Source organism: Salvia splendens, chromosome 17 (assembly GCF_004379255.2).
Source record: "Salvia splendens isolate huo1 chromosome 17, SspV2, whole genome shotgun sequence".
Taxonomy (NCBI): Eukaryota; Viridiplantae; Streptophyta; class Magnoliopsida; order Lamiales; family Lamiaceae; genus Salvia; species Salvia splendens.
Window position 1 is genome coordinate 8,209,312 of NC_056048.1, and position 71,109 is coordinate 8,280,420.

At 36.7% G+C, this 71,109-nt stretch overlaps 8 protein-coding genes across 8 annotated transcripts; 2 read left to right on the plus strand and 6 right to left on the minus strand.

The window, feature by feature from the left end:
* Window positions 1–867: 867 nt before the first annotated feature.
* On the minus strand, window positions 868–2,069 carry LOC121773205 (glycine-rich protein 2-like). The gene has a single exon (XM_042170019.1). It carries the CDS (start codon window positions 1,966–1,968, stop codon window positions 1,123–1,125), a length of 846 nt encoding a protein of 281 aa, XP_042025953.1. The 5' UTR covers window positions 1,969–2,069; the 3' UTR covers window positions 868–1,122.
* Window positions 2,070–4,394: 2,325 nt separating this feature from the next.
* On the minus strand, window positions 4,395–6,638 carry LOC121774826 (ferredoxin--NADP reductase, leaf isozyme, chloroplastic-like). The gene is made up of 9 exons (XM_042171685.1): window positions 6,394–6,638; window positions 6,071–6,299; window positions 5,803–5,936; window positions 5,625–5,703; window positions 5,460–5,551; window positions 5,307–5,384; window positions 5,142–5,204; window positions 4,799–5,033; window positions 4,395–4,671 (listed from the first exon to the last, which is right to left on the minus strand). Exons 1-9 carry the CDS (start codon window positions 6,496–6,498, stop codon window positions 4,604–4,606), a joined length of 1,083 nt encoding a protein of 360 aa, XP_042027619.1. The 5' UTR covers window positions 6,499–6,638; the 3' UTR covers window positions 4,395–4,603.
* A 414-nt stretch (window positions 6,639–7,052) lies between these two features.
* LOC121774825 (ferredoxin--NADP reductase, leaf-type isozyme, chloroplastic) lies at window positions 7,053–9,594 on the minus strand. Its single transcript, XM_042171683.1, has 9 exons — window positions 9,349–9,594; window positions 8,777–9,014; window positions 8,495–8,628; window positions 8,269–8,347; window positions 8,056–8,147; window positions 7,873–7,950; window positions 7,723–7,785; window positions 7,332–7,566; window positions 7,053–7,247 (listed from the first exon to the last, which is right to left on the minus strand). The coding sequence occupies exons 1-9, from the start codon at window positions 9,451–9,453 to the stop codon at window positions 7,180–7,182; spliced, it is 1,092 nt and encodes a 363-aa protein (XP_042027617.1). The 5' UTR covers window positions 9,454–9,594; the 3' UTR covers window positions 7,053–7,179.
* A 3,191-nt stretch (window positions 9,595–12,785) lies between these two features.
* LOC121774256 (putative pumilio homolog 8, chloroplastic) lies at window positions 12,786–33,202 on the plus strand. The gene is made up of 4 exons (XM_042171162.1): window positions 12,786–12,958; window positions 13,041–13,202; window positions 31,514–31,674; window positions 33,141–33,202. The coding sequence occupies exons 1-4, from the start codon at window positions 12,786–12,788 to the stop codon at window positions 33,200–33,202; spliced, it is 558 nt and encodes a 185-aa protein (XP_042027096.1).
* Window positions 33,203–37,651: 4,449 nt separating this feature from the next.
* Window positions 37,652–41,005, minus strand: LOC121773221. The gene is made up of 3 exons (XM_042170035.1): window positions 40,529–41,005; window positions 38,995–39,232; window positions 37,652–38,021 (listed from the first exon to the last, which is right to left on the minus strand). Exons 1-3 carry the CDS (start codon window positions 40,814–40,816, stop codon window positions 37,870–37,872), a joined length of 678 nt encoding a protein of 225 aa, XP_042025969.1. The 5' UTR covers window positions 40,817–41,005; the 3' UTR covers window positions 37,652–37,869.
* A 7,591-nt stretch (window positions 41,006–48,596) lies between these two features.
* LOC121775599 (cytochrome c oxidase assembly protein COX11, mitochondrial-like) lies at window positions 48,597–50,677 on the plus strand. The gene is made up of 7 exons (XM_042172703.1): window positions 48,597–48,764; window positions 48,900–49,227; window positions 49,316–49,368; window positions 49,486–49,558; window positions 49,706–49,810; window positions 50,090–50,170; window positions 50,250–50,677. The coding sequence occupies exons 1-7, from the start codon at window positions 48,682–48,684 to the stop codon at window positions 50,352–50,354; spliced, it is 828 nt and encodes a 275-aa protein (XP_042028637.1). The 5' UTR covers window positions 48,597–48,681; the 3' UTR covers window positions 50,355–50,677.
* Window positions 50,678–52,342: 1,665 nt separating this feature from the next.
* LOC121775218 (transmembrane 9 superfamily member 3-like) lies at window positions 52,343–55,962 on the minus strand. The gene is made up of 8 exons (XM_042172254.1): window positions 55,673–55,962; window positions 55,240–55,280; window positions 54,565–55,150; window positions 54,340–54,477; window positions 54,066–54,222; window positions 53,076–53,560; window positions 52,729–52,985; window positions 52,343–52,637 (listed from the first exon to the last, which is right to left on the minus strand). The coding sequence occupies exons 1-7, from the start codon at window positions 55,822–55,824 to the stop codon at window positions 52,766–52,768; spliced, it is 1,779 nt and encodes a 592-aa protein (XP_042028188.1). The 5' UTR covers window positions 55,825–55,962; the 3' UTR covers window positions 52,343–52,637; window positions 52,729–52,765.
* Window positions 55,963–62,561: 6,599 nt separating this feature from the next.
* Window positions 62,562–62,948, minus strand: LOC121774257. Its single transcript, XM_042171163.1, has one exon. The coding sequence runs from the start codon at window positions 62,946–62,948 to the stop codon at window positions 62,562–62,564; it is 387 nt and encodes a 128-aa protein (XP_042027097.1).
* Window positions 62,949–71,109: the final 8,161 nt, after the last annotated feature.

Sequence of the window (71,109 nt, forward strand, 5' to 3'; positions counted from 1 at the left end):
ATTATTAACTAGATATATCATGTTTCTTCCTACAATTCTTATGGACTTGGATTTAAATTTACTAGTACCAAACATAAATATAGATTCAATCAGCCTAAGATGCCCAATCGACAAATGGAGTGATCTACTTTCTTTTAGTGATACTGATGTTCCCAAAAATAGATAAAACACCAGATCTTTCATAAAGTGAAGATAACAAAATTCATAAACTTCATGAACACCCACACACGCATATTCAAAATATAGGTCATTCGTGTCAAGAACATGCGGCAGAAAGGATCAAAGCATGTGACAGGACATCAATTCCCACTTACTCAACCCCTACTAAGTAATCCTCAAGAGGAAAGGGTAACACAATTCAAGGGATGTAGTTAATAGTTTTGGTTGAAGATCACAAGCTCAAGCCACACATTTGTTTACAGTCACTTCACATGGTCATGTAGTGTAACACACTGAATTAATAAACCCAAAGGAAGCTATCACATGGCACAATATGCAGTAGCCTAAGAGGAAGGAAGCATGAAGCTGCATAACCTAAACTAGTTAAAATTCATACCACAAAAGGTTAGACTCAAAGCTTGAATGGAAGAGGTGGAATGGAATGAAGATATAAATGAAATGACAATTCCTATGCATTTCTATTCCATTCTCTCCTCCACATTCAAGCAAAGTATAGGAATGGAAGTAGTGTTCACCATTCCAGCATACCGACGAGAAGGGCTTAGAGTTGTATAAACTGAAGCTAATAGTCGCACTTCCAAGTTCCAAATATCAAGATTAAAATCATCCATAAACAAAAATCTCAACACCAACAACACACATCATAAACAACTAAGCAGAGCTCAGGAAAGTAATAGCAAAATCAAAGAAACCAAGAAACCGAACCACCATATTATACACTTGCCAACCAAGTGGGGAAAATTTCGGTTCACAAATCAGTGGATCGCATGACAACAATTGTAGCAAAAACCATTCCATAACAATATAGGAGCATCATTCTATAGGTATAACACCCGCCAAACATAGAGCAAAAACCATAATAACAGCGTAATTAAACCATCCGCAAAGCAAAAATAGCATCAACTGAACCAAAAAAAGGGAGAATAATAGAAGCCGACTTATTCACGAGGCGCTTTTGCATTCCCTTGCGAAGTGTCCAGACTCACCGCAGCTGAAACAGTTGCCTCCGCCACCGCCGCCGCCGCCGCCTCCGCTAAACCTACCAAAACCACCGCCGCCGCCACCTCCACGGCTGTAACCACCACCACCGCGTCCACCCCCGCTGCCTCCACGCACACAATCCCTCGCCATATGACCTGGTTCCCCGCAGTTGAAACAATCACCACCACCTCCGCCGCGTCCACCACCGCCGCTGCCACGCACACAATCCCTCGACATATGACCTGGCTCCCCGCAGGTGAAACAAGCACCACCGCCACCTCCACCACCGCCGCGATTTCCACTAGGACATTCCCTCGCCATATGCCCAATTCCTCCACAGCTGTAGCATCCTCCACCACTTCCACCGCCTACACCTCCGCCTCCGCCTCCGCCTCCATTAGAGCAATCCCTAGCCATATGCCCAACCTCGCCACAGTTAAAGCACTCACCGCCTCCTCCACCTCCTCCGCCGCTCCGATAACCGTATCCATTACCGTCGTTCCTCCGATCTCCGTATCCGAACCCTCCCCCGCGGCTGTTGCTGTTATTCCCCCTCCGAGAAGTGGTGTCGACGGGGCCTCCTCCTGGAGCAGTGACATCAGCAGCTTTGGTCTTATCGCCATCTAGAATGATGGTGAACTCGACCTCCTGGCCCTCGCGGAGGGAGCGGTAGCCGTCAGATTTGATGGCGGTTTGGTGGACGAACAGATCTTCGCCTCCTTCCTCGGGCTGGATGAATCCGTAGCCCTTCTGATCGTTGAATTTGGTGACGACGCCTTTGGATCGCATAGCCTTCTCCTCCGCCATTGAAGATCGCCGACGAAAGAAACCCTAGAAACCCCGATTTATACGATTGTGTATACGTATAGGCGAGAGAGAGTTTTTTGATTGTGCGTGCTTACACAGAGTGTGTGTGTGTGGTATTTATAAACGGCTTGAGCTAAAAGAAGCCCTAATTAAATTGCTGCGTTTCGGCCGTTTGGGCTTTACATTTCTCAATTTTATTCTTCTCTCTTAATTCTACAAATTTCTTCTTTATTCATTTTACAATTAATTCTAATAGATTATGATATGGAAGGCAGAAATAGTTATACTAATATTCCAATTTTAAGGGGCAAGTATCCCATTTTCTCTTATATCTGTCATTTAAATTCACATTTTAAAATGTAAATTTTAATAAATTATTTTACTTTATAAAAGAATGTGAATAAAAAAATTAATGAAATGTACGTCTCGCTTTTATATATTGATTTAATGATGGAATATGGATATAAGTATTTATTATAGTGTGTGGTACAATTATTTAAAGTAGAAAAAAATAAATAAATGAAAATTTAACTTGCAACGTATCAAAATAGTAAAATATAACATTAATTTTATCGACGAGGATATTCGTATTTTATTGAAGTTGTCTCAGTTATATGAGAGTTGGACAAGGCTACACAACATTTTCCGGTCCCTAAGAGTGTCCAAAGTGAGACCGCTACGAAGGTCTATTGCAGGGACGGGAGGCGCTGCGGCGGTGGAGGAAGAGCCGCGTAGGCGGTGTGGACTGAGGGTGGCGGCGGCCTATTGTGAGCCGCCGAGACCGTCGCGGTTGTCAAAAACGTGTTTTTTTATTTTCTTAAATTATTTTGTGGTGACTAGGCAGACAAATTTTTGTGACTGTGCTGACTAGGCGGATAAGTTTTTTGTGATCATGGTCTGGTTGTTCCAACTATTATGGACACTCTAATGAATTTTAACATCACGGATTGTCCCTGTGTACATGAGATAGTCACATTTCATGGACTTTTGCATTGTTTTCATAGATTATACTACTCTTTAAGCATTTTTTTGTCATGAGGAAATCGTCCATAATTTTAAATAGTAGCATATGATATTGTTTATTTTTTTACTTTGATTTCAGTCAGTTTTTTTATCTTTTTTCTACTTTATTTTCTTTTCTTTTCTCTTATGTTCTTTATTCACAAATTATATACATTCAAAATACAAAATTAATTATTAAAAATGTAAAATCACAAATTATTAAGCAAATTACATCAATGATTAAGCGCATTGATAACTAATGCCATTCACCCTAATCAAATTAGCATAATTAAGAAAATGAACTATAAATAGGTGAAATGACAACTAATTAAAATATATCCTTTTATTTTTAATATACAGGTTTTAATTTAAATTCAACTTTTATACATTTACATTTCTTATAATATTATTTTCTATATAAAAACAATAATAACATAATCATTGATTTCAATTTAGCCAAAGTTCTAATTTATGCAATCAAAATATTCGTACTAAATTGCTAAACACTCTTTATTTCTATTAGAGACATAGTAAGATTAATTTCCATAAATTAAATAACACTATTGATTGTCATTGAAGTTTAATTCATTAACATTGAAGTTTGAAAAATCCATTCGAGCGATGATTCGGTCGAATATAATGTATCTCCCTTTTAAGTAACTATTGATATTTTATGATTTTTAAGATTAATTATATTTCCAATTTATTCTTGGATTGATATACTATTACATATTATATAGTACTACTATTTAGAAATTAAAAAAAAGAGAGAAAACAGATAAAAAGTATAAAAAATTGTCAAAATTACCCTTAAATGGCTGAATTAAATTTGGTCCAAAAAATTTAAAAAGTTCAAAATTCCTTCCAACGATAATATCAATATTTACCATTGCAATAATAATGTGTCTCATAAGTCATAACTTTGATGACACTAAATAATTCGGAGTAATTTCTTATAGGCTTTTATCAAACCTTATTTTTGTGTTATCATAATCTTAACTTGATGTTAAATTATTGATTGTGTGAGGTAAACTTTAACTTCTAGTTTTTAATTAACAGTGAAGAGAATTAATGAAAAATTAACATACAAATTTTGGAAACATTTAAATCCTAGCCAAAACTAATGTTTGTCCTAAATTTCGGTTGCATGATTTGTCCAAACAAATTACTGACGAATTTATATTTTTCGAAAATAATCAAGATCAATTAAAACTTAAGACAACAGTGACATCTCAAAGTAGCACTAAGATCATCTATTGTAGATTTGTAGTAGTATCAGATTTCCTAATATAGCAATTTTTGTTAATGGAAAACACTAAAAAATGTACATAACATTTTGCATGTACATAAACTTATTAAAAACTTTCATAAACTCATGCAAGTCACCATATATCATAGTATCAACTATCTAATAAAGAAGCCAATTAACAGTGAAAATGATTGATAATTTGCTTCCCAATTAAACTCTGTGATAGTTCCTCAAAATCTCAACATCATCAGGTGGATGAATGAGATATCAAATATGAATATTCAAAAATAAAGCAAATTGCAAAAAAAAAAAGACAAAAAAGAGGTTACCTATCTACAGCAGCAAAGAGTGATACATTTACACAACAACATTATACAACAAGAATTAGTAGACTTCCACATTCCACTGCTCTCCCTTCTTCAACTGTCTCTTGTACTCTACCCAGTCGATCCCTACACGACGAGCAAAAAACAAGAACATCGAATGAGGCAGTATGTTCGAGTTTTTGAAGGATTACACAATTCAACAAGAGCAGAATATATGGCTAAGCATTATACTATTGTTAGATGTAGATTTTACCATCTCTAGCAGCTAACGAGCTCATGATATCGTCGATACCCTTCTCCATGCCCTTGAGCCCGCACATGTATATGTAGGTGTTGTCCTTCTTGAGCAGCTCCCACAGCTCCTCTGCGTACTCAGCCATCCGTGTCTGGATGTACATCTTTTCCCCCTTCGCGTTTGTCTCTTCTCTGCTTATAGCATAGTCCACCCGGAAATTGTCAGGACTTTTACTCTTCATTTTCGTGAATTCCTGCCCACCACAACATGATTATTGTTATGAGTTTAACTGGCAAGATTTGATCAACTCCCACATCTTGATTTAGGATGTGAGTGTGGAAATGATCATTCGGTTTCTTACATCTTTGTAGAGCAACGAGCTGGTCGTGGGAACACCCAGAAATAGCCACGCTAAGCCATTGAACTACAATACAACAACATCATGATTGATTAACTATACATATCTGTATTTGTAGGCCTCAAAAAGAGAGATTAATGAAAGGTGTTTCCGTGCATTGAGGTTTACCTTGTAGTCATCGTGCTTCTCAAAGAATATCTTCCACAGAAACGAGCGGAATGGAGCAATCCCAGTTCCGGTAGCAAGCTACAACACGACAACACGATTGTGGTGATGAAAATTCAACACGTTGATAGACGATGTCAAGCAAGAACAACCTACCATTATGATGGTAGCATTAGGGTCTTTTGGCAGAAGCATCTCTTTCCCAACAGGTCCAGTTATTTTCACCTCAGCACCGGGTGTCAAGTCGCCTGAAACAGAGAAAGGTTTGGTAACAACATTCATAACCCTCACATTAATTTAAACAAGGATTTGAGTGGTTACACAAAAAGTTTGAGCAAACTCCTTTAACTATTTCCCCTTGATCATTGGTGTAGATAAGCCTCTTAACACACAAGGAGACCTGCAACGAAGCATCAAAAATCGATGTAGCTAGTTTGAATTCTTCTAAAAACAAACAGGCATTGACGCTGTACTATCTCGTTCGTGAAGGGAGGCTTACAGTCTTGGAGTCTCCTAGATCACCGAGGGCGCTGCTTGCAATCGAGTACAACCTCAGCTTGTGAGGCTTCCCGTTCTTGTCAATGCCATCCGGGATTATTCCAATCGATTGGCCTTCTCTGTAAGGCACCTCTCCTGCTCAAAAACACTCAACTAGTTCAGTTTCGAGCAACATGGACTCAACAAAGTAACTACCTAAATTCCTTCATCAGCAAGAAAATGAAGTATTTATGATTTTAGGAGGAGGGATGGGAAATGAATAATAATACCCTCAGTGCTGAAGAGCATGTGCCATGTTTCACCAGGGGCGTCGTCTGCGGTGATCTTGGTGTTCAAGAGGCATTTGCCAATGTATGGCTCTTTAGGCCTGAACTTGTTGACAACTACTCCTTCTTCCTGTTTCTTGGAATGCTTCTCCTTCTTCGGAGGCGCCTCAGTGCTCACCTCAGCTCTTATAGGAGCAACCTTAGACGACACATTCTTGTAGTGCAAGGATGCCTGCATATAGTCATGATTGAGAACTGATTAAGATACATGACTATTTTTTTTTATCATGAATAAAAGGCAGAAAATTTGTGCATATGATTAATACCTTGTTAAAATTGATCCTTTCTGGAGAAATAATGGATGTTCTAGATGAAAGAGAAGCAGACTTGGAGGTAGGAAGAGAGACTGCAGCACTTACAGCAGCAGCCATATTTTGTTACAAAATAAGAAATCAAGAATCAGAGAGATAGAGAGTAACAAGTATAGTGAGTAAGAGAAGGGAAATAAGAAGATTAGGGATATGTGGAGGAGATAGGAAAGCCAATGCAGTGGCACAAGTGAGGATAAGAAACTGTCACCAATGTATGACTCTCATATTTCAAACATATTTTTTCAGACAGAATCATACTAATAAATGAGATATTTTGATTCACCACCAGAAGATCTAAGTGAGAATATAGATTATCTGTCGCATTAACAACTATCCACGTCGTATAACCGTCCACCTCACCTCAGTAATGATGATAAATAGTGGATGATGTAACATCTCGGTAAAGGGTTGTTTTACTAATAATATTTCAATCACTTTTTATGTCTTTTCTACCGCTTGTTTGTATGAAGAGTGATCTGAAAATTAAATATACATTTTCTTTTGTTTTGTGCAATACTTCTAGGATTAATTTATACTGAATTTTTAACAATCATCTTTGATTTCTATAAACATCTTCAAATTTGCTGGTTTGATACAGGGCTAAAAGATGGAAGTAAAAGTTAAAAGCAACATTTGTTTAAAGATCAGTACCCTGCTTAATGCATTACATGAGCTGATGAGCACAGAGGAAAAATGCAGGTAGGGCTGAATTTTGTACAAAACATTTATACAAGCAACAGCTTAATACACTTCCACATTCCATTGTTCAGCCTTCTTCAACTGCCTCTTGTACTCTACCCAGTCGATACCTTCATACACGAAAAACAAGAAGATCGAATGAGGCATGAGAATTAATATATAATGCCTAAAGAGTTTTGGCAAGTGAAGCTTACCGTCTCTAGCAGCTAAGGAAACCATAATGTCATCAATTCCCTTCTCCATTCCCTTGAGCCCACACATGTACACGAACGTGTTGTCTTTCTTGAGCAGCTCCCACAGCTCCTCCGCATACTCAGCCATCCGAGTTTGGATGTACATCTTCTCCCCCTTGGCATTTGTCTGTTCTCTGCTCACAGCAAAGTCCAGCCGGAAGTTCTCTGGGTTTTTCTCCTTCATTTTCTCAAATTCCTGGCCACATTGATCAACAGCATTAATCACATAACCAATTCAAACTGCATAATGAGAACTTCTTTTGGACAAGAAATCGAGTTCAATCACTTAATCTTGCAGATTTCTCAATCTCACTTTTTTTTAAAGTTTTGGTATAGGGATAAAATAGCTTACCTCCTTGTAGAGCAAGGAGCTGCTTGTTGGAACACCCAAGAATAGCCATGCTAAGCCATTGAACTGAAATTCAAGAAGCCAATTGGTGTGTGACAGTGTTTGAAGGTAGAAAACGTGCTATGCAAAAGATTTTAGCTGATTTGTGTTTACCTTGTAATCCTCATGCTCCTCGAAGAACATTTTCCACAAGAATGAGCGGAAAGGAGCAATCCCAGTTCCAGTTCCGAGCTACACATGTCAGACCAAAACACCGATGCCAGATCAACTCAATGCAACTTTTATGCCTTATAAAGAAAACTGTTCACACATTGATCTCAATTATGAATAACAAACCATTATGATTGTAGCATTGGGGTCTTTCGGCATAAGCATTTCTTTCCCCACAGGACCAGTAATCTTCACTTCATCACCAGCTTTCACGTCACCTGATAACAAAGCGATTCAACTTATGTTCGACGCTCGATTCAACCACAAGCAATAGCATTTAAGAAGGAAGCTAAGAATCTCATAACATGGTCACAATTCTCAATAGGATTGTTTACTTACACAAAAAGTTCGAGCAAACTCCTTTAACAATTTCACCTTGATCATTGGTGTAGACAAGCCTTTTGACACACAAAGAGACCTGCAATGAAGCATAACCGAATATGATGGAAGGATTCCCATGAAATGCACAATCAAACATACTTCCAATATATCTTAAATTTCTACAACAGCTCTAAAAAATATATTTCCTATCACAGACACATATTCCTATTCGGCGAAGCCTTACAGTCTTGGAGTCTCCAAAGTCCCCAAGGGCACTGCTGGCAATCGAGTACAACCTCAGCTTGTGAGGCTTCCCGTTCTTGTCTACGCCGTCTGCGATCACCCCAATCGACTGCCCTTCTCTGTAAGGCACCTCCCCTGCTCAACATACACACATACTCATCAAAATCAGTTCCTAAGAAACAACACACACATTTATACCTTCAAGAAAACACATTTCAACAACAGGAATGAAACTAGTACACTACAAATTTGAAGTTCATGGATGTTTGTAGAGGAGGAGTACCCTCAGTGCTGAAGACCATGTGCCAAGTCTCGCCCGGGGCATCATCCCCGGTGAGTTTCACATTAAGAAGGCATCTTCCAACATATGGCTCTTTTGGCCTAAATTTGTTGACAATCACCCCTTCTTCTTGTTTCTTGGAAATCTTCTCAGCCTTAGCAGGAGCTTCTGTGGTTACCTGTGCTCTAATTGGTGCCATCTTGGCACCCGTAGACGACACATTTCTGTAGTGTAAGGAGGCCTACATATGCACAAGATTATCAGAATCCATCTGTAGGTTATTAAGTTAAATATAACCACGATGAAATTATCAGTAAATCAGTAGAGCTAAATCCCTTATCATATGCTGTGAGATTCCATAGCTTAGATACAATGCAACAGAAACAATTCCCAACATATTAATGCAATCTGATGAGATATAGATATATTTGCATAAGCCCCTTTTTCAGTTTATTGATGCAAAGTTGTAAAGATTGAATTTTTTTTTATCAGCGAATTCTGTTTAAAGCAATTTCATAAATAAAATGCAGAAGATCAAAAGAAATCATGCAAGAAGAGGAAAGAAGAGATGAAACCTTGTTGAAATTGATGGTTTCTGGAGAAATAATGGATGTTCTAGCTGAAAGGGAGGTGGCCTTGGTGGAAGGTAGAGAGACTGCAGCGCTTACAGCAGCAGCCATGACTGGTGTGATGAAGTAAGAAATGGAGAATCAGAGGGAGAGAGGGAGTGTAGTAAGAGAGGAAATTAGTGATGGTGATGAAGATTATGAAATGGGTGGAGGAGATTGTAGTGAGTGAGTGGTACATGTGAGGATAAAAAATGGCCCAACTCTCAACGACATTTTAACATATATTTGGTGTCTCCGTTTTGATTTTTTGGATCCAACTCTAAGTAATGATGTTCCTTTGTGACATAATGCTAAAATATTAAGTTTGATAAAGTTTGTAGATTTGGCATAAAGGCGTGCAGTCATTAATACTAAAATTATATGAATGTTAGGAAATCTATAAATGGGCTGGAAAAGAAATCCATATTTCGAATAATTTTACAAAATGTTGATTTTCCATAATACCAATAGGAGCCTAAAATTACAAACTTGCATCAGATGCCCATTAGATTTATCAGTGTGGACCAAAATAGGCCAGGCCCAATTGCACAACAAAAGTTTGCGACATAGGAAATTTAAAATTGCCCAGGCCCAGTTAGAGACATATTACAAAGTTTGCAAAATGTGAATATTTACAAAGATTGAAGAAGTTTTCATATAGAACCTGAAAAATATCGAGCACTCGTACTGTGCTTGAAAATATTTCGGTGGTAAATAATAGTAATAAGGGGTATTTATTACAAAATTTTCTAAAAACTTGTTTTTTCCCACAAACTTTAAACTTGACATATAATATCACGAACTTAAATAGTTCTTAAAATTTTTTCGCCGGCGACAAAATCCGACTACATATAAATGAGATGAATAACCATATCTGACTTTTAAGGACTTTGTAATCACATTACTATCATTTTTCAGTGGAACAATATCTTATGTGATGTGAACAAATGAGATGTAGCCTTCATTGGTGGAACAATTCAACAACTATTTAAGTTCGTGTATTATAGGACAAGTTTAAAGTTTGAGGAAAAACATAAATTTTTGAAAAGTTTCATGATATTAGCGTCAATAATAATAATAATAATAATAATAATAATAATAATAATAATAATAATAATAATAATAATTTATAATAATATTAGTATTATATTATCTCTAATCCTAACAGTAATATCAGTTGTGAAGAGAACTCAATATCACAAATGTTTTTTTCTTGTGGGTCAAAAATTATAATTTTCTTTACTATCCTAAAATAGTGAAATAATAAAAATATTACATTGTAGGGCCTGCATTGAGTGTAATTGTATATTCATATATACCATATACTATATAATTCCCCCCAAAAAAGCACAACTTGCATTTGGTGATAATGATATTCCACAACATTTTATGCACGTTATTCACGTTCTAAATTATGGAGTACTAACTTCTACCAAAATCGACACTGAAGTTTGGACCAGAAATGTGTGTATTGGAAATATACTTGGATTGTCAAATATGTACGTGATTTGTCTTGTTACTTCATGCAATTATAAGCATATTTTGCATAGCTGGATATATAAAATATAGAAGAATTAATTTCTAATTCCCAACTTCTACTGTGTTTTTAATCTTATCTAGAATGGCAAGCACCCTTAGCTCCACCAAAGTTGTCCACATTTGATTCGATACAAAATTTTAAAAATATAAAGAAAACACGTGAGTACCAATTTGACTTGAGACTCATGAGTTAGAGCACCAACAATTTTAATACTACTAAGCAACATGTGAGTACATTATAACTTGAAGTCTTCCTTCAGTACTTAGCACTTAGGTGGCAGTGACCATGAGGCATGCCAATTTGTTTAATATCCGTGTAATTATAACTGGACCACATTTTAGCTACCAATGTTGATACAAGTGTGCAATTGAACTCAACAATTCAGTTTGTTAGACTGTTCTTTGTGGGCTGATCATCCAATTATGGAAGTGAAACGAGATCATGCATTATTTATAGGGGTGGCACGGTACGATATACCGCACCGAGAATGTCATACCGCATACCGTACCACAAATTGTGGTATGAGAAAATGTCATACCTATACCTTACCGAATTTTTCGGTATACCGCAATGCGGTATACCAAAAATTCGGTATGATAATTTCTGATACCGTTACCATACCATTTATGCGGTATATCATACCATATTTCGGTATACCGCACTTTTATGGTATACCAAAATGATGTATGGCATACCAAGTACGGTATACCAAAAAAAATCCCTATTTTATAACCAAATATAAAAAATAAAATATCACCTATTTAAATAATGTCCAAAATATTAAAACTATACCATAATAAAATCTTATTCAAAAAATTCAAATCAACAAAACTTCAACAATCAAATTACGGTGGACTGGATTTGCATCATGCGTAAGTGTGTTTGGGGTTGGGGGCAGAGGAACTAAAATGTAAAAGTAGAGTTAAGGATTTTAACTTTTCAACAATTTTAATATAATTTATAAAAACAATATATATACCAAATTTTTGGTAAATACTATATATGCGGTATACCTCGGCATACCGCGGTATACGAAAATCTATACATTTACCGTACCGAAATATATCGGTAAGTTATCATACCATACCGCAACTTGCGGTATACCACAAATTCGGTATTTTCGGTACGGTAAGTGCAGTATTTTAATATTTCGGTATATTTAGCCAGCCCTAATTATTTATCCTATTTAGGCGCAAACTTCTCAAAATGGATTCAACTAGTCATGTCCAATGCTGCCAAATAAAATTCGCTTTGGATTATGATTTTAATTTCTAATTGTTAAACAAAATTCGCTTTGGATTAGGATTTTTTAGAACCTTCCTGTGTCACATACGTCCATTGTAACTTTACAGTTCAAAATGAATACTACTATATCGCGTATTTGGTGAAGAGGTATAAATATAATTCTTACTCTAGGTAGGAATGCCCCATATTATTGTTTTTCTAGCCTCTAATCTCATTGATTTATTGTTTTGTCTCACAAGTCAGATTAGAGGTGGACAAAAATATCAAAAAAATATATATCGATTCGTATCGTACTAAAAATACCGAATTTTCAGTACAACGACAACCGCCGTAGCTACGAGAGAAATGGCTACAAGAGGATTGCAAATCAACTCCGATTTGGAGGAGATGGGGATGCACTCGCCCTATGATTATAACATTAACATTAACATGGGGTATAATCATCATCATTATCAAGCGGCGAATTCCATGGGGGTGGAGAGGTACTATGGGCGGCCGCGGCAGAGGGCGAGCCTGACTTCGCTGGAGGATCTGAGGGGGAGGATATTCACGGTGGCGAGGGCAGGGTTGCAGATTCTTGCAGAGTAAGTTTGAGGAGGGAAAGGTGGAGGATATTCCGATGGTATTCATGGAGGTTAAGGATCATATTTGTGATTTGATGGTCGATCAGTTTGGGAATTATCTTGATCAGAAGTTTCTCGCAATCTGCAATCACGAGCAAATGACGCAATTGCTCATGAATGTCATTAGCGACGAGCACAGATTCATGAATATCTGCGTTAATACTCATGGGTATAGTACCTATTTCTACTTAATTAGGGTTTGTTGTTGAATGATGAATGAATTTTTACATGTTTAATTTATATATGAGCAGAAGTAGATCTGTACAGAAATTGTTGGAGTATCTGACAACAGCGGACCAAAGGCGTCTTGATATATCTGTTCTGAAGCGTATAACTCTTCCTCTTACAAAAGACCCTAATGGCCATCATGTCATTCAGTGTTGTTTGAAGCTATTTACTTTTGCAGAAAAGAGGTACTTTCATCATTTACTACTCTCTCCGTCCCGGACTACTTGCACTTATTTCCTTTCTGGGCGTCCTAAGTTATTTGCACTCTTTCCATTTTTAGTAAAAATTATCACCTACAGCCGCAATTGTTGACTTTGCTATACACTCATTCCTTAATCTCCGTGCCGAAAAGGAAATGTGCGAGTAGTCCGGGACGGAGGGAGTACTATTTGCTTAAATATTTTCACTCATGCATTTACAAGTGCCCTAGTTTTTTTTATCAAAAATTCTGATTGTTTTACTTCAAACAAAGTGACCTAATTTAGGGTTACTTACTGCTATCATTGCTAACATCCCTTGTGAGGAGCATTTTTTCGTTATGGCACATGTACCTAGCAAATATTTCTTGGTGAAATTCTATAGATTATATTACAATTCTCATTACTTGACACTTTGTTCCAACTTACAAAGTCTTACTTTTAGTACTGAAAAATACCGAATTTTCGGTATGGTGTGATATCGTACAATAAGTATTTGATACAGTAACAGTATGAATTTTCTTATACCGCACCGTTACCGGTATTTATGCCGAAAACCGGTATTTTTCGGTATTTTTGCCAAAAATCGGTATATACTTATAACCGAAAACCCTAGCCTCTCATAAATAATAATGACTCTAAAAATTGTGTTGTCACGAATCTGGCGAGTCTGATGGTTGCAACTGTAGCAGTGGCCGGAAACAACATCTCTCATTACGAAGCCACTAGTAAAGAAAGCAACATAAGGTTACTTTTTTCTTGCCAAGCAAGTGATTGCCACCGGCAACCGAAACAAAAACATCATCATCTTGTCTCTCTCTATCCACTTCTTGTTGTCCCTATGCGCACCGGCTCGAGCAACCTCGCTCGCGACGTGGTTCTCCCTTATCTCAAATATGAGCATTTCACATATCTCTTCTCTGACACTCCGATGACGGCCGTGCCGATGGGCCTCTCTTGTCAACCGTTAACGAAGTTTGGGCCGATTTGTAAGTTAGGATTCAAGTGGGCTTTTCAATACATTGTACAAGACAGTTTCCCAACGTGTTCATTTTTATGAAAATCTATTACATTGTACAATACATTGTATATTCTCTTTTCACTTTTTTTATCATCCGATTATACAATAGTTATTCTAATATTGTGTATCTTAATATTTTAGAAAGGCAGAAAAGTGTAGACAATAAGTGAATGCGTGGTGTGAAAAGGAATCAAATGGCCTCATCAAAGAAATACTCCCATGAAATTTAGTCTCCGTCTTGATAGGACTCATATTCGTAAATGCAATCTATTACTCCCCTCGTTCCATAAAAATATGTGTTCTTTTCATTTTCGCCTGTCCCATAAAAATATGGGCGGTGTTTCCATTTATGGAAAGTTGTCCCTAACTCATTATCAATATACATTAATTTATTTATAATATATACCATTATGACCATCATTACAACTTATTAAACATTAATCATAATGTATGTGGGTTCCGCTATTCATTTACACTACTTTAACTATCCTTCTCATCTCTCTCTTACTTTACCATTTGTGCATTAATTCCCATGTCATTTCAAATGTCCATATTTTTATGGGATGGAGGGAATATAGAGAAACTTGGATTGATAAATTCAACGAAAGTCTAACAAGAGATGTCGACTTCAATTTTAGTTTTGATTGGAGCATAGCATAAGACTAATTTAAATTAGAGGGAAGATCTTTTTTAGTACATCAACTATCCTAAATGAACAAATTTGGTCAGTAACATTTCATAATATCTTTTGAGGTCTATCAACTATAAGTTAATATCAATTTAACTACTTTTTGGCTATTTTAAATATTTTTTAGACGAAAATGCCCTTAAATCCATGAAGGGCAATTCAATCTATTTACCCTCTCATTTTCATTAAACTATGTACTAATTTATTTTTCTTCCTTTCCACTTTCTTCTTTTTTCTTTCCCTTTACCCTAAAGACAAATATTAATTTATGCACAATGCTCATCCACCACACCATAGTATATTCAACCCACATCTCTCTCTACAAAACATATTTCCTCATGCATGGCCCTTTCACTTCTCTTTGGAATTCCTTATGGAAAGATTGAATTTTTAAGGAATCTTGGTTCAAGATTTTGGGTCGTTGAAATGAGGTTTATGATTTCTGAAGCGACAATTTGTTTGGACTGGAATTTTGAATGATACAAAGTTACATATTTTAATGAAGAATCTAGAGAGTAAATTACATATTTTGGGGTCTTTATATTTGAGGTACTAGGTCTTTTAGGGTAAAGGGAAAAGAAAAAATTAGAAAGAAGAAAGGAGAAGAAAAAAGAAGGAGAAATAAGTATTTTAATAAAAAAAGAGATAGTAGATAGATTGAAATGACCTTCATTGCCTTGAGAATACTTTGGTCATGAAAATATTGAAAATAGCCAAAAAATAGTTGAATTGATAATAACTCATAGTTGACGAACCACAAAAGATATTATGAAATGTTATGGACCAAATTTGCTCATTTAAGATAGTTGATTTACCAAAAAAGATGTTCCCTCTTTAAATTATTTACGCTTATAAAATACTCCCTCCGTCCACCGTAGGGGTGGATCGTGGGTATACTGAAAAAATACGGTATGAGAAAAAATGATACCGTACCTTACCGATTTTTTCTGTATACCGCAAAAATTATTTATGCTTATAAAATACTCCTCCGCCCACCTTAGGGGTGGATCGGTACGGTATACCGTACCGAAATGGGCATATACTGAATACCGTACCGAAATATACGGTATGAGAAAAAATGATATTGTACCTTACCGATTTTTTCGGTATACCGTATTCTTGTATATCAAAATATGAATACTATTACCTTACTGACATTTCAATATACCGTGTCGTACTTCGGTATACCCTTATACCGCAATATGTACAGTATACCGAAATACTACCAATATACCAAAATCATGCTCTTACTGAAAAAAAACTCAGTTTTATACATTAAATACTGAAAATAATATTTTAACTATCTAATAATGTTCAAAACGATAAAATTCCATCAGAAAGTAGTTCATAACATTCAAAATTAATACAACCTTCCAATCAATAAAATTCCAACATCAAAATAAAAAACAATTAGCTTCATTTCTTAAAACTCCATTCACGATCACTTTACAACCATGAGTCTATGAACTTGCATTTGTCAAACAAATTATATAAAGATAAGGTTAGTGCTTTAGTTTTAAAAATATTTAATATTATATATTGTAAATAATAAATTTTATACTCTCTCTGTCCACCATTAAATGTCTCATATTTGACTGGCACGGGTTTTATGAAATTGTTTGACTTTATAAAGTAAAGTGAGTAGAAAAGTTGGTGGAATGTGGAACCTACTTTTATATATTGGTTTTATAATAAAATGTGAGTGAAATGAGTTAGTGGAATGTAGGGTCCACTTACCAAATGTGGTAAAAGTGAAATGAGACATTTATTGGCGGACGGACGAAAAAAGAAAATGAGGCATTTAATGGCGGACGGATGGAGTAATATTATAAATATGGTATATATATAGGGGTGTGTTAATGTCCTTCGCAGCTTTTCAGTCCAATGTTCTTTTTAATCACAAGCACTGGATCCTTGAATTGGATGGTTGTGATGATCTGCATTATTTGACGAAAATTTTGCATTATTAGTCGGTGTGCATTATTCAACTGAAAATCTGCATTATTAAATGACACGTGGCATCAATCTAACCGTCGGATGACAAAATCGTGGGGCTGAGATTAAAAAGAACAATTGAACAAAAGATACAAAAAAGAAATGAATACATCCATAGGGATGTATTCATTTCCTTTTCCTATATTTCCTCTTTTTTCCTTCTTAATATCAGCCATTAGATTAGAGAAATGGACGGTCAAGATCAACATTGGGTAATTAATCCCGTGTTGCATTATTTGTCCTATTTTGTGCATTATGAGGGTACAATAGTAATCTAATAATGGCTGGAAACCGCTACGAATAATGCACCACATGGTCACGAGTAATGCATATAATTGCCTATATAATGCACAATATGTGAACTGCAATGCATACGAACAAGATGTGTTGTGTTATGATGTTTGACACACGTTTCTTGTTTCCCCTAAGGGTTTAATAAGCTTAGGGGCTAGGGTATAGTACGTAGACATGTATGTAATCTTCACATGGTAACGAGTAATGGATATACTTGACTATATAATGCACAATTTGTGAAATGCAATGCATACGAACAAGATGTACCATGTTATGATGTTTGACACACGTTTCTTGTTTCCCCTAAGGGTTTAATAAGCTTAGGGGCTAGGGTATAGTACGTAGACATTACTAAATGCACGTATGTAATCTTCAATCCGTTGATTAACCCATATACACAATACCTCTAATAATGCATAATATACTGAGATAATGACAATTAACAGCTACATAATGCACTACCTAAACCAAATAATGCACATACGTATATTCCAATAACAACAATTTGTTAGTAATGTCTACGTACTATACCCTAGCCCCTAAGCTTATTAAACCCTTAGGGGAAACAAGAAACGTGTGTCAAACATCATAACATGGTACATCTTATTCGTATGCATTGCAGTTCACATATTGTGCATTATATAGTTAATAACATCCATTACTCGTGACAATTTGGTGAATTATTTGTATCGTTTTATAATTTGTTATTAATGCGTACGTACTATACCCTAGCCCCTAAGCTTATTAAACCCTTAGGGGAAACAAGAAACGTGTGTCAAACATCATAACACAGCACATCTTGTTCGTATGCATTGCAGTTCACAAATTGTGCATTATATAGTCAATTATATCCATTACTCGTTACCATGTGAAGATTACATACGTGTCTACGTACTATACCCTAGCCCCTAAGCTTATTAAACCCTTAGGGGAAACAAGAGACGTGTGTCCAAACATCATAACATGGTACATCTTATTCGTATGCATTGCAGTTCACATATTGTGCATTATATAGTCAATTATATGCATTACTCGTGACCATGTGGTGCATTATTCGCAAATACCAAAATGTGGCAGTTACTTTTCCGTCAAATGTCAATAATAACCCTGTAATGCATACAACCACCTTCTATAATGCAACACGGAACCAGTTTTATAGAATCAATCTGATCCGTTGATGCCTTAGATCTAACGCGTAATATTAAGAAGGAAAAATGATTTAAGAGGTGAAAAGGAGAATAACGCTCCCCTACATATATATATATATATATATATATATGAAAATGATCAATACAAAACTTGATCTCAATACAAAATCCAGACCAAATCCTGACCATGAGATTTGACAATCCAATGGTCAATAATTAAATAAAAACACGGAGGGTCATTGTAAAGCAGTTTTAGGTCATATTATAAACTTTGGATTTGAGGTCATGGTAATATCATTTCATGTCATCCTTACTATAATGACGTAAAAATAAGCTTACAATGACCTAAAAATGACTTTTGTATGCTTGGTTCTGCATTTTTGTATTAAGAATGATTTTGCATGGATCAAAACCCTATATATATATATATATATATATATATATATATATATATATATAATCGGTATGCGGTTAACGGTGTATACCGCAATTTTCGGTATATACCGAATTATACCAAAAAATTGCGGTATATACCGTAATTGCGGTATACTGCGGTATATGAAAAATTCATACTGTTACTGTACCAAAATCTTACAGTACGGTATCATACCGTACCGAAAATTCGGCATTTTCAGTATTTTTTTTGTACGGTAAGTGCGGTATTATGGTATTTTTCCTCAACCCTATATAAAAGAAAGTGTATATGTTGATATAATAGTTTAATAAGATCGATATTTTGAATGTCCTAAGATCCTTAATAATTTAAGATAATTTGAATTGCTTATTTATATCTAATTTAAAGGTGTGAGATTAGATAATTACAGCTTAGAGCATTCGCAATGGTGGCTGATGCCCGTCAGCCTCCATTGCGGAGAGAGGACCGATCTCCCTTCCACAACGCCTCCGCCCCAGCACCGAACAATAGCCTCAGCCGATGCCTCATTGGCTCCGCATCGGCCCTGCGATTGGCCTCCATTGCGGAGGCTCGGGCAGATGGCGAAGCCGATTTTTTAATTTTCTTATCCTATTATAAATACCTCAATCTCCTCTCCTTCATTTCACACACCCACATCCTTCTCTATTTCACATTTTTTTCTCACTAGAAATGTCTTTTATTTTCACTCCCATTTCAGATTCTGATTCCTACGTCGGCGAGAGCAACTCAATCATTGTTCGAATATTGTAATACATCGAAGAATGAATTTATTATGTAATTTTATTTATATTATTTATACATTTATGCTTTATTTAGTTTTTAAAATGAAATATGTTTTTGTCGTATATTTTACGTTGTCTTTAATTTACATCAACAATTAAAAGTGAAATAAAATAGTGATGATGTGGAAATGAGATGGGCTCTAAGATAGGCTCTGGAATGATCTATCATTGCAGGAAGATAGACTCTGGGATTGACCTGCTGATGTGGCCGGAAAAAATGGGGAATGATAACTTAGATAAAATAAATTCGAAGCCATTATTTAATACTCCTACTACGTCATAGTAATAAATTAGAGATAATAAATTCAGAACATTATTAGGCAAAAGAGGTGTCCAACTGTACTTGTTTCATACGTACACGTACATATATACTAAAATGCAGTTGTCTTCCAATTGTACGTAAATGCACATCCTGGAAACAACGTGTCTCTCATTTTCTAATGTATATTATTCTTTTTATATTCTCGTGTGATCTGTTCACCAATAAACATATTAATATAGCTAGGATCTAAAATAAGATATTTGTCATTTGATTTGAGGAAGTCGAGTTTGTGAATATATTTATATGTACGTAGTAGTATTAAGCATAATTTCTAGGTTAGGGACAGCCATTTCTTAAATGCTACTTATTAAGGACATCAATAGCTCATCACCTTAAAAAATGGAGTACTTAAATCTCAAGCAATTATACTATTTACGTGTGTTTTTTTTGTATTGCTGATCACAGGAGTCATCATGTGCATACAAAAATAATCACATCTCAATTATTTGACGCTATTTATATATATGAAACCCTAAAATTTTCAGAATTACTTAACTTTAACTCTAAAAAAAAATTACATAATTAAAATCTTGAAGAAGAAAAAAACAATCCGTTTCAAAAAATATTCCTGAAAATTAGAAAGATCATGTTGGTCAACCAGTGTTCTTAGGCACGCTTGCCCGTGCATCCTGCCCGTCGCAACAATGTGTTTACAAACGTAAGCACACAAACGCGTGCTTTTCGCTGCGGCGCTTGAGCTTATACGACTAGATAATACATGTATGCTATGCTAGTCTATTTTCTAAGTTTAAAGTTCGTCATAATAAATACAAATCGTAAGTAACTATTAAGAGTACGTGGACTAATAATTTTGTTATTTGATGAGATTGTTCGAATCAATCGGCCAAACTTCGAGTGCCACAATTATAGTCAAAACTGGCTCACAAAATTATGGATTTAATTATTTCTAATTAACTCTATTCATCAAAAAAACTAAATAACCCAATAAAACGGCTCATAAAACTACTCCCATGTCGGTATATAATTAAATACTACTCCAATGATAAAGTTCACCCGAAAGAAAATATATATTTGAACAAGCGTGAATAGATGCTTATCTATTTATTGATAAAGTATAGTCTATAAAGCCTAGCTACTGTTTTAGAACTCCAAAACCAAACCCAACTTTTTATCCTCACTAAAGAAGTCGATACAAATTTTCAGACGTGGATTAGCTAAACTCAAACACTTTTTACATAGTCTTAATTAAACAATTCAAATTTAGTTTGGACTTTTCTATTAATGTATTTGTACAGAAAAGTGACACAAGAATTCCACGCCGCCATCACGCGAAGGCAGGTAAAGCCGCTCCAACTAAATACTATGTCCGCGAATAGGAGTCCTGTTTTTCTATTTTAATCCGTTCGCGAATAGAAGTCTCGATTCACTTTTACTATAAATGATAATAGGGTCCCACCTTACAGTAATTCATTCTACTCACATTTCATTTTAAATTAATATATACAAGTGGAACCTATATTCCACTAACTTTTTTCTACTCACTTTTCTTAACATTTCTTAAAACTCGTGCCGCCTATAAATGGGACTCTTAATGGCGGACCGAGGGAGTAATTAACTATTCATAAATTGAAAGAGAGAGAATGCGATTTCATTTCACCCAAAAATAGACTTTTCAAATCGCACCGTGAAATAAAGCGATTTTGTGAAGCTCCCTTGCACCTTCACATGAAATGTCATGGAAACTCCCCCATGCATACATTTCTTCCCTCTTTATATATCTATATTTATACACACAGAAAGAGATACATACACAAGCTGCACTCACACAAAACACACACAAACACAAAAATGGAGCGAGGGAAGGTGAGAGGGGGCAGATCGAAGGCGAATAAAGCGGCGGCGTGCAAAAAACACCCCAAGCACAGGCAATCGCCGGGAGTCTGCTCCATCTGCCTGCGCGAAAAGCTCTCAAACCTCTCCAATTGCGACAATTCGAGAACGGCCAGATCTCCATCCGCTGCTTCTTCTGCTTCCTCTCTCTCCTCCTACGCCTCTTCTCTCTCCTCCTCCTGCGCCTCGCCGCCGCCGGAACTCACGATCTCCGTCGCCTTCTTCAGGAAGAGCAGATCCATGGCGGTGGTGGTGCCGCGGGGAAGAGCAGAAGAGGCCGATCGGAATCATGAGAAGGAGATTCGGATTGTGAAGGGAGGGTTTTGGTCCAAATTGTTGCCGCAAAAAAGTAGAGGGAAATTGATGCATTCCAGAACTACAAGAGAGATCAAAGGATCGTTGCATCAATTCACTTGAGATTGATTTGTTTTTGTTTTCCCTATAATTTGTCTTTCAAAATTGGGAAATTTTAGTGTAGAGACATCAAAATTATTTCATTCTATTTTTTTAGCTGGAGAAGTTAATTATTGATGAAGCCCAATTCCCCTGTTCTTTAATTAATTCCTTCGTAATTAGGAGTTACTATAAATTGTCGTTTTACCTATTTTATGGTTTGATTTTTCGGTATTTTAAACTAAATCAGATTTTTGGGAAATACAGTAGGAATTAGTTAGGTCAAAATATTACTCCCTACAACCCCACACCTTCTGGCAGATCGCCTAACTCGGTTCATCTTCGGCGCACTTTATCATTAAGCAATCAATCATTTAGCTTGATTTAGAAATAAGATCTGAGTTGTTGCACAAGTTTTAAAGCTTAGGATCATAAATGATAAATAAACAGATATATTGAGAATAATATATTTGCGTAGAGTGTTTATAAACAGAAAGAGAGTATTTTTTATGAATGTGATAAAATAGTATAGTAACAAATTATACACTTTTTGTCTAACGATAAATTAAATATCCTACTAGCTCGATTTTTAAGAAATTGTTTAAATATATAAATAAAGTGTACAAAATTGTTCGTCGAATGTAAAATCTATTTCTGTATATTGTATTTATAATAAAATGTTAGTAAAATGAGTTATTAGAATATGAAGTTTATTTGTCAAAAATATTAAATACTCCATAAAAGGATGGAAAAAATGAAAATTGAGATATTAATTAGTGGACGAAAAGAAAGTAGTATTTTTTTGGCGGAGTAGTAAAAAGTTGGAACAACCCGAAAATCTAAAAAAAAACAAAAATTACGGATAATAGGAGACACCAAGCATGTATGCAAGAGACAGATACTAAAGTCCAACGAAGAGGTATCTAGAACCTGGACACGAAACCTTTACGCCTGTATGTACAGTGTGATAAGTAGTCGTCAACAAAGTTACATTCTCGATGTACATAGCATACCATAGTTAAATCAAAGCCCAAAAGCAAACCACAAATTCGCTTTATAATTGAGTGTTAATAGAGAGTTCAAACTGCAAATTTTTTAAGATATGAAAGGTAGAATATTAGTTGGTCGATGGAATAATAGGATCTTATATTTAGAGCAGAAAGTGTGAATGTAGTTAATGCTGGTTACATTGAATAGTACAAATAAATGGTTTGTACCACAGCTGGCACAAAAGTGGTCTACCATATCACATTCCTCGTAATTTCATTTAAATATTATTAACATTTAAAATAAAAACCCGACATACTTAATCTTTTATACATCATCCTTTTTCTTTATGATCTTATAAACTTACAATATTACATCCCTTTATTAGGTTGTGCATTTTTCTATAGATGAGTTGCTTGATGCTATACATCCCCGCATTTAAGCAATTAGAACTCTTTATATAAATAGGAATATGGAGTTATGATATGTAACCCGATCATAATTGTCACAGAAGATAATACGGGTATCTGATCTTATATTCCACTAATTTATTTAACTCATTTTTCTTTACATTTTTTAAAATTTATGACTCTTATTAAGAGACGGAGGGAGTACATTTTTACATTTAGTTTCATGAAATAAGAGCAAAATAAGTTGCTAGAATATGCATATGTAACCTATATATTGACCATTTACAATAAAAGTGAAATCAGACTTTTATTAGTGGATAAACTAAAGTGGCAAAAAAGTAATTCTATTACTGGACGAATGAAGTAATATTTATTATTCAAAATAAGATTATTATTTAATAATACATTATAATTTATATTTATAACATAGACTAAAATTTCTAAAACATATACCATATTTTTGGAATTTAGCAAATCAACTAAAATAATCATTTTTTAATCAAAATATTCTGAAACTATGATATACTACTAAGTATATTTTTTTTGTAAAATTCTACTTTTGTTATAGGTATTAATTATGATTGTGAAGAACGAACCTACGGTTGTGATGATCGAAATGCAAATTAATGAAATGACAACATGCAAGGAAGAACACAAGCGAATTACGTGGTTCGGCGTAAGCCTACATCCACGGGCAGAATCTGGTGTGTTTCTTTATTGATCACTCGAGAAATTACAAACATAAGAGCACTCAAAACTCTCAAGAATTTACAAGATGGAAAACCCTCAACTCGCCCGAAAACTTCTTGCTTCGAGAGCTAAAAACGCACAGCTGAAAGATAACACTTCCTCTCTTGAATTCTCTCTCTATCACTTTTGATTTCTGTTGTTGTTGGTTCTGGAATGAATCGCAACTCCCTTAAGAAGTATCGATCAAGAAAACCGCCGAACAGCTTCCTTTGCCGAACAGCTTCCTTTGCCGAACAGCTTCCTTTTGCCGAACAGCTTCCTTTTGCCGAACAGCTTCCTTTGCCGAAAAACGGTTATAACCGTTTCCAACGGCTAGTTCCTGTTTTGGTTCCCAACGGCTATTTCCTGACTTGATTCTTCCACCAGCTCAATCCGATCTTGATGAGCTCAAACACTAACAAATCCTCCACCTTTGAGCAATCTAAGATCCATCACCACCAGTTCCACCTTCCTTCCCATACTTACAAATTTCGGACCACCCCAACCAAATCCAAGCAATGTCGGAACTTGGATCTTGGTAGGGCTTTAGTAAGTGCATCAGCCGCATTGTGCTCGGTGCTGACCTTCTCAATCTTCACCGCACCCTTCTCAACCTCATCTCGAATGAAATGCAGCCTCACGTCTATATGTTTGCTGCGTTCATGATATGTCTGATGTTTCGAGAGACAAATCGCGCTATTGCTGTCGCACTTGATCACAACATTCTCTTGCTTCACCCCAAAATCACCAACTATACCCCTAAGCCAGAAGCTTTCCTTTACTGCCTCAGCAAGAGCTATATACTCTGCCTCCGTCGTCGATAGAGCCACCACGGATTGGAGATTAGACTTCCAGCTCACCGCGGAGCCGAACAAGGTAAATATGTACCCAGATTGTGAGCGCCTATTATCAAGGTTAGCTGCATAATCTGAATCGCAAAACCCAATAATGCTATCCTTATCTCCTTCATTCTCTGATTTGAACATTATTCCCAGATCACTACTTCCTTTGAGATACTTGAGAATCCCTTTCAAAGCCAACCAGTGCTCTCTTCCCGGACAGGACATGTATCTGCTCACCACGCTTACCGCATGAGAAATATCAGGCCTTGTGCATATCATCATATACATCACACTCCCAACTATGTTGGAATAAGGTATCTGGCTCATCTCTCTTTCTTCTTGCTGATTTCTGGGACATTGTGATTTGGACAGCTTAGTCTGTTGTGATAGTGGAACTGAGGTTGCTCTACTCTTGTCAATCTGATATTTGTGCAGTACTTTCTGAATGTAGCCTTCTTGGGACAACCACAACACCCTCTTATCTGCATTTCTGAATATATCCATTCCCAAAATCTTGCTAGCACTCCCCATATCCTTGATTTCAAATCCCTTTTTCAATAAGGCTTTCACCCTATCTAGCTCCTGTCTATCTGGTCCAGCAAGCAAGATGTCGTCTACATATAATAGCAAATACACAGCAGGTCCCTCAGACTTTGATTTGAAGTAGACACAACTATCATATCTGGAATTTATAAATCCCATACTCTGCATATGTTCATCAAACTTGATATGCCATTGTCTACTTGCTTGCTTCAAACCGTATAGACTTTTCTTTAGTAGACAAACCTTATCTTCACTCCCATGTATCACAAATCCCTCTGGCTGATTCATGTATATAGTTTCCTCAAGCTCTCCATGAAGAAAGGCTGTCTTCACATCAAGTTGGTCCAAAAACCAACTTCTTTGAGCAACTATAGCTAGCAAAATTCTGATTGAGGCATGCTTTACCACTGGAGAAAATACTTCATTATAGTCTATTCCCTCCTCTTGTGTGAACCCCCGAGCTACAAGCCTAGCCTTGAACCTAATCTTGTTCCCAACCTCCAACTTTTTCTTGTATATCCACTTACAACTCACTGGTTTTTGTGTGGAAGGTCTCTTCACAAGCACCCATGTCTTGTTCTTGATCAGGGACTGTATTTCATCTATCATAGCCTCCATCCACTGCTTGCTCTCCTTAGAACTCATAGCTTCCTTGAAGCTTGAAGGCTCTGCATACTCTATGTTTTCTGCAACACATAGTGCATATAGCAAGTATTCTTCTTCACTGTATCTTGTAGATGGTTTAGGGATTCTTCTGACCCTATCTCTGGCTAGAACATAGTCACCCAAATCCTGCTGCTCTTCTTCAGGGTTCAAGACATCAGCATCTGCTTCTTCTTGTTCACTATGATTTCCCATCTGCTGTTCAGGCTCAGCAATTCTATCTGCTCCAGAAACCTCCACCTGAACTGATTCCTCAGCCTCCTCAGGTTCTGGAACACCCATCTCCACCATCCTCTCAGGCTCTGGTTCTTTCTCAGAATGAGATGGCCTCTGGCTCTCTTGAGCCTTTTCCAGAAATGGCATCCTACTTTCTTCAAATTGCACATCTCTAGAGATAATAACTTTCTGATTTCCTGGCTCTATGCACCACAGTCTGTAGCCCTTCACTCCCTTTTGGTATCCAATCATCACACATCTCAAGGCCCTTGGCTCCAACTTACTTTGCCTGATGTGTGCATAAGCCATACAACCAAAAATCTTCATATTCGAATAATCCATGGCCTTTCCATACCATCTCTGATCAGGAGTGTCAAAAGCTATAGCTGAAGAAGGACTTTTATTGATGAGAACTGCTGCCATACTCACAGCCTCACCCCAGAATCTCTTAGCCATTCCAGAGCCAAAGAGCATACATCTAACTCGCTCTAGGATGGTTCTATTCATGCGCTCAGCAACTCCATTCTGTTGGGGATTAGATGGAGATGTCCTATGCCTCTTCATACCTTTCTGCTTGCAGAAAGAATCAAACTCCCCACTCAGAAATTCCAGCCCATTATCAGTTCTTAAACACTTCAAAGAACACCCTTTCTCCACCTCCACTTCCCTACACCACTCCTTGAATTTCATGAATGTCTCTGACTTTTCCTTCAAGATAAACACCCATAATTTTCTAGAAAAATCATCAATAATGGATAGAAAGTATCTACCTCCACCCAATGAAGCTGGTGTAGCTGGGCCCCACAAGTCACTGTGGGCATAGTCTAGTGGTGACTTTGAGCTGTGAATTCCTCTTCCATAGGGCAGTTTCTTACTCTTTCCGAGCACACATTGCTCACACAAACCCAACTGCTCATTGGGATTTTCCAGCTTAATCAGCTCCTTCTTGGCCAATTCTTTAATTCCAGTTTCTCCCAAGTGTCCGAGTCTGAGATGCCACATTCTTAAGTCTAATACCTGCACCAGATTCACAGATCCAGTAACCACACTTGCCTTTAGATAGTATAGGCTTCTCTTTCTCTCAGCCATCATAACAACATCACCATTCTTGACGATGTTCATAATCCCATCAGATAATATGCAATTATATCCTGCTGCATCCAACACTCCAATAGAGATCAAATTCCTCTTAATCTCTGGAATAAACCTCACACCAGTGAGTAACCTGATGGAGCCATCATGAAGTCTAAGCCTGATGGACCCAACTCCTCTGATTCTGCATATCTGGTCATTTCCTAACAAAACTGATCCAGCTGCATTCTTGATTTCCTCAAAATGACTTCTAGTTGGACACATGTGGAAGCTACATCCAGAATCCATGATCCATGGAAGTTCTTCCATGTCCTCAGTCACACACAGAGCCTCCAGGACCACCAACTCTTCTGCAATATCAGCATTGTTCTTGCCATTCTCTTCCTCGGCCTGCTTCTTCTTCCAAACCCAACAATTCTTCTTTATGTGGCCTGGTTTCTTGCAGTGATGGCATGATCTGGTCTCTTTCCAGTCAGCTGTCTTGTTTTTCCATGGCTTCTTCTGTGACTTTCTTTTCACATTCTTCTTGTGATCAGCAACACTCAGACTCTCAGACACCATTTCAGTGGACTTTGGATTAGATTTCTGGATTTCCTTGAGCTTTAGAGCAGAGTACACCTCTTCATATCCAATCTTGGACTCTCTACCAAGAAGTATAGCATCCTTGAAATGCTCATAACTTGGTGGCAAGGAATTCAACAACATCAGAGCCTTGTCCTCATCTTTAATCTCTTCATCAATGTTCTCAAGATCATCGATGCATTTCCCAAATTCTTCGAGCTGTTCCAACACACCTTTTCCATCAGCAATCTTGAAAGTGAGAAGTTTCTGCTTCAGGTGCAGCCGATTTGCCAAGGATTTGGCCATGTATAATGACTCCAACTTGGACCAAACTCCAGCCGCTGTCTCCTCCTTTGAAACTTCTCTGAGGACTCTGTCATTGAGGTTGAGTATCAAGGTACTATATGCCTTGTACTCTCTGTCTTGAGCCTTTGCCTTCTCCTTTTCATCAGGCTCGGGCTTCTCCTCCTCATTACTGCCTCCACCATTTAGGGTTTCCCATAAACCCTGTTGCATCAAGATTGCTTTCATCTTCAGCCTCCATAGGCCAAAATCATTTCGGCCTGTGAACTTTTCAACATCAAACCTTGCTGCAGCCATTATTCAAACAGGTTGAGCGCCTTCTTGAGGAAAAAAAACAAAGAAAGAACTCCCAAAACTTTATGCCTTCTCGATCAATTCAGTGGACGAATTTCCCACAGACGGCGCCACGTTGTGAAGAACGAACCTACGGTTGTGATGATCGAAATGCAAATTAATGAAATGACAACATGCAAGGAAGAACACAAGCGAATTACGTGGTTCGGCGTAAGCCTACATCCACGGGCAGAATCTGGTGTGTTTCTTTATTGATCACTCGAGAAATTACAAACATAAGAGCACTCAAAACTCTCAAGAATTTACAAGATGGAAAACCCTCAACTCGCCCGAAAACTTCTTGCTTCGAGAGCTAAAAACGCACAGCTGAAAGATAACACTTCCTCTCTTGAATTCTCTCTCTATCACTTTTGATTTCTGTTGTTGTTGGTTCTGGAATGAATCGCAACTCCCTTAAGAAGTATCGATCAAGAAAACCGCCGAACAGCTTCCTTTGCCGAACAGCTTCCTTTGCCGAACAGCTTCCTTTTGCCGAACAGCTTCCTTTTGCCGAACAGCTTCCTTTGCCGAAAAACGGTTATAACCGTTTCCAACGGCTAGTTCCTGTTTTGGTTCCCAACGGCTATTTCCTGACTTGATTCTTCCACCAGCTCAATCCGATCTTGATGAGCTCAAACACTAACAATGATGTATTTAGCAACAATAAATTCTTAATCTATAGAAAATGTTTAATATAATAGTAACACTATTAATGGGATGATCATCTCATCCCATGTCACATGCATGCCTTTAATTCCCAAATTTGTACACTTTGTCCATTAAAATATACTCCTATTTCATATTTATCGTCATAAAGCACAACTTAGTTGCGTGAATTAGAAGCGTCTTAATAGGGTTATATATTCTCAATTTTGCAGTATACACGTAGAATACTAAAAATTCGATAATGCTTAACTTTTCTTTAAAATTGGTAGCAGCTTGAGCCCCTTCCCGACTTTTACTATGTCCAGTAGTTATAAACACGTATTCTTTACTCAATAAATTAGATATTCGGGTCATTCAAGTATAATGATAACTCATTATTAATCCTTCGATTAATTTTTTAAATATATCTTGTTTTGCCTCCTAAAATATCATTATTCCTTTCAAATTAAAATAATTATTGATATAAGATCTTTGAAATCCAATTCCTAACTAAATTAAATACGAATATGTACTCCATATAACTAGACAGTAGACACCTACCTAGATATACTAGTATTTATATTATTCTCTAGAAACTATTGATCGCGATCTGGTGTTGGTAGAATGATGTTTTGGTGCACTAGAGAATTCTCGTAAGGCCATCCACATTCATGTCTCAATACCGTCTCATCACTTACTATTCATGGGGCTCACTGCACTTTTTATCCCATCTCTTAACTAAGAGACAACACCTGTAACCCTCCATCTCTTAACCATCTCATAGCTTAACTATTCATTCAATTTCATTTTTTATTTTTATTTCCAACAAATTCAATTAATATTTCATTGAAATATGAAATTAATACTAATAATTCATAAAATCATTAAAAACCACGAAAATTACAACATCCGAAAATACAAAAAATACATAATTGAAATCCTAATATTACAATTTATTGAAATCCGCATAATCATGGAAAGTGATGCGGTGATCGTCTAACGGTTGCCAAATTTTGCCCAAATGTGCTCCATTAGATCCTCCTGGAGTTGGGTGTGGGCGATAGAATCGCGTGTCCTTGCTCGAACACAAAGTCGCTTTTGCAAAGACAGATGCACTCCACTGCGAGGCGGACTACTTGCGGTAGATCATAGGCCTGCAAATTTAGTCCGTGGGTTTTGGGTATAGCCGATCCCGACCCAATACCTACCCAAAACACGAAATTATGGGTTCGGGTACGGGTTTGGTTAGTTAATGTTAGGATTTTTAGGGTACCCGAAACCCGTATTAGGGTACCCGACTAATACCCGATTAAACCCGATTAATTATGTATTTGTGATAAATATTTTTATTTAGTATAGGGCCTATGGCCCGTAGGGTAAATTTATTTAATCACATGTAGATTTATGCCAAAAAATTCTTTATTTTAAAATGAAGTAGTGCCTATTTGTCTAATGACTATTATATACTCCCTCCCTCCGTCCCATAGAAATTTGTCATATTTCATTTTTCGTCTGTCCCATACAAATAGCACATATCCAATTATGGCAACATTTTTCTCCTTCTCTTTATTTTTATCTTTTTATGTGTCCCACCATTCACTACATAATTTGAACTATATTTTCTCTTTCTCTCTTACTTTACCAATTATGTATTAAAACTCGTGTCAATCTCAAATGGTCTATTTCTATGGGACGGAGGGAGTATATATATATATATATATATATATATATATATATATATATATATATATATATATATATATATATAGGGATGTATTCATTTCCTTTTCTCATATTTCCTCCTATTTCCTTCTTAATCTTAACCGTTGATTTTCCAAATCCCATGGCCTATATTCAGCTGTATAACCAATTAATTTAATGATTAAAAATCGTGTAAAGGGCTAAATTGGAACTCATTATTTTAGTTGGTTATGGTAATTCCTTTATTTACGTTGAAGAAGATCTGCACGGTTTTTCGTTTCTGCAATACGTTCTACATTTTCGTGTTTCTTGATAACCTAAATATCTACTCGATCACATCACAGGGAATTCGTGAACAGCGTGTGGTACATCAAGATTCTGTCGCCTCTCGAAGTGCATCAAATGGGCAACGAGGGCCTCGATCTTCCAAATTCGACCCAAAATCATTCGCTCTCCACCACCAGCAACAGCTGCGATGACTACGTGAGCCGGAAGGACTCCAGATGTAACTTAAACAACATACCGTCAGTAGGATCTCTCGAATACTGACGGATGCAACGCTACACCCCGTCGGCCTCTCGATGTCCTTTTCCAGTGGTATGCAATGTTGCTGTATGTATATTTTATGATGAATCCTTCTGTTGTTAGGGCTACTCTTGAACTAATTTTAATAATATCCGTCGCAATTTGTAGCGAGAAAAAAAAAAGCAGACTTTTGTTGCTATATAGTTTTTGGATTTTTAGTTTAAAATAATCGCTTATTTGTAATTGTATGCGTTCGCTGATCTATTTGATTTTTTTTTACAGTGGTGGGTGTACCTGAGGTAGAGCGATGCATTATAGAATCTAAACTACGCATTATACTATACAAAATATACATTATGTGCAACCCCAGACGAATTTCGACTGAATGTTTATAAGTTTATGGGCTATGGGTGTAGTACATACTCATTTTTAACGAATTGTAAACTTGTACGAGTAATGCACCTCATGCAAACGCGTAACGGAAATTAGTGAACATATAATGCACAATATGTGTATTGCAATGCATATGAACAAGATGTACCGTGATACGATGTTGGCACACGTTTCTTGTTTCCCCAAGGGTTTATTAAGATTAGGGGCTAGGGTGTAGTAAGTACACATTAATAACAAATTATAAACCGAGCCGAATAATGCACCAATTGTAAGGAATAATGGATAAATGCAAATTATGTGAACTACAACGCAAACGAATAAGATGCAATGTGATACGATGTTTGGCACACGTTTCTTGTTTCCCGCAAGGGTTTAATAACACTAGGGGCTAGGGTATAGTAAGTACACATTTATAGCAATGTTTAAAATAATCGCTTATTTGTAATTGTATGCGTTCGCTGATCTATTTGATTTTTTTTACAGTGGTGGGTGTGCCTGAGGTAGAGCGATGCATTATAGAATCTAAACTACGCATTATACTATACAAAATATACATTATGTGCAACCCCAGACGAATTACTACAGGTCGTGTATTTGGACAAGGTTTTTTAGACTTTGAACATACTACACCCTAGCCCCTAGGCTTGTTAAACCCTTGGGGGAAACAAGAAACGTGCGGCAAACATCGAAACACGACACAACTTAAATTAAACGCGTCAGTATAAATGTTCATTACACATCACAAATAATGCATTACAGAAACTAAACTACGCATTATACCATACAATATGTACATTATGTGTACATTATGTGGATCGACGACCGAGTTCACGTTCACCAGCACTTCAAAGTCCCTGAGTTGAACCATTCAACTCACCAGCGCAACCTCTTCTACCGCCGCGTTTCGCTCTACCTCAGGTACACCCACCACTGAAAAAAAAATCAAATAGATCAGCGAACGCATACAATTACAAATAAGCGATTATTTTAAACATTGCTATAAATGTGTTGTAATTGTATGCGTTCACTGATCTATTTGATTTTTTTTTACAGTGGTGGGTGTACCTGAGGTAGAGCGAAACGCGGTGGTAGAAGAGGTTGCGCTGGTGAGTTGAATGGTTCAACTCAGGGACTTTGAAGTGCTGGTGAACGTGAACTCGGTCGTCGATCCACATAATGTACACATAATGTACATATTATATGGTATAATGCGTAGTTTAGTTTCTGTAATGCATTATTTGTGATGTGTAATGAACATTTATACTGACGCGTTTAATTTAAGTTGTGTCGTGTTTCGATGTTTGCCGCACGTTTCTTGTTTCCCCTAAGAGTTTAACAAGCCTAGGGGCTAGGGTGTAGTATGTTCAAAGTCTAAAAAACCTTGTCCAAATACACGACCAGTAGTAATTCGTCTGGGGTTGCACATAATGTATATTTTGTTTAGTATAATGCGTAGTTTAGATTCTATAATGCATTATATGTGATATGTAATGAACATTTATCCTGACCCGTTTAATTTAAGTTGTGTCATGTGTCGTTGTTTGGTAAACGTTTCTTGTTTTCCCTAAGGGTTTGACAAGCCTAGGGGCTAGGGTGTAGTATGTTCTAAGTCTAAAAAACGTTGTCCAAATACACGAGCTGGAGTAATTCGTCTGGGGTTGCACATGCATAGCGTGTAGGTATTTTTTAAAACAGACATACATAATGTATATTTTAGTATAGTATAATGCGTAATTTAGTTTCTGTAATGCATTATTTGTAATATGGAATGAATATTTATCCTGACCCGTTTAATTTAAGTTGTGCCAGGTTTCGATGTTTGGAGCACGTTTCTTGTTTTCCCTAAGGGTTTAACAAGCCTAGGGGCTAGGATCTACTACGTACAACAGCAACCACGTGATGCATAAAACAAGATAAATACTGCATTCAAATAGCCAAATAATGTACGGAATCACTCAAGTAATGAACATACAAATATTGCATTCATTCTTAGACTAATGTACAACAACAATCTAATGATGCATAAAACATGATAAATAATGCATAGAAATAGCTAAATAATGTACAAATATTGCATTTACTGTTAGACTCATGTACGAGTTCCGGGACGGCTTCCTTCTGCCGTGGAGTTAAACTGTTTATACAATTCAGAAACTCGGAAGGGGTTCGTCCACAATACCAATGGTCGACGTTCCTACCCGTTGGTTTCCTATCCTCCGTCTCTTCCGGAGCTGTACTAGTCCCGGACTCTGATACTCGCTCCCGAAATTTCTGGGCAATTCCTACTGGCAATATCATCGACCGCCTCGTCGATGTCCAATCTTAGCTGCTTTGATGTTGTACAACATACAGAATAATAGCATACAATTAGTTACATAATGTACAAACTGAATAAAATAATGTTGACATTTATACTGCATTCATTTATACAACAGACAGACACATAAAGCATAAACCATGATAAATAATGCACTAAAATAACTAAATAATGTACAGATCCGGTCAAGTAATGAACATACAAATATTCCATTCACTCTTTGACCTATGTACAACAACAGTCACATGATGCATAAAACAGGATAAATAATGCATTCACATAGCCAAATAATGTACGGAATCACTCAAGTAATGAACATACAAATATTGCATTCACTCTTAGACTCATGTACAACAGCAGTCAAATGATGCATAAAACAGGATAAATAATGCATAGAAATAGCTACATAACGTACAGATTCAGGCTAGTTATGAACATAAAAATAATTCATTCACTATTTAGCTCATGTACAACAGCAGGCACTTGATTCATGAAACAGATATATAATGCATAGAAATAGTTTAAAATGCACAACATCAACCTAATAATGCATAACATTTACCCAGGAATGTACATTTAGAAAATAAACATTCAGCCTTCGCTCATACTACAATAATGTACCACACCAACCAAATAATGCAACAATACAACATAAATAATGCAACGATACAACATAAATAATGCAAACAAATAATGCATTCACTTTACTGTGAGCGGTTTTTTTTATTGCATAATAGTAAAGGGATTTAAAATTAAGAAAAACAATTATCGTTTAACAGTGGTAGGAGGTAGAAACAACAAAAGCATATAAACAGAGAGTCTGACGCCCCTCTTATAGCTTCAATCTAAAAAGTAAAAAGACTCACAGTAGGCTTTAGTATCGTCCAATGCCCCAAACTCGCACCACTCCATCTGTATATCCACTGAAAAGCGTGCTTCCATCTGCGCTCCAGTTTAGACTCGTGCAATAGATCACCTTAGTTTTTCCAGCGGCGGTTTGTGCTCCATCGGCAACCATCTCGCTCTCATGCTTCAAATCAACCTTAAGGTCCACCACAACACTCTTGCTCTCCAAGTCCCAAATCTTAATGCTCGACTCCGTGGCCGCACACAGCCAGTACCTGTTCGGGCTAAAGCAAACGAATGGGTAATATCTCTGAGCGGCGGTTGTAGTTAGGGTTTCTGCGAGTGGAGAATGTGGAGAGAGTGGAGAGTGATGAGAGAGTATTGAATGTGAGCGAATGAAAAGACGGAAGGTTTCAAAGCCCTTAAAAATCGGACTTGCCAAAATATGGCGGTTCAATGTAATTATGATTTGTCTATATTACCCTCATAATGCATACAGATAAGCTGTATAATGCAACACGAAAGCAGAATCATAGAATCAATCTCAGCCATTGATTTATAAGATCTAACGACTAATAATGAGAAGAACAAAGGATCTTAGGGATGAAAAGGAGAATAATGCTCCCCTATATATATATATATATATATATATATATATATATATATATATATATAGTCATAGAATCATAATCTAGACTCTACATAAAGCTAAAGCATTAGAATTGAAGTTTGGACTTTTAATAATAGTCAATAAATAGTATTATTGTGTTATTTTTAATCATTTATTTTCTCATCACAATATAATTTATACTATAAAAGAATAAATTTGAAATATACTAATTTCGGGTTTATGGGTACCCGATTAGTTAGGTTCGAGTACCCGCACCAGGTATTAGGGTACCCGAATTCATACACGGGTCGGGTTTTGGGTATGATATTTTTGAGATTTCGGATTCGGGTACTCGAATTTTCGGGTTTGGGTACAAGCGGGTACCCGAATTTACAGGCCTAGTAGAGCATCCCGGCGTTTCAGATTCGAACCAATTTTCTGCATTAGGTCCTTCGTCGGTGACAATCATGTTGTGCAAGACTATGCATGTATACATGATGTCGACCATATTTTCCATAAACCACGTATGAGCTGGGGATTTGATAATGTGGAATTGAGCTTGTAGAACCCCGAATGCTCTCTCCACATCCTTGCGAGCAACCTCTTGCTTCTGCGCAAAAAGAGCATGTTTTTCGTTTATCAGCCTGTTGAACGTCTTCACGAAGGTTGGCCACTTCAGATAGCTCCCGCCGCATGCGAAAACGGTGATGGAAGTAGGTATTTCCCCATACGGAGTTTTCACAAAAGTAATCTCATACCAACCTTGCGGCGGCTTCCTCCCGGTCACGATGGATGTATTTCTGGGGTCGCTTTTGACGCGTTGCGGCTTCCTCCTCCTCCCAACGCCGACCTGCTTCTAGCGATTCTTCCATCATTCGACGTATTTGCTCAAATGGATCCATGAATATATTAAATTTGGGAGAAGAATAATGTTTTGAGATGAAGAATGTAGAGTGTTTGAGTGAGAATAGAGAGTTTTTTATGGTTGATAATTTGTGGGAATGATTTGATATTTATAGAAGTGATTGGGGGCTTAAAAAAATAGAAAAAAAATTAAAATATTGGAAAAAACAGCTATAAACGGCTAGTATTTTTGGGGGAATTTTTTTTCCCTGATTTATTCGGAATTTAAAAAAAAATTAAAAAAACATTTTTTCAACGGATATAAACGACCGCACGAGAGCTCGCCAACCTCCTCTCGACGGAGGGACACGGGACGCGACGGAGTATCCGCATCGCTGGCTCGATGTTGTCTCGTCTCGCCGAGACGAGACCGAGACAACATCAAGCCAGCGATGCTACGGATGCTCTAACACATCTATGCCAAAAAAAATATTTGACATTTTCTTTTTCTTTTTTTCATTACCGAGACAACATCGAAACAGCGATGCGACAGATGCTCTAACACATCTATGCCAAAAAAAATATTTGACATTTTCTTTTTCTTTTTCTTTTTTTCATTTTTGGGGAAAAAGGGTGATTAAAATAATTACATTTTAATTTTCATCTAACGAAATTTGAGGCTAATTAGCAAAAGAATTCCGCATATATGTTGCTTTTCAATGAATAATGTAAGTTGATAGAATTGACAACACAGCCTAAATGAAGACCACAAATCTCGAATGACCGACAAATCATAATAATGTTATTTTTATGACTTACCAAACTTCTTGTTTTATGTCGAGGTTTGACATGTCACATATTCCTTAATGAGATAAGTGTAATAAATAACTTCTCAAGTGATAAACATATAGAAAAAAGTATAGTGTGGATTGAAATGGCTAAACGCAATAAAACAAACAAAAGATTGATTAACTTTTATTACTCTAAAACCAAATGGGATAGAAATTATATGAATCAAGTTTCCTTAGATGCTAGCACAGTATACACAAGACAACCCGGCATCCTTATTGATACTTATATAATAGAGCAGAGCAGCGCAACGCGGAGATGGATAGAATAAAACTCACAGCATATGGATATACACGCACATCATAATCCACGCGGCCTCAGTCCGATTTCTTTGAGACCTGGCCACGTTTGTCGTGCCAAGCGGATGAGTAGGCTGAAACTGCCGACCCTGTGATGGAAATGGAATGTTTGGCCAGGCCTATGCTTTTCTGCGCTGCAATCCACAATGTACAAAAGAATCCAATCCAACCTGATTTTGACATCAGCGGTGAGCATTACACAAGATACAAAGCAAGAAGAAAACTGCTGTCGAAGTTCAGAATGAGAAATCATGCTACATCTGCTTCTTGTCATACTGAGGTGATTATTTGGCCTATCGGCGGGTATCAGAAACTCTATGAATTAAAGACAACAATCCCAACCGTTTCCAGTTAGAGAAGATAATCAGCAAAAATTTTGTTAAATGATGTTTTTGCCTTCATTGAGATAATCAGTTGGCCACTTCCATTATTTCGGTGAGTCTGACAATATTGTGTAAAAGGTAGCTTCTCAAAGTCACATAGCAAAATGCATGCTCATATTGAGGATCTTGACAATTTTCGTTTAATATTACTGTCCTGAGTTGCTCTGACTATTTAGCTAGAGGTGCATTAGTTCCAACTACTTGTCTAGACTACCTCGAGAGTCTTTCATCGTAAAAACATTACGAAACTAGACGTCATGTTAAGTAGTATGCCATGGTATTGCTGTTTAACATTTGGAGCTAAATTTAAGGTATACTAATATTAGTGTTCGCAAAAATGGTGACTAAAAATGGTCTAAGAAAAAAATCCAAAAAAACATAACCTGTCAGAGAAGTACAAACATGATAATCACCCTAAGACTTAAAGAGGCAGTAGGATCAAGTTTATTTTAAGAACTTTGTAGAAATGGAATCTATCAGTGGTTACATGTTGTGAATAGTATTTCCGGTTTTTTAATTCTAATACCATATGGAATAGGGATGAACAAACTACTACTATTTAAACTAGTGAGGTGGCCTCTATCGTTTTAAAGTCTCGCTTCCTCAAAAATTAAATTAATTCTAGAATGCTGACTAATTCAAGAAAAACCTGCTTTCTGCTATTGTGATTGATTAATGCAACAGTAAAAAAATTATCTTAGTCGTGTTCCAAAGAGCATCAAAGTCCAGAATCGCTAAGTCATAAGAAAACAATGTTTACCTGCGGCAATAAGAACAGCAATGATACAAGAAATTGTTGCTGCAGAGATGACAAATATAGCTACGGATAATGCTCCAATATAAATGGCTGCAACACAGGCAAAGAAAATAGCCAAGAATCCTCCTGCTGCTGCTAATGACATCACAAGAGAAATGACAACAGCATTGAAGGTTGCAGCAACAAAGAAGAGCAAGAAAACTAACAACCCCGCCAACGTTAGGAAAACAATTGTCCCTACCTGCAACAATTATAAGCATCATGACAACATCATAAGAAAAGGCCAATCAAGAAACAAAATTACATGATTATTCCTAACATAAAATAATGAACTATAGGGCCTTCTCTAGACCCACTTGCTTGATAAGGGTACAACTAATCATTGCTTTGTCAAGACTTAGTGACAATGAGCTGCTTAATCATATATAGAACTAATTTCCATCAAGATTCTTTGAATTTTTTCCAGAAAATCAGAATCTGTGGAAGACAGAACTCTGTAATGCAAGACGTCAAAGATCCCAGACAATTATATCTAAATACACAACAAGTTACAAAGTTCTGCGATAATCCAATGCCAGGAGATGCATCTGATGACACTTGAACGACAGGAGAAAACAGAATGTTAATAGTTTGTCTCCAAGAAAAGTATTGATGAGCAAAGTTAAGAGATCAGTTCTGAGAGATATTATGGAAAAAGTTAATAGCTTTACTATTAAACAAGATTGATTCTGAATAAGTAAGAAGGAATGTAACTTAAAATGCCTGTCACAACCACCATAATAATGTAGACTAGAGGCAAAAAAGTATACTCCACTACTTTAGCTACTTTCTCTATTGACTATTTCTGCTGCCTTATTTAACCATGGCACAAACACTCATGATACTTCTGGTGTAAGTAATTGATTTATAATAACTCAGATTTTATTAGAAAGGATAACCACATGCTTCCAAAAGGGCTCTCAATTTTTGGGATGCAAAGGCATCTTTAACAAGATAGCAAGAAGCATTAACAATGTATTGCAAGTTTGGAACCATCCACTTATCCATATTTCATCATTTTTAAAGAGTAAAATTTTAAACTAGAAGAAGCAGCTAGACCTATTTACTCTTCTTTCATGAGTTCATAACTCACATTTAAGTATACGAAGCAGCCCACTGAACTATGAGAAACATGTAAGCTAGGCTGAGAATAACTTTTTTTCCAATTTAAAGATAAATTCTCACTTCCAATGAGCCTGGACAAATCAACGAGGAAATTATGGCTTAACTGAAAGCCTTTTGATTACTGTAAGCCAAGTTTCTTCAAATCGGTTTGAAATGGTAAAAGCCGTCGGCATTTAATGCTAATAGCGAATGGCGATAGGTGATTTTAAACAAAAAATCAGATAGATCTACCTGTCGGCCGCACGAATTTTAAACAGTAATTTCTAAAACCAAAATAAATTATCCCTAAACATGAAATTAATTTGAATTTCATTTCCAGCAGATCCAATAAAAAAGCAGAGAACGGAGCAAGAGAATATATAAATGGACTCACGGATACAACGAACAACGCGCGGAGAGGGCTGCCGCGGCGGGTCCACTGCAGAACGCGTGCAGCAGTGTTCTTAGAAGCGTCGCGAAGCAGGGGAACATTCTCGGCGAGGGCGGTTTTGATCCTGTGGAGCAGAGGGGCGGAGGAATTAGGGCTGGGGAAGAAAATCGCAGCGATGAGGCGGTTGAGGAGGGTGAAAAGGGTGAGGTCCTGCGGGTTTTGAGAATATTCGTCGCCGTTGGGGTCGATCACGACTCCGTTGGGCTGTTTGGTAGCAGTATCGTCCGCCATTGTTGAGTAAGAATAATTTTTCAGAGGTGATGTGGCGAGCAGTAATGGTGAATTGATCTGTGGCGTGACTCGATTAGGCGATTAGCGTTGATTGACTGAGGGATGAGCGAGCTACAGAGAAGAGAGAGAAATGGAGTGGATGAAGGTGACAGGAAGGGATGGCGGTTGGAGTGTTGGACGCGTGGAGAGAGGACCCTGCCATGTCACTATATAAATTAAGCATTAAAACTTACACGACTACAATTATTTTTGTTCAATACTCCCTCGTATTAAAAATATATATATATATATAGAGGAGCGTTATTCTCCTATTCATCCCTTAGATCCTTTATTCTTTTTAATATGGGCAGTTAGATCTCATTCATCAACGGTCCAGATGACAACATTATTACACTATAATGGTGCATTATTAGTCGATGTGCATTATTCAACTGAAAATCTGCATTATTACACTATAATGGTGCATTATTAGTCGGTGTGCATTATTCAACTGAAAATCTGCATTATTAAATGACACGTGGCACCAATCTAACCGTCGGATGAAAAAATCGTGGGGCTGAGATTAAAAAGAACAAAGAACAAAATATACAAAAATGAAATGAATACATCCCTATATATATATATATAGTAGTGATATAGGGCAAGTGCCCATTAACTACATAACTAGAGAACAAACCACAGTCACAAGATCAAGAAAATCAAGGGCTAGTATTAATACATGTAATTTTTGAATTTAAAGGAGAAATTAGTTCTCTCTATCACAAATTTACTTCACTATTACAAGGCGGGGTATAATGGTCATTGCACAACCAAAATTAGGTTACATCAAATTCAATTCATTTGAAAAATAAACCATGTTCTTCTCCTCTTCTCTTTTCTGCAAAATTAAACCGCGATTCAACCTCGCGTCGCCTTCGTCGTAGCCGCCGCCTTCGTTGTAGCCGTCGTCGTCGCCGTCGCTATCCAGTCGTCAACATCTAGTCCTTCGTCGAACAACATCAGCTCAAACGGCTCCTGATTTCTTCAACCAAACCTTCCACTCAACAAGCTGGGAGCTTCTACAGCTCATTTTTGTGGGCATCGCCGTTTCGTACGGACTGTTCAGCAAGAAAAACGATATTGGGCCTCACAAAGACAACTACAAGATTGATAATGCCCAGCTATATTTGTCCAAGCTGCTGCAGGTTTCATCTGTTTTCGATGATGAATCCGAATCCGAATCCGTGATCGAGGAGAACAAGTTTGAAGCATTGAACTCTCCTTCTTCCCGTTAGAAGCTTGAACCACCCCCTTCCCAACCCTAATTCCAGAGCTCGAGATGCGGATGAGGAGAAGGAGGTGCTCCGATCGCCTATTCCATGGCGATCGGGGTCGGGAATGAGCGGTGATGGCGAAATCACCTCTCCTTCATTGAATTTGAAGAGGAGTGATCAGTCTACGAAGTATTTTTTGCTATAGTGATGTATTTTGTTAACATCAGTGAAGTAAAAACATGGTTATAGTGATGTGTTCCAAGGTTAGAGTGATGTTTCTTGAATTTTTTGTTATAGTGATGTATTTTGTTAACACCAGTGAAGTAAAAACATGGTTATAGTGATGTATTTTTTTAACATCAGTGAAGTAAAAACATGGTTATAATGATGTGTTACAGGGTTAGAGTGATGTTTCTATGATATTTTTCTATAGTGATGTATTTTGTTAACATCAGTGAAGTAAAAACATGGTTATAGTGATGTGTTCCAAGGTTAGAGTGATGTTTCTTTAATTTTTTGCTATAGTGATGTATTTTGTTAACATCAGTGAAGTAAAAATATGGTTATAGTGATGTTTCAGGATTAGAGTGATGTTTCTATGATATTTTGCTATTGTGATGTATTTTGTTAACATCAGTGAAGTAAAAACATGGTTATAGTGATGTGTTTCAGGGTTAAAGTGACGATTATTTGATTTTTTGCTATAGTGATGTATTTTGTTAACATCAGTGAAGTAAAAACATGGTTATAGTGATGTATTTTGTTAACATCAGTGAAGTAAAAACATGGTTATAGTGATGTATTTTGTTAACATCAGTGAAGTAAAAACATGGTTATAGTGATGTGTTCTAGGGTTAGAGTGATGTTTCTTTGATTTTTTGCTATAGTGATGTATTTTGTTAACATCAGTGAAGTAAAAACATGGTTATAGTGATGTTTCTTTGATTTTTTGTTATAGTAATGTATTTTGTTAACATCAGTGAAGTAAAAACATGGTTATAGTGATTGTTCCACGGTTAGAAACATCCAAAAATCAAGCGTATTCTCATTCAATGGCCTTCACGTGATAGCTTCCTCAATCGTCTCCTTCACTCCACCAATGCCCAAATCCAAGAAGAAGAAAAGAAAATAATACATACATATATTATATATACATACATATAATTGCAAAACCACAATTTCTTTCCTCTGCGCATAAATACAAAAAGCGCACTCACACACCAACTCATCATTGCCCCCACAAATTCTCAATTGTCTTTCCTTAACTAGGGGTGGATCCCCTGCTGTGCACAACACCTGCTGTGCACACACAAAAAAAATTTAATAATAAAAAAAATTATTTTTTTATTCCCCTGTCTGTGCACAGCACAACAGGGGATCCAAATCCTCCTTAACTGCATAATTTCAGCAAAAATTCAATTCACCAATTGAAACTCCAACCGAAAATTCGATTAAAATGTGCTTCGTCGGCAAAGCCACGAAGATCTTCGTCTTCATCGTCGTGATTCTCGTCGTCACCGGACTCGTCCTAGGGTTCACGTTGCTCAGGCATCACAGAATTTGCAAAAAAACGAATGATTGCAGCTAAGATTCGTGCACGGATACCGCTCCGATCGTCATCCCCTCCCCCGATTCCAATCCGTGGAAAAGAGGGGAGAGGAAAAGGAGTGTGAATAGAAGTCCCATTTTTTATGAAATTGGAGTTGGAAATTTGAAGGAGACGGTTGGAGTTGAATTTAGTTTTCAAAAATGCCCTTGTTAATTACTTTTTATTTAAAACATGTAAAAATAACTAAGCCATATGATTAATTTGGAGTATTAAGATGTGTGGCTGAGATTTGTTCTCTAGTTATACACTTAATATTAGTTATACTTTGATCATCTCCCTATATATACATATATATAGAAACATTTGAAACGACACGAGTTTTAATACACAATTGGTAAAGTAAGAGAGAGGAAAAGAAAAATAAGTAAAGTAAGAGAGATGAAGAGAAAAAAGTAGTGAAAGTAGAGTTAGTGGATTGTGGGGTACATGTCCTAAAATAGAAAGATTCTAGGCCATCCGCAACGTTGTCTCTTATCCATCTCTTAACCGTCTCATCTCTTCACTATTCATGGGCCCCACTGTACTTTTCTTCCCATATCTTAACTAAGAGACAGCACATGCAACCCTCCATCTCTTAACCGTCTCTTAACCATCTCATCCATTAACTATTCATTCAATTTCTTTTTTTATTTTTATTTCCAACAAATTCAATTAATAAAAAAACATATTTCATTAAATAAAATAAAATTACAACTTAAAATTCTCAAAAAATAAAAAACCACATTAATAAAATCTAAAAAAATAAAAAATAGTTGTCTAATGGCGATCATGTGCGTCTACTGGTTGGCAAATTTTACCCAAAAAGAGAAAAAAAATTTCAACGGTAATATTACCGTTCTTCATTATTTTATTTTTTTATTTTATTAAAATCGATTTTTTTAAAAATGATTTTTTGCGTCAGCGTGACGACGCCCACTCGCGGGCCGGCGAGTGGGCGTCACGCCTAGCGCCAACGCTCGCCATGTGGAGCTGGCGCGTGGCGAGCTGTCGCGCGAGCCGTCCCTCCGGGACGGAAGGCTGCAACGCCATCTCTTATCCGTCTCGTCTCTCCGAGACGGTTAAGAGATGCGTTGCGGATGCCCTAAGAGCATCCGCAATAGCGGATTTCCCGGAGAACGTCCGCTATTGCGCCGTTTGAGGCCGACACGGACGTCGGCGACAGACGAGAGGTCGTCCACGGGTGAGCGCGGATGTCCGCCGGGTCGTCAGCTATTGCGGTGACACGACGGACGTCCTAATTTCCAATTTTTTTTTAAAAAAACTCTATATATGCGGCTCGTTGAACTTAATTTCATTCGCACCACTTGTATTAATGTGTTTTTTTATTTAATTATGTATGTTTTTTAGAAATAAAATGGTTGCATTTTCCCCGTATTCGTGTTGAAATTTTAATTCCGTAAGTTGTATATTTGTAAATTTGTGAATTTTTATTATTATTCTTGTCCGTCGGGATGTCCTTGGAGATGTCCGCTATTGTGCAGTGGGATATCCTTATGACGTGGCAGTGCTGTGGGATGTCCTTATGACGTGGCACGAGGTGTTTTTAGGGTGTCCGTCTGGATGTCCGCCGAGACAACCGTCCCTATTGCGGATGCTCTAAGAGCATGTGCATCGGTGCTCTTGCCGACGGCAAGAGCACGTCATTGCTCACCGTTGTGCTCTTGCCGACTGCACGACCTTGCTCGATAGCAAGAGCACCGTCGTGCCGAAGAGCACGCCTACATGGCACCTTCTAATTGCCTCATTTTTATTCCGTTAAATTTATTTATTTTTTAAATTCATAAAAAATTGAAAATAATCCAGAAAAAAAAAGAAAAAAAAAATATTTTCGGATTCCCAAAATTACAGTCGTTTTTTACCAGTTTTTTCAATTTTTTTTTTTAAAAAAATTATCCCAAAATCATCTATAAATACTCGCATTCATCATCCATTCTTTACATTAAATTATCTCTCATTTATACTTTATTTTTTATTATAAATTTAATTATGTAATTTTTAATTTTTAGGATTTTAATTATGTAATTTTTAATTTTTTAGTAATTTATAATAGTATTTTGGGTATTTTTAATGCATTTTAATATTGTGGAAATGTTTTTAGTAATTGAAGTATTTAGATTGAATAATAGAATGGTGGGACCCTTGAGCATGCTCTTGCGGAAGAGCATGAAGCAAAAAATGAATAAATATGGTCCGGGCCCACATCCATGCTCTTGCGGAAGAGCATGGATATGGATGCTCTAAAGTTTCTATTTTTAAGAAACGACTCAAAATGGAAATAGTTGCTATTTTTAAAAAACGGAGGGAGTATGATTTACTAGTGTTTATACCTCACAACAAAAACATCGATCTCTTCTACTCCATCTATCCAAGTTACTTGAGTCGTATTCGATTTTGGATTATCCCAAGTTACTTGAGTCATTTCTCTTTTTAATTAAAAATAAAACATTCAATCACACTTACTTTATTTTTTCTTTTACTTTACTCTCTCTTCTCTCTCTTACTTTATTCTCTCATCTACTTTATTTTACTTTATTTAATTCACTAAATATAATTTTTATCAATTATGTGTAAAAAAACACCTCAAGTAAGATGAGACGGAAAGAATATTAGTCTTCATGAATATTTATTTTTTCTTTTATTAGACTTCATCAGCTTTTTTATTTAGATTAGTATTCCATCTTGACTTTGTCTCAATATTGTTAATTAAAACGATAATAGTCATATAAATTGAAGTTTATTCAAATTTTGATCTATCCCACTAATTTTAAAATTAAAATATTAAATTATGAAGTTCAAATTTTCTCAATTGCCCATTAATGCATAAATCGACATATTTTTATAGTGATGTTAAATACGATAGTGTTTTAATAAAATAAGAACGGAAATAAGAAATAAAGGAATATAAAGAAGTAGTAGTACTTATTTTAATTAAACATGCCATTTTGAATGTAGTTAAAAATAGATATGTTGTGCATGGGCGAGATAATTGAGAAAAATAAAAAATTTATGATTTAATATTCTAATTTCAAAGTTCGTGAACAGACTATAATTTGATCAAACTTTATGATTTAATATTCTAATCACAAATTTAACTATTGCATACAAACTACTTCGAAAAAAATCTCAAATTTTGTAAGGGTCCGTTCGATATACAAAATTAGAATTAGAATTGAAATTAGGATTCTACGGAATTGAATTATAATCCAATTTCAAATCTTTTGTTCGGTGAAAATGATATACTGCATAATTGAAATGAAGTGTATGTATACGCGCATCGTGTGTGTTAGCAGTATGAGTGTGTGAAGATGCTCAATTTTATAATTATTTTGCTATACCAAATATTGGATATAGAAGGCTCCAATACCAATTTCAGTTCCGCAGGCTCAATTCCATAATGTCGAACATAGTCTAAGGTCATCTCCAACCATTTACACCAAATTCAAACTCATTTTTCCAGTTCTATCACATCAAAAAGTAATTCTACTCCTACCATTTACACCAAACTCAAACCTAAAATAATATTCCATATTTTCTTTTTACTTTTTCAATCTTACCTATATATTTATTTAAATTACACATTAACCCCCATAATAATTTATTATAAATTAAATATCATATTGTATTAAATTTAAATATAATATTATATACAATATCACAAATTATCGAAAATAAATAATTAATACTAATAATTTATATAAAATAAAATGAATATTAATTGACTTTTTAACTAAATAATAGATGAAAGAATAATTAAACTTAAACTAAATACTACAAATACTTAAATATAAATCTAAAATTCAAATATATTTAAACAATCACCAACTCAAAATTCTAAATTCGTATAGTGTTAACATAGTTAATTAGTACTAGCACTAAACATAACCAAAAATCAATACAATTAACAATTAAATATCTTAATTGTTTACTAATTATTTAGTTGATCATAATTAAATAGGAGTATATAATCAAGCCTCCATCGTCTTATTCATATGAAGAGAACCCGTCTCTATCTATCTACGGTTCTTGTTTCCGCCATTTCCTCTTCCTCAGGCCACAACAATAAATACATAAATAGGAAGGGGTGTTTTGCAATTTTTCATAAATTATACACTAGCTACGGTTTTTAACTGGAAAAATGGGCCCTAATAAGTTTTCATCCGGAGCAGGCCCGCCGGGTATTGGTGTTTTGACCCGAAAATCATGGATACCCGCACCCGACTGGGGTATGGGGGGATTCTATTTTCTGTGTTTTTTTTTCATCAATTCTTATTTTCATTTTTCCGTTTCAAAAGAAATCTACATTCATTTAGCCACCAACTGCCTCTCACACCACCCACGCGCCGCCGTTACAGTCGGCTAAGCTTCCGTCAGACTTCTGAAAGTGGCGGTAAGGCCTAGTTCTATTATTACCTAAATCTGTATCTTTTAATTGCGTATCAGTATGATTTCATCAGCTGCATTTTGATTGATAAAGCGATAAATCGTTGCTGAACTCGAAATTGGCAGAATCTCAAATTTTTTTATCCGAATTTGAAATTTGACTAGAACTCTACCTTTTTTGTCTTGTTTCTACTTCAATTACTATATTGTCATCTTTTGAATGTCTGTTTCATTCTTCAAACTTGAAAAGGGGTCATCTAAAGCATCCTACGTGTAGTTGATTTTCATCATGTGCTGACGATCTCTTCTTTAAATAGAATTGGCCATTCACCTGTAACTCGTCGTGTTATTACTGTTACTGGGGAAAACCCTGGGCAGAAATATTTGAAGTTGCCAAAACCTCAAAGAAGCTTGAATCTTGTTTTTAAAATTTCCATTTTGTTTAAATTGGTTTAGGAATTTTTATTATGAAGGCTGTTTATGTTTAACCCTGCAATTTTTATACTTACTGTACTTATCTTTTTCTGTGTTAGGTCTTACTATATATCATTGGATGCATTCTTGCAGATGCGGCTGAATGACTTTCTTCTGATATTATAGCTAACTGTCAGCACTCGCTCAGCATGTCATTTTCTCGACTTTGTAGAGGAACACATTTTTTATCTTCCTCTAAGATCTCTATTTGTCGGGCTCCTTTCTTATCTAGGTAATTTAACGTGCCAAATTGTTGCTCAGGAAGTTCAGAGCGTGTTTTGCCTGGTGATTATGCAATAAAAAACTGTATACTTTATAAAATTTATAGTAGAATTAACTGGTCTGTCGTCAAAATTTTCCAATCAAGGCACCTTGATGCTGTGGGCTCAAGATACAGTTCTTATATTGGAGGAAGTAATAGTATTGTCTATCGGATACCGTTTGGATTCAATCATCGGTGTTTTGTGTCGAATCATGGATACAATCTGAGAACTTACAGTTCAAAAAAATCCCATCCCATTTATGTTGGCCGGCAATATTCTACTCAGGCTTCTACAGAGAGGAAATCGAATAAGATGCTTTTTTACCTGACCGGATTGGTCTTTGCTATGGTAGGATGTAGTTATGCTGCGGTTCCTCTATATAGGAGATTTTGTCAAGCTACAGGTTATGGGGGTACTGTTCAGCGTCGAGAGGTGGAGTTTTCTGATTTCATCAGTGGATCCACTTTTTTTATACATTTCATTTGATTTAACTAATGTAAAATCTATTGGTGTTTTGCAGAGTGTTGAAGAAAAGATTGCGCGACATACGCAGGATGGCACTGTCACATCCAGGTTTGGATATCTTTATTATTGCTTTTTCAGGGGAAAAAACAAATTATTGTTGGGGTAAATCAAGATAGTTATTTTCAACTTGTTTTTTTTGAATGACCCCTAGTTTTTGGCATACAGAGAGATTGTCGTGCAGTTCAATGCTGATGTGGCTGATGGAATGCCATGGAAGTTTATTCCAACACAGAGAGAGGTGCTTATTAATATTAATGTTTTTTATGTTGCCATGGTGATGAATGTTTGCCAATTTCATGTCTGTGGGATATGTGCAAAATAATTTTCTCTTGATCTTGCATGTTTCTTACTCATTCATCAAAATTCTTCTCTTTCTAACTTACAGGTGAGGGTAAAACCAGGGGAGAGTGCCCTTGCATTTTATACTGCTGAAAATAGAAGTGCAACTCCAATAACTGGTGTATCCACCTATAATGTTACTCCAATGAAGGTACATGTGTAGTTTTGAAGTTTGAGTGTGTACTCTGTCATATTACGATGGACTTGTCTTTTCGAGAAATCTATTCATCCATTCTGATTTTTTCCTTTTCTCTTTGTTCTGTTATGATCGAGATGTATAGGTCTTGTTCGTGAATTAATAAAAATGTGCAAAAGCTCTATATGCCTCCGCCATTTTATTAGTCTCTTCCTTTTTGCATATGGAATCGCCACTCCCTTTGTTGACACCCACTGATTCAAAACTAATGTTAACACCTCATGAAACTTCCAGGCTGCAGTCTACTTCAATAAAATACAGTGTTTCTGCTTTGAAGAGCAACGGCTTCTTCCTGGGGAACAGATTGACATGCCCGTAAGTGGTGTCATATTCTATTCCTTTTGCCAGTTGTTTTCTACAACCATACTAACATACATAACCATGAATCATGTAGGTGTTCTTTTACATAGACCCCGAGTTCGAAACGGATCCAAAGATGGATGGTATCAACAACTTAATTCTGTCCTACACATTTTTCAAGGTCTCCGAAGACAAGTAGTGCTTCTCGGTCGTTGCCATTGTTGGGACCATAAGGTGATTGATTCTCTCTTTGGTTCTTCAAAAGAGCTGCTTTATTACTGTAGGTCAATAACACAGAAAGGAACCCTCATTATATCAATCCAAAGCTCTTGCATTGTTTTTAATTGAAGAAAAAAGAAAAGTCCATTGAAGGATATCTGAAGCACTTCCTTTTTCTTATTATGTAGACCAATTTCAGTTTCTGTCACTTGGTGAAATAATGTGGGATCTGGTGGTTTGGCATGGATAAATTTTAGTATACAACTACCAATATAAAGAATTTGATTAATTTTTTGGATGATATGATCACAGCGTCACATTCTGCCAATGTGATTTTATGGTGGGATTTGGCCTGCAAATTTAGTCCGCGGGTTTCGAGTATACCCGATCCCGACCCAATATCCGACGGGTTTTGGTACCCAAAACCCGATATTATGGGTTCGGGTACGGGTTTCGGTAGTTAATGTTATGATTTTTCGGGTTTAGGGTACCCGAAACCCGTATTAGGGTACCCGACTAATACCTGATTAAACCCGATTAATTATGTATTTGTGATAAATATTTTTATTTAGTATAGGGCCTAGGGTAAATCTAAAGTAAATTTATTTAATCACATGTAGATTTATGCCAAAAATTTCTTTATTTTAAAATTAAGAAGTGTCTATTTATCTAATGCCTATTACTATATAATATATATACATATATATAGTCATAGAATCATAATCTAGAGAAAGCTAAAGCATTAGAATTGAAGTTTAGACTTTTAATAATAGTCAATAAATAGTATTATTGTATTATTTTTAATAATTTATATTCTTATCACAATATAATTTATATAAAAGAATAAATTTGAAATACTAATTTTCAATTCATATACGGGTTGAGTATTGGGTATGATATTTTTGAAATTTTGGGTTCGGGTACCCGAATTTACAGGCCTAGGTGGGATCATGGATGTTGAATTCTTTTATTTTGTGAATTGGCATCATATCAACGATAATATTAGTATTTTTATAGGTTAATTCTAAATAGTAAAAGGCCCTCAATATCAGAGTGGAGTGGCCGATTAAGGAAATGAAATTTATGTATTAAAATTTAAGTAATATTTATATCTTTAAAGTGATTCAAAATTCTTTCAATAGAAATTGTAAATGAATCAAACAAATTTATTAAAAATAGTGGCGATTATTCCCCTCTCATTGTATGCAATATGTCAAGAAACTAGTCAATTCTTATTTTATTCTGTAGCTTTTGATTCGACAATTTTCATTGCGAAAAGAAGCATATCCTAATCTAAAAATTTCCAAGAATGAAGCATTAAGCTAATTTAAAGCAGCTTTTAATCTAATCAAATTTCCTCAATCGCAATGCAAGAAAATATAGTATAGTTGATCATCAGTTTTTCAACATCATGAAACGGATTTTAATGAAAACCGAATTCCATTTACAAACCCTATGAAACTATTTACAAACCCTAATGAAACCAAATTTTGATTTCAAATGAAACTAATTTTTAAATCAGCGAGTGAAAAATTGAAAGCAACTTTTAAGGTTCAGTCAAAATTAGGCTAAAACTAAATTACCGATGGATACTGCAAGTCGGAAACAGCGAGAAAGGGGTTACATTCGATAAAATGAGGATTTCACGAGAGCGAAGAAGAGTTTCATTGCCTCTGTGGGATCGGCGGCAGCTCCGGGGAAAGATTAAAAGAGTTCACGGTCACGGATGATACTCACGGGCTGACACCATGATCGATCGACCCCCGACCCCACCTAGAACCGTCACAGCCTCAACCTAACATTTGCAGCCCAGCAAAGGTAAGGACTATAGAGATTCGGCCTATGAATATACTTGGGAAGTTGCAAAAATATGAGTAAAATTTCATGTAGGGAACACGTAAAGGTGAGATAGAAAACTAAAAATTTTATAATTTAAGATGACTAGGTTGGATGAACTGCGCCAGCAAATAAACTGATCAAATCAACATAAATGTTAACATTTCATATTTTCCATGTCTTGTGATACAAAATTTTCAACAAAAAGTAAAATAAAAGTAGTACTATAGGAAATAGTAAAGCTCTATACTAGAGTTTGATATGAGTTTATTAGCCCTACTCAGCAAACTACTCTCCGCTCATAAAATGTTTCCATGAATAACCAATTGGTCACTCTATCTCTGGATGCAGCCACACTCACTCATGCCATAGTTGCGCTACGTCAAGGATGATACGATACACCACCATTTTCCCACTCAAAATACTCCTGTGCAAGGATTACACATTGCCTTTTCAAATTAGACTCCAATATGTTTAATGGAGTATTACATAGATTTATCCATTTAAAGGGAACATACCTGCAGAACTTGGATGGTTTCCAGATAAAGGGAAATATCATTCACACTTAATTGAACGATAAATGTGGCGCACAAAGAACAAAGAAGCACGGAAACCAACTGCTCCAAGCATTAGGAAGAAAGCATAGCAAATGCAGGCCATGTACCCAAAGAAAAATGAGGTCTGCATGAAGCCCGACATATCTGACCGTGCATAATAGTAATACAGGCAGTAGCCATAAATAAACAACCCAGTAGATCCACCACATAGGAAGGACCTGGTTGGTAGGAAAGAAAATTCAGATTTAAGTGATAATTCAAGGTAAGTTCTTAAGAAAAGCACAATGCTCATAGCAATGGTGACATACCTCCACCACCATTCATGATCTTCAGCGGCAAGTTGGAAATATGTCAAGGCCACGGTGATAAATGCAGTGACAATCAGGAGGATGATAAAGACTATGAATAGAATACTGTAAATGGTGTAAATCCTGTGGCCCCAGACACTAGCAAATATGTAGTAAAGTTCAATATAGATGGCACTGAAGGGCAGAAAACCAGCCATAGCCATCTGAGGCAAGGTTGCACGGTACCAAGGCAGAGGTGGAATTTCTCTGGGATATTTTGTAGTACGGACAGGAGCTTGAAACTCTGCCTTACTATTCTTTCCAGCAATCCCTCCCAAAACTAATAAAGGTGATGTCACAAGAGCCCATATCAAAAATATCACCACGATGGTACCAAAAGGAAGAGCTGCAGTAGCATGGTAAGCAATGGCCACCGTGTTGAGGAAGCAAAACGTGAGAAACAATGGCCCGCAGAAAAGGGCTCCAGTCAATAACAAATTCCGCACCTGTTAAAAACAAAAAGTACTAAAAGATGAGATTATAAGAAGCATGTTGGAAAGCTACATGCAGTACACACAAGATAATTGTTTATGAGTCACAAGGCTGATGTTGGAAATTTTGGCACAGCTTATCTTATCACTACTATTGCCGAGATGAAATCAAAGGAGAAAATAAAAATAAGTTGACTCATTCAAAGTTCAGACTGAAGATCAAGGTTATGAATGAACACTTCACATGTGACCAAGGATGAAATTGAATACCAAAGTTAGCTCAGTCCTCATTTGAATTAAAGGGAAAATAAGTGCAGTAAACTCATGAATATATTAGTATAAAATAGTATAAAGATAACATGTTCAATAGTATCAGGTTCGTCACTTTGTTAATGAACAAGATTCTCCACAAGTGAAGTTACATTAAGCATATCAACAGAAAATGGAGCTGAACAGATAGAACATTTATCTAGATGGAATTAAATATGAAACACTGAGTAATGGTACTGAATTTACTAACCCAGTTTGTTCCCTCTAATTGGCAATAAAAGGAAGCTGCTGTGTAGCCTGCAATGCCAGATGTAAGAGCATAGATGACCACAAGTGCAGTGAAAAGAGCTCCTCGGTTGTAGGGATAAAATACACCAACGAGAGCAAGTAAGAATATAAAGGTGGCCCTGGTAAAGAGAATGTTCAATTTAGTTAACTGCTTTCCACTATTTAGTCAATACTTAAATCACAATTAAGCAATCATAAAAAAAAAACTATAGAAAGCTGAAGATTGACATTCTTACAGGGTAAAAAGCTGTGTGCCACTTCCTAGACAAGCAGCAAACAATGACTTGTACTTCGGGAACCTAAAAACATCACCATGGATGTATTTCCACCCAGTTTCTTCTTGGTCGTCAGCTGCCTCCTCATCATGGGCATATCTTTTTTAGCAAAATAAGAAAAATATTAGCAGAGATCATACAGAATTCATCGGCTCATAATCATGAAGAATTTTAAAAAGGCCTTACTTAACAAAGTCATTCTTGAGCACTCGCATCAAGATTGTAGCAAGAAATCCAGTCAGAAGGAGAACAGTCACACAAGAATTGATAATTGAAAACCAGTGGATTTCCAAATGGCGAGGAAGTGAAGAAGATTTAGAGTACTTATCCATCCTCTTCTCAAAAGGTACATGAGTTTCCTTCCATTTGGCTGAGTACATGAACTCAACATCCACTTCTTTGTCTTCAGTAAGATCCACAAGAGCATTAGGGTCGGTGCGTGCATTGATCTCAATCACGCGATCCTTGTTATAAAATATTTCAAAGTGGAGATGCTTAAATAGATAATATTTGTACTCGCTAGGATCGCCACTGCCTTCCTTGTCAACCTTTCCCAGGAAACCCCAAATGGGCAAGTCATCATAGTACATCTGAAAATAGTAGTCCTTTGCCACTGCTCTTCGAAACTCAGCAACATCTTTCTTTGAAAGCTTCTTCTTACAAATGACTTCAGCCTCCCTGTCAACCAAAAAGTCAAGCTTGTACGGAGCACTGACCAACCGATCTCCATTCAACACTTCACCGAGAGCTTCACTTTTGTCTTTCAACTCACCTGCACAGATATTAGCATGAGCAAGAGAAACAACCAACCAGCAAAAGTGAAAACAATAGGTAAGACATAAGAGTAATCAGAGTCGATACCGGTAGAGCAGAACGGGAGATCAAAGTAACGATACGTTTCACTGTCAATAAGAACACATAACAGAACATGAGCATCACAAGATAATGAAAAATAAGGGTGTGCGACGCTAGTGTTCTTAGCTAAAGAAATTCCTCCTCCAAATCACACAACAAACTAACTATTAATACCAAAAAAAGCAAGAGATCGCATCACATAATCACAATCAGGAAGGCACATCGAGAGAATAACCGGTCAATATTGCTCAAGCAAAATCAAAGTCAAAACCCCACACCACACTCCTAACTCTGAAATTCCGTAAAACGCAAGGATCTGCAATCAGACCTAAATTCCACACACCGATTAGCTAAACCTAGTGCCAATAAATCCTCGATCGTCCACGACAACGATTATACGATCAAAATCCCCAAGCATTATACGATCGAGAACATATACCTGGGATTGTGAAATGGTCCGACTTTGTTGGCATAGAGCGGCACCGGATCTCCGACTTTGTATTTGTGATCGGAGCCATCAGACCAGACGGCGGGGAACGCAGCGCAGAGCAATAGGAAAACGACGACGTGGCAGGCTCCTCCCCTCGCCATTTTAGGGTTTATACAAATTCAGTGAAGACCTAGAAAGAGTAATATAAACATGAGAGGTGAGGAGAGAGGAAGGGTCAGATCTCGATCTGAAGTAGGATGGATGAATCTTGAAGGAATTGGGGGAGAAGCTAGGCCACGCGCGGTGAGGGGCGCGTGGGGTTAATAACACGTTGACGTTTTAACAGAATTAGGCAGAGGCGATTATGAGTTGCCGTTTTAATGGGGAAACTGCTCTCCTTTTTAGGTTCAATTGGATTTATTTTATTGCAAAAAAACTTAATTTGGTAGCACTTAAGTTAACCTTGCAAATAACGTTTAGTTTGGTAAGAATTTGGATCAATTACCTTTTGTACACATTTTAAGAGGGAAGGGAATGAAAGAAAAATATAACAAATCTCTATTTATTAGTTATGATTCCATTTTTGATTCTTTGATTAAGTAGAATGAGATTAATTGGAGGCGGCGGTGATGCAACGGAATCTAAGTTCAAGGAGAATGTGTGGACTGTGGAGACTGGAAAAATTTCCCAAATGAGAAATCCAAAATTGGAAATTATGTGGCGACATTCACAATTAAGTTCAATTTTATCTATTTTGTGGATTTATGTGGATATTTGTAAATCAGCAGAGGTGAATTGGTGGACTATCGTATACTTATTTTTTTTTTTATAAATTAAATGTAACTAACTGATTAAGAGAAAAAATTGAGAACATGAAGAATGGAGACAAGGCCCCTAGGGCACGAGTTAGGACACAGGTTGTTGACACCACAAGTCGGGTCAGAGGTGACGAGCGACAAACATTATTGAAACGCGATGATGGTAAGAGCATCAGCAGTGGCGCGGAATTCCCGGCGGAATTCCCAAAAACACCTCCGGTCATACGGACTTCCCACTACACTGCCACGTCATAAGGACTTCCCACTACACAGTGGCGGACATCCCCATGGACTTCCCGATGGACTTTCCACAATTAAAAAAACCACAAATTCACAAATTAAACAATTTCCGGAATTAAACAATTTACGGAATTAAAATTTCGACACAAATAGGGAGAAAATATTCCATTAAATAAAAAAAAGTACATTTCACCAAATTAAAAAAAATATTTCAATAATTAAAAACTACATCCACGACGACCCCTCTACTGCCATACTTCTTCAATAATATCATTCTGGAGCCGAACATGAGCTTGTCTTTGGCGCATATCGGCATATGCACGGACTCGATCAACATCGTCACGGGGTATCCCCATGCGTACATTGCTAGTGGCCACGCTGTGGCTTGGACCCGCAGCACCAACATCATCATTGGTCCAATCAGTCAGTGCTGGACCTTCATCTTCAACAATCTTGTTGTGCATGATAATACATGCGTACATGATGTCGGCGATGCTGTCAACATACCACAGCCGTGTTGGACCCTTCACTGCCGCCCATCGAGCCTGGAGCACACCAAATGTCCGCTCCACATCTTTGTGCACTGCATCCTGGCGACCCGCAAAATATATCTTCTTTTCATTTGCTGGGCATCTGATCATCTTCTCAAAGACGGGTTACATAGGGTATATCCCATCCGCCAAATAATAGCCCATATTGTGCTGGTTGCCATTGGCGATGAAGTTGACGGCCGGACCAACGCCCATACACTGCTCGTTGAAAAGGGGCGACGACTAGAGGACATTGATGTCGTTGTTAGACCAGGCTACTCCAAAATAGGCATGTCAAATCCACAGCCGGTAGTCAGCTACCGCTTCAAGGATCATCGTGGGATTCTTAGCCTTGAAACCAGTAGTGTACATCCCCTTTCAGGCAGTGGGGCAGTTCTTCCATTCCCAGTGCATACAATCTATGCTGCCTAACATCCCCGGAGACCCGTGTTGTTTCCCATGCATATCCAGCAGAGCCTGACAATCTTCGGGGGTAGGTCTCCGAAGATACATATCCCTAAATATCTCCCTAACGCCCTGACAAAAATACTTCAGGCAATCGCGGGCGTCGTCTCGCCGATGTGGAGGTACTAGTCAAACATGTCGGTCGCGCCTCTGTATGCTAGCTGTCTGATTGCGACAGTGCACTTCTGAATCGGCATGTGGCCGAGTTTACCTGCTGCATCCTCCCGCACCCTGAAATACCTGTATCGACGCTCCAAAGCGCCCACGATACGCAGAAAGAGCGGATGATGCATCCTAAACTGTCGCCGGAACAGGTTCTCCCCAAACCGTGGCTCCAGTGCAAAATCATCCTTATACAACCGAGCGTGGGCAGCGAGGTGGTCCCGGGGTATTATAGTTCGACGATGGATGGGTCGAGGTACCGCCGGCGCCAAGGCCGCTTCTTCCTCCCCCTCCACTGATTCCCGCACACGTGCATGAATCAGACGCATCATGTGTTCATAATGCCCACCACTACCACTACCACTACCAGCCATTCCAGATATATAAAAGAAATGTAGAGATAGAAACTTGTTAAAATAAGTGGTGCGGATGAAATGCAGTTCAACGAGCCGTATATATAGAAATTAAAAAAAATTAATGCAATAAACGGGAATTCCGTGCGGGCGTCCGTGGGAGTCAACGCAATGGCGGACGTCCGCACGCCCGTCGCGACAGAATTCCGCGTAACGCCGCGGAACTGCGGTGTCTTCGGCGGAATTCCGTATCCGTGCATACCATGCACAATGGCGGACGTCCGCCGCAAAATTCCTGTATGCCGGTCAAAATTCCGCCGGGACGGGCGCCATTGCTGATGCTCTAAGAAGATACTTAGGGTGCGTTTGATTGCCCGGAGAGGGCAAGATGAGATAGGGTAGTCATATCGGGTTTTTAAGATATGGCTGATAGTTCATAAGATACCTTATCTCATTCTGGCGTTTGGTTGCCCTGAGATAATGTATAAGATAGCTTATACTGTTTTTGTTTTGCTATATGGAAACTATTGATAAGGAGCCTGATTGTCATCTTTGCCCTCAATACAATTTTATATTTCCAACTTGGTCCTCGAAGCCCTAATTCATCCCTACCAAAATCAGAAGAGGCTGCCTAAATTATATTCGCGCGCCATTCAATTCCATTTCACTCCCGAAGCGGAAAAGCTAGTTGTTGTAAAACAAGGCCTGCTCGACGAACTACATTCCCAAACGTGCCTGCGCCGCCGCCTGGTATGTAGCTATGTACAACACCACTGTGACAAGCCATGTTATTCGATGTTGTTGTCGGTGATTGCTTTGTGTTTGTGGATTGATTTGCTGATAGATTCAACATAAATCTCCTATACCTCAGACCCAAAAGTCAACTAAAACGGAATCATCATTTTTTAGGTTTATTGCTCTCACAATTAAAATTTCGTTTTTGAGGTTTATTGCTCTATGTTCTGTGCGACATAACTAGTCCGTTTGGGAATCATCCTTTTAACATGATTAGCCTATTGTACTGTAATTGTCTGGGTTGATAGGGTTTCTAATGAATTATCAATGCCGAGTTCATGTACAACTTGATTGATATGGCCTCACAATACATCGAAGGTAGCGCCGACGATGGAAGCCCAGAGGGTAATAGTCTGTTAGGTTTTCATAGTTGCTATTCTATTGGAAATCAGAATTATATCCGACATTCAGTTATATTGTGTGTTTTCCGATGTTAGGTAGCAAGGATTTGGCCCCAAACAGGAGCGTGAAATCTGACAGGTCGAGACACATTTGGTCGGCTCGTGAGGAAGATATCCTAATGGCAACTTTAAAGGAGTTGGCAGCTAACTGATAGAAGTTCAACAATGGGTTTCGCAATGGTTACCTTGTTCGGGCGCGGGAGGCGATAAAGAGTGAATTTCCAAAGACCGATATACTGCCACACCCGCATACCTACTCAAAAATAACTACTTGGAATAGGAACTACGGATCACTGAAGATGATGCTTAACTACAGCGCCATTGGCTTCAATTCGGATGGTACCTACCGAATTGAATGTGATGACGAGCAATGGGCGCTATTTTGTAAGGTATGTATTATGTTATTTGAAACCATGTTGTAAACTGAAATTTTGCGAGATGCACTTTACTAGTTGATGATATAAGTTACAACATGACTTTATTTATAACCATCATTGAGTTAGTTTCATTTATATAAGCGTGTCTAATTGTTAATATTTGTTGTGTGATTGTTTGCGTCCAGAAAGACAGACATGCCAAGTATATGCGGAACAAACCGTGGCCTCAATATGAAGACTGGAAGGAGGTTTTTGGAAACAACCGTGCTAATGGTGAGAAGCGTATAGACGTTAGTGCTGCTGCGGGGACCATTTACGGGAACAAAGATGAAGCTCCAGCCGCGGATGAGACATCCACCCACATGAGTTTACAAGATCTATTTCCTGACATGGTCTTCCCTGAACGGGTCCTGCCTGAGATAATTGATGAGAGCCAATCCTCCACCGAAGGAGGAGAGCCTGGATCTGCTGTTGATGTTGGTGTGGGTGCAGGAGAAGATGCAGTAGGGGGACAGGAACCACGATAGGGACCTGCTTCTGGATAAGGTTCTATGGGAGGAAAAAAAGTTTCCAAAAAGGTGCTCAAGAAGCAAAAAGTAGAAGACAAGATGGATGGAGTTATAACTCTCATGGGTCAGATTCACACAGACACAAATGAACGTTTGAAAGAGATTTCGAATAGGATTGGTTATGAGTTCGATCTGAGCAACAAGAGGTCTGAGGTCTTTGATCAACTGAAAGGTATTTCAGGCTTATCTCTCAAGCTACAGTTCTATATTTCAAAGAAACTTGTTAAAGAACCCGAACTCCTTGATCTGTTTCTGGCCTTGCCCGAAACTGCTCGTACAACCTTTGTGTTTGATCTCTTGGAAGCCGACGAAAAGCTGTAAGAATTAACGACATGCCGATGTGGTTTGTGGTCTTTTATGAAAAGTTTCATTTTGCTAATTACTACCTCATTCTGTTTGAAATGAGAGAACTATGTAGTGATGTTATTTTGAAACCAGTTGGCGATGCATTTACAGTTCTACTAAATCTATTCTTAACAACATACCTCTATATTTACATGGTTTCTATGGTAATACTTAAAATGCTTTTTACCATTTTTTATAGTGTTCTCTAATTTAAATAAGTTTGATGGTAATACCGATTATTTAGGGAACTGATTAGGAAGATTTAATCGACGTTAGTGGTGCATTATGAATCGGTCTAAGATTTAAGAATAAATGCTGTTTTTTTTAATTAAAATCAACATAAATACAACGCATATACTGCCAAAACCAACCGCTTCAATCTCATTGAATGATTCTCTGAAACGGCTAAATTTCAGCAGACTATGGCGTATGGTGTTCACCAACTCAGCCTCTGCATTAATAAGACCGATATCTAACCCCTTTGTCTTGTTAAAGATGATGGTAGCCTTGTTTCAGTGTTATGGCTAATCAAATCTTATCAGATACACAGTAACGAGTGTGGTAGAGAGGTGTTAAATAGGCCTTACCAAATCGAAACATCACCACATCTTCTATTCAGAGTGTTTGCCATTTCCACTGTGGCTGGTCTGACTTTCGGGTCACCAACGAAATTGTTCACGATGATGTGCTTACTTTCACTATGGTCGACGCGGGGGTATTTCTTGTGAAGCGCTATAACCCAAGAACTGGATGCCCTCCTCTCGGTGATCTACAAGGAGCGTTATAGAACCGATTTAAGTTAGTTACTAGGTCATCGTTTCCTCTGACTTTCCTTTTTTTTCTCATTTAAATTATGTGAAGCCACTGGATATGGAGACTCCGACCACAGTGATGCCCCGGATGTGGATACATCAGACGACTATGTGCCAACGCAATCAGAGTGTTCCTTCTCATCGGATGGTGACGACTATGCTTCGGACGCAGGGGTGTTAGATGATGATGGCTGCCCGACCTTCACCGTTAATCTTAATGCGTCGAACATCAACCGCACGCTGGAGATTCCAATGGCTTTTTGGCGCCGCCACGTTCGAATGATTTCCCTTCAAGACCCGGTCTGCTTCAATGTAAACGGAGACAGTTGGTACATCATTCTCGACCACAACGAAACCAAGATCTGGGTGAAACGCGGCTGGAGATGTTTCAAGGAACGTAACAATCTGGTGGTTGGTGTGCGCTGCCACTTCCAACTCATTGATCGGAATGAGGTTCAGTTTTATGTGTGGTTTGATCGGCCTTGAGAGGTTCCTTTGATTGCCTAGGAATTGAAGCACCTATCTAATTTGATTCTGTGTTGTGTTATGTATGATGCAGGCGTGTAGTGTGGGTGATTATAGTTCACCCAATTTTCTTAATCGGCTTGTTATTTTGAATCCCAATTTTCATATTACACAAATGAAGTTAGCTCCATTTGATCCACATTATGCAAACAATCCTAAACATGAATCCACTGAAATCAATAGTCTGGTGGTTATTTATGAGCTGGTTTGAAGCTCACAAAACATGACAACTTACTCAAATTAAACGGTTCTCCTTTATACATCCCAATAAGAAATCACTGCCTCCAACCAATTTAACTATACAACAAACTCCATCAGAAAGTGAAATATAAAAAAATGAAGTCTCTGCATTCTAGAGTATAATGTCATACAGCTTGAATAAGGTGAAAATAAGTCTTGAATAATAAAAAATACAAAAAAAATAGCTTGAATTAACACAACAGAACCAACACTGAAAAGAATAATGTGTCCATATTAATAAATATCAAAAAGCTTAACATATGCACTCAAACTTGGCCATTATTTCTGGCGCCCCACATTTCCCTTGCAGGATCATCCATTTTTTGAGTCCATAATGCCGATGGTTCCACACTACTGATATTATCACCACATAACAAAGGATCGTTGACAGTTTCATCATCAATAACAACCTCATTAACCAGCTCAGCCTCGACGGGATCAACTACGATTTGACTTTGTATATAATTGTGTAAAAGAAAGCATGCGATTATGAGCCCAGTTTGAACATCTATCGGATAAAAGCTTGCTGACCTGAGGATTCCCCATCGCATCTTCAGCACTGCGAATGATCTTTCGATGACATTCCTCGCCTTGGAGTGTCTAAGGTTGAAGAGCTCTTCCGGTGTTTGGGTGCTTGCCTTCCGACCACCCATTCCTTAAGATGGTAGCGGACACCTTTGTACGGTGTCAAGAAACCTTCAGCATTTGGGTATGCACTATCACAGAGATAGTAGCATCCTGAAAAATGCAACACATGTAGATGCCGTAAGTAAAGGGGTGTAACAAGTTGGAACTATGATGAATTTATTATAAAAGTGTGTAAACAACACCTTTGGGTACTTTCAGACCTAAGGGTCTGCTGATAGCATCCCTTAAAATCCTTGAATCGACTGTCGAGCCTTCCCAGCCAGGAAGGAGGTAAGTGAATCTAAGCTGAGGGTCACACACGGCTAGTGTATTGGTGGTGATGTGACCTTTTCGATTACGGTACCGGGGAACATGGAATTGGGACACGAACATTGATGTAAGTACCATCTAAAGCACCTAAGCAACCCTGCAAGCACAATACAAACCACATTCATCAGCCGGATATCCAAGATTTATGTAAGCATTTCAATGTTAATGTATCTTGAACCATTTCCATCTATGATCAGTGCAAGCCTCATCTATTGGGATGGGCTTCACCAAAAAAAGGTTGTGCAGCGGAGTACAATGTGTATATATTTGGAGACGGTTTGAGATGATTGCATGAAATTGTGACCAACTATGCAGGATTTTTTGTGATGAGCTAGCACACACAGGAACATAGCCACTTGTTCTTCAACAGTCACTTGTTTCTGGTCTATTAGGCCTACCCGGTCACGGAGAATACGACAAAGACGCCCAAAGGTATTCCTATCCATTCTTAAATTATCCACACAAGCTCTATTTGTCACACGCACAAGTCTATCTAAATGACGCACATGATCCGGGATAGAATCTAGAACCACAGACTGACCTAGCCGATCCCATCGTTTGCGCTTGCGATTTTGCGGGAAAATTAATGTGATCATCAAAGAGATGAGAAGCATGTTAATTTGGTGATTCCGTATAATCTCTTCTATCAGAATCAGCACGGTGGTTAGGTCAGTCTGTGGACATACAAACAATTGCACAACTGAATGATTGGGAGGGAAACAAAATCTTGTCCAAATGATAAAACACAAAAAGTGACTTCAACTAGAAACCAACAACGAAGGTGCTGTTCACCACTAGTATTACAGGCCAAGTAAATTGAAAATGAATATAAAGAAAACAATACAATGACTTCAAAGAAAGCCCCAAGATTGATGCAGCGAAAACTAGTACAATGTAAAGGGGAGAATAAATTGTGTAGCGCTCGAAGTTCAGCCCAACACAAATTGGAGAATAAACACAACATATTCCAAACGAACCCAATACACAGCAACTTAAATCGCTAAATGCAATTGTGCAATGCTTATGTTAAATTTAAACATTCAAATTGATTGACATTTGGTCCCAGTAAAAAATTTCATACCTTTCAGGAATCCTCTGCGTTACCCATTGAAAACCGACGCCGGTTGCAAATGCCCAAATTTATATTGCCCAGATATGAAGCCGCTGTGACAATTCAATCTATTAAATACCATCAACCCAAACAAACAATTGAGAGCAAAATTATGCAATTCACCGAAGAATTAATCGAAATAAAGTGCTTACATCTGAAAACTGAAGGCGAATTAAGGCGTAGGTGACCAATCGAAATAAAATTATCGGCTTACAAGTTCCTCATTTGAGCCGAAGCAGATTTAGCCCCAAATTGATTTAGAAATAAAGGGTCTTTTTGGCAATCACACAACTCTCATTCAAATTTTCACAATCGGGATCCATGGCATACAACCGTATCGGAGGTGAAAACCTAGACAGCCATATACACAGAAACGTGGGTGGTATCTTAATTACAACCGGGTTGGTGGTTGTATACCGGGTATTTGGGTAAGCCTATCAGGGCAATCAAAGACTATGCACGCCCTAGATAAGAGGGCTTATCTGACCCTATCAGGGCAATCAAACGAACCCTTACTAGTTAATAAATAGTATATGATATTGGCGTGCATGTTGAACACCAAAAATCAAATTTATAGTGCAAAGCCATTAGAAATATGGAAAAATCCAAGTCAAGTACATATGAAAATGCGACACACTTCATAGTAAAATCTTATTATGGGTATATATAATGGCGTGAGTGGTACAGGGTTATCATGGGGAGCCCTTTGGCTTTCCGCCTCTTGTAACCTCCGTTGTCTTAAACTCTTAATGTTGTAGTCTAGGTGTCTTAATTTTATAAGCTCACATGTCCTCATTTTGTGGTTATATAAGGCATGGAGTTATAGATGGACTTCACACCACAACTAGAGCATTTATCTTTTCTTACTTTGGCTCTCTAGCATTTTAGCTTGCAATTTAGGAGCATTGTATTGCTCGGTTCTCGACTCAGTGCCAAGTTTGTTGTGTTATGATTGGTATACTAAAAAACATGTTTTCGAGCATGTTGCACGCATAGAATTGCTTGTATTGTATTCCACGAAAAATAAATAAGGGTTTCGAAATTAAATAAAGTCAGATAACAAACTTAAATTAATTAATGGATATTTATATATCTTAAACACGAGAAATAATAAATTAAAGAGGAAAAATTCATTTGCTCGTAATTTGGAATTGATGGACAATCAATATTATTTTACTGTAATGGATGAAAATAATAGTTATATGGAGTAATTAGTTTTCCTTTTAAGAAAAAATATAGTACTACTTTCGTTTCCTAAAATAGAAATTCTTTTCATTTTGGTCTATTTCTTACAAAATAGAAATTTTCTATATTAGGGAACATTTTTCTCTATATAAGGTTAGATTCATTTTCCACTGGTACACTTTTTCTTTCTCTCTCTTACTTTACTAATTATATTAAAACCCACACTTTTTCAAAAGTTCCTATTTTCAGAAAATGGAAGGAGTATATTTTAGGAGTAATTCTATTCTCTATGTTCGTGTAATTAGGTTTAATCATTTAATATTCCTTCCGTTCCCTTAAAAAAACTCTTTCCTTTTTGATCCATCACCTAAAAATAGAAACTTTCTATTTTAGGAAATTTACTCTAATGAGATGAGACTTATTTTTCACTAACATACTTTTCTTTCTATCTCTCTTACTACTTTACTAATTTTGCATTAAACCCCGTGCCGTTTCAAAATTTTATATTTTTAGGGGAGGGAGTATTAGGTTTTAATCGTGTAGCATCAGATTTTAATCGTGTTTTAATAATGTAGATCAGACTTGGGTCACCATCGAGTTGTTATCTTGTCGTGCCAACCCACATTATATCACACCATTAACGAATTCGTGTTCGGGCTAGACCTTATCAGGTTGTGTCGTTATCAGGTTGATCTGATATCAATTCACACGATTTGGCACTTACTCCCTCCGTCTATAAAAAATAGTCTCATTTGTGGACGACACAAGTTTTTATGAAAAATTTGGTAAAGTAAGAGAGAATGAGAAAAAGTAGGAACAGTAGGAGAGATGTGGAAATAAAGTAGGTAAAGTAAGAGAGATGTGGAGAAAAAATAGGTAAAATATGGGAGAGAGGAGAAAAAATGGGTAAAGTATGAGAGAGTGAGTTTTCATTTATAAAAATAAGACTATTTTTGTGGATATCCCAAAATGACAAAATGAGACTATTTTTATATCTGTAGTATAATATAAAGGCGATGATTTGTATGTCATGTAGGCAAAATTGTCATAGTCAAATATTTAAGTGATAGAATTTATCACAATAAGACTAAATAATGATAAAAGAATAATGTAGCTAGACTAGGTTTGAAATATTTATCAATTGTAATATTTATCAATTGTATCAATTTGCTTATTTTTATGTTAATTGTCAACTATCAAACATTTTCTATGAATAATGTAGCTAGACTAGGTTTGATACTACGACCCCGAAAATATATGAAGAGTAATGTTAAACAACCACATTATGGTCAACCACACAAGGATATATTAGTAAATTTATATATTCATTATATATTAAAATATTAGTTATAATTAGTGGATAAATTTAAAAGACCCAATCTATATTTTATATTTTTGACTCACAACTCCCTCTATTCTTACTTTTCAAATTTAAACTAAAATTAGTACATTAATTACGTTTTATAGTTCCAACAAAAGTAAAAACTAGTACACAAATTTTAATTGACTATGATATTTTTAAATAATATTAGTGTTACTCCATAACATAGCTTTATCAATTTACCACCGTATGGCAATGTGGAGAAAATTCGCTCATATTAGCAATGGGAGGAAATATTCATCTTCATATTCTTATACTCTATTAAAAGTTAAAAAATGAGAACTTCCAAATCTTCTACCAACCCACAAAAATGTGAAATAACTGTTGTTAATTTTTTTAGAGAAAATATTCATATATTAATAAATAAATAAGTTAGGAATTTTGGATGAGAATTAATAAAAAGTTAGATGATAAAAAATTACTACTTTATAATAGGGTTTTTGGCCTTAAAAGCCATAAACTTTTCCCGAATTCTGTTTTTCCCACAAACTTTAAAATTTGTTTTTAAAACCATGAACTTTTGATTCGTTTGCTATTTACCAACCCGACCCGAATACCAAATCTCCGGTGCAAATTGTCTAACGTGGACAACCGTAAATATGACTGTGAAATAACATTATTTTCTGAATTAAAACTTAGTATTAAATAAATAATCTCAAAAGAATTTCTGGAGATGCAATTTGCAATTTTCGAGATCCTTAATCCGAAAATTTTTGAAAAAATTATCTTCAACCAATTTCTGGAGATGCAATCTGCACTCTCGACTCTCTATCTTCTCAATCCGCAATTCTCGAGCTCCTTCTTCACTAAGAGCTCCTCAATCTGCAATTTTCGACCAAACGCATTCACGCTTCTACCGGCCAAATCTCTTTCCCATCTCTGCCGCAATTCTCTCTCACAGCCGCGCAGGCTGCCGCCTCCGTTGAATTCAAGGCAGGTTGAGCGAACAGATGCAGCCGCCTCCGTTCCCATCTCTCGCCGATCCGCCGTCGACGTCACTGCTGCTGCTGCCCCTCTCCATCGCTCTTCTCCTTCTTGGAAAACTCTCTTTTATTTCTAAAAACGCACCGTCTCATCTTCCTTCTCACGGCAACACAGCGTCTTTCGCCGGCGCTGCCTTACCTCCGTCTAGCTCTCTCTCTCTGCGATGAAACCATCTCCGTCCCTCTCCGCCGACTTGCTTTCAGTCTCATCTGAAAGCTCATCTGTCAGTCTCCGTCCCTGTCCGCGAAAGAAGAGAGGTCGCTTCTCTCTCGGTATGCTCTATCTCTTTGTTTCTCTTTCAGTTCCTGAATTCGCGGCGCATCTGGTTGCTAGTTCTGTAGATGGCGCCGCTGACAATGCGGCTGAGGCGTTCGAGGTCGAAGTAGTTAGGGGAGGACTGAGGAAGGAGGGAGCGCAGCGTCAGAATTCCTCATGAGTGTTGTGCAATGGGAATAATGGAAAGATGAAGGGTGGGAGATGAGAATATGGCAAAATAGTTGGCATTGCAGGATAGGATTTCACTTATGATTTAAATGCCAAATAGGATTAAAAATGACACATAGACCAGTGGGAAGAAGCACACGAATCGAAAGTTCGTGGGAAAAACCAGAATTCGGGAAAAGTTTATGATTTTTAAAGCCAAAAACCCTTTATAATATTAGATCTTAAGCACATTCAAACATTCATATCATTTAATCAAACACTAATGTCACTAAGATTTCTCTAAGAGCATCTCCAATGGTAGAGGTAAATGGGGAGGTAAACTAATATAACTACCATATTTACCATTTTTTTCATGAAAAATCATTCTTCAAGGGGAGAGGTATTTGAGAAGTAATTATACCTTTTCCCATTTTGAAGAGGTAACTTTACCCTCCATCAATGGAGAGATAAAATCTTATAACTACCATATTTGTCTTTTTTTCATGAAAAATCCTTCTCCAAGTTTTATATTTTTTAATACATTTTGTACTATTATTTTATTTTAAAAAATAATTTACCTCTCTATATACCTTTTCCCTTTGGAATGTGTTACTTTTTAGAATGGTATATTTCACCTTTTAAGAAGGTAAATATATAATATACCTTCTCCCCTCAAAGATACTCTAATAAAAATTAAAACGTTGAATGAGATTAAATCATTAATTAAAATTTTGCAATATTAGTTATCAAGCACATAAAAAAATGAAATACTTCTCTATTAAATGAAGATTAGATGAAAATAAACCACTAATTCATTTATCTATTTTGTAACATTAGAACTCAATCAAGACCAATGACATTATTATTTCTCTTACAAACCAAATAGTTCAATGCGAATAATTCACTTTGATAACTATTTTTTGTGATGTTAGATCTCAAGTATATTTAAAAAATATTATTTAATCAAATACTAATAATGTTATTAGGATCAATGTCTCTAATAATCAAAAGGTTGGATGAAAATAAATCACTAGTCGAATTTTGTAATATTAGGTCCCAAGCACTTTTAAATCATTTAATCAAATCACTAATTGATCTATCTGTTTTTGGCAATATTAGATCTCAATGAAGATTAATGTCATTAGTATTTATCTTAAAAACCAAAGAGATGAATGAGAATAATTCATTAATTAATCTATTTACTTTGTAACATTAAATCTCAAGTACATTAAAATTTATTTAATCAAACACTAATGTCATATGATTTCTTTTATTGACAAAATGGTTCGATGAGAATAATTTACTGATTGATCTATTAATTTCTTGTGATCAGGATTTCTCTAATACTACAATATATGAAAGGGTTGAATGATAATAAATCACTAATTCAATTTTGCAATATTAAAGTATATTAAAAATCATATGATCAAATCATTAATTGATTTATTTGTTTTGCGACATTAGATCTTAATCAAGACTAATGTCACTAGTATTTTTCTTATAAACCAATATTGATCTATTTACTTTTCAACATTAAATCTAAAATACTAATGTAATAAAATTTCTTTTACATATTAATTTGTTTGATGAGAATAATAAATAATTTGATCCATTTATTTATTGCGATACTAGAAATAAAGTAAGTTGGCAATCTTTATTTAATCAAATAATAATGTCAAATTGAATTTCTCTAATACGTAAAAAGGTTAGATGAGAATAAATCACTAGTTGGATTTTGCAATGTAGATCTCAAGCACATTAAAAAATTCACTATTCGATTCATATATTTTTCATGATATTTGAATTCAAATAAATTAAAAAATATACTTCTATCTATTCTTTTGTTGGATGAGAATAATATAAGGATTGGTCTGTGTATTTTGTGATATTAGAAATTAACCATCTTTATATTGTATTTTAATCCAACATTAATTGCATTATAATTTTTTACTAATAATGAAAAATTGTATTTTAATCAAACATTGATTTTATTAGAATTTTATATAAACGAAATAGTTGCATTAAAATAGTTCATGATATTATGTATATTTAAGATAACTTTGATCAAACACTAATTATGTATATTTAAGATTACTTTTACAAATAAAATTGTTGGATAAAGATAATTCACTAATTGATCTATATATTTTTTGTCATGACTGGGCCTTGCTAAGGATATCATAACTCGGTAATTAATTCGTGACTAGGGGAGAGGAATAAGAAGAGGGGATAGAAAAGGGGATGAAAGAAATTTTAATAAGACGCACAAATACTCCTTAATACTGTAAAAGAGGTTCACAACACCACAAAGGATCATAAAATCAAAGAGTGTTCATCAAAGGCCACTCGATACTAAACATTGTCCTTACTACCCATGTATTACAAAATACTACAATCATGCACATCGGAAGGAGTTGAAATCACATGGTCATGTGTATGAAGACACATGCCACGAAAATCCTACAAAAGAGATGTGACGACCATCAACTCCACTCAGCCACCATTTCATCACTTGCTCAACCTGAACATTTAGAAATACATGCAGGGCTGAGTACGGGGTACTAAGTGAACACATTGCCGAAAGATATATACATATAAGAAAATGTTATTATCATGCCATCACAGTAACACACATGAGTTTTTCTTAAAGGCCCGAGCTTACTAAGTTCGTTTTCATAAAGTTTGTCTGATCAGACTAAGTTCGTTCCAGCAATCCACCATATCTGATGGTTTATTGTGTGTCGGGAAGGTGGCCACCTTCCACGATCACATT

What these genes read in the sequence shown, in the direction of transcription:
- LOC121773205 (XM_042170019.1), bottom strand. Translation starts at nt 1,968, where the DNA reads ATGGCGGAGGAGAAGGCTATGCGATCCAAAGGCGTCGTCACCAAATTC.
- LOC121774826 (XM_042171685.1), bottom strand. Translation starts at nt 6,498, where the DNA reads ATGGCTGCTGCTGTAAGTGCTGCAGTCTCTCTTCCTACCTCCAAGTCT. An exon ending in ATCTAGGAGACTCCAAGACT is followed by an intron (nt 5,704 to 5,802) that starts GTAAGCCTCCCT and finishes GCTTCGTTGCAG; the next exon opens with GTCTCCTTGTGTGTTAAGAG. An exon ending in AGTTTGCTCAAACTTTTTGT is followed by an intron (nt 5,552 to 5,624) that starts GTAACCACTCAA and finishes TCTCTGTTTCAG; the next exon opens with GCGACTTGACACCCGGTGCT.
- LOC121774825 (XM_042171683.1), bottom strand. Translation starts at nt 9,453, where the DNA reads ATGGCTGCTGCTGTAAGCGCTGCAGTCTCTCTACCTTCCACCAAGGCC. An exon ending in AGTTTGCTCGAACTTTTTGT is followed by an intron (nt 8,148 to 8,268) that starts GTAAGTAAACAA and finishes CTTTGTTATCAG; the next exon opens with GTGACGTGAAAGCTGGTGAT. An exon ending in TTCCTTAGCTGCTAGAGACG is followed by an intron (nt 7,248 to 7,331) that starts GTAAGCTTCACT and finishes TCGTGTATGAAG; the next exon opens with GTATCGACTGGGTAGAGTAC.
- LOC121774256 (XM_042171162.1), top strand. Translation starts at nt 12,786, where the DNA reads ATGGTATTCATGGAGGTTAAGGATCATATTTGTGATTTGATGGTCGAT. An exon ending in ATCTGCGTTAATACTCATGG is followed by an intron (nt 12,959 to 13,040) that starts GTATAGTACCTA and finishes ATATATGAGCAG; the next exon opens with AAGTAGATCTGTACAGAAAT. An exon ending in TTTACTTTTGCAGAAAAGAG is followed by an intron (nt 13,203 to 31,513) that starts GTACTTTCATCA and finishes ATCACATCACAG; the next exon opens with GGAATTCGTGAACAGCGTGT.
- LOC121773221 (XM_042170035.1), bottom strand. Translation starts at nt 40,816, where the DNA reads ATGGCGGACGATACTGCTACCAAACAGCCCAACGGAGTCGTGATCGAC. An exon ending in GCGCGTTGTTCGTTGTATCC is followed by an intron (nt 39,233 to 40,528) that starts GTGAGTCCATTT and finishes TAATTGTTGCAG; the next exon opens with GTAGGGACAATTGTTTTCCT. An exon ending in TGCTGTTCTTATTGCCGCAG is followed by an intron (nt 38,022 to 38,994) that starts GTAAACATTGTT and finishes TGTCAAAATCAG; the next exon opens with GTTGGATTGGATTCTTTTGT.
- LOC121775599 (XM_042172703.1), top strand. Translation starts at nt 48,682, where the DNA reads ATGTCATTTTCTCGACTTTGTAGAGGAACACATTTTTTATCTTCCTCT. An exon ending in CGGGCTCCTTTCTTATCTAG is followed by an intron (nt 48,765 to 48,899) that starts GTAATTTAACGT and finishes TTTCCAATCAAG; the next exon opens with GCACCTTGATGCTGTGGGCT. An exon ending in TTATTCCAACACAGAGAGAG is followed by an intron (nt 49,559 to 49,705) that starts GTGCTTATTAAT and finishes TCTAACTTACAG; the next exon opens with GTGAGGGTAAAACCAGGGGA.
- LOC121775218 (XM_042172254.1), bottom strand. Translation starts at nt 55,824, where the DNA reads ATGGCGAGGGGAGGAGCCTGCCACGTCGTCGTTTTCCTATTGCTCTGC. An exon ending in GGACCATTTCACAATCCCAG is followed by an intron (nt 55,281 to 55,672) that starts GTATATGTTCTC and finishes TCTTATTGACAG; the next exon opens with TGAAACGTATCGTTACTTTG. An exon ending in TCTCCCGTTCTGCTCTACCG is followed by an intron (nt 55,151 to 55,239) that starts GTATCGACTCTG and finishes ATATCTGTGCAG; the next exon opens with GTGAGTTGAAAGACAAAAGT.
- LOC121774257 (XM_042171163.1), bottom strand. Translation starts at nt 62,948, where the DNA reads ATGGGTGGTCGGAAGGCAAGCACCCAAACACCGGAAGAGCTCTTCAAC.